The 72,089-nt window shown below is 45.3% G+C and overlaps 7 non-coding genes across 7 annotated transcripts; all 7 read left to right on the top strand.

Annotated features, from left to right (window-relative positions):
• Window positions 1-34,349: 34,349 nt before the first annotated feature.
• trnaa-ugc lies at window positions 34,350-34,421 on the top strand. The gene has a single exon. It is a non-coding gene; the product is annotated as a tRNA-Ala (tRNA).
• A 390-nt stretch (window positions 34,422-34,811) lies between these two features.
• Window positions 34,812-34,893, top strand: trnas-aga. The gene has a single exon. It is a non-coding gene; the product is annotated as a tRNA-Ser (tRNA).
• Window positions 34,894-35,095: 202 nt separating this feature from the next.
• trnag-ucc lies at window positions 35,096-35,167 on the top strand. The gene has a single exon. It is a non-coding gene; the product is annotated as a tRNA-Gly (tRNA).
• A 268-nt stretch (window positions 35,168-35,435) lies between these two features.
• Window positions 35,436-35,517, top strand: trnas-aga. The gene has a single exon. It is a non-coding gene; the product is annotated as a tRNA-Ser (tRNA).
• Window positions 35,518-36,699: 1,182 nt separating this feature from the next.
• On the top strand, window positions 36,700-36,771 carry trnag-ucc. The gene has a single exon. It is a non-coding gene; the product is annotated as a tRNA-Gly (tRNA).
• A 592-nt stretch (window positions 36,772-37,363) lies between these two features.
• trnas-aga lies at window positions 37,364-37,445 on the top strand. The gene has a single exon. It is a non-coding gene; the product is annotated as a tRNA-Ser (tRNA).
• Window positions 37,446-38,321: 876 nt separating this feature from the next.
• On the top strand, window positions 38,322-38,393 carry trnag-ucc. Its single transcript has one exon. It is a non-coding gene; the product is annotated as a tRNA-Gly (tRNA).
• Window positions 38,394-72,089: the final 33,696 nt, after the last annotated feature.

Here is a 72,089-nt window from a genome sequence, read left to right as displayed (position 1 = left end):
GCATGAAGGATGGTTGCCGACTTCTGAGTCAGCAGACGAGCTCATCACAACGAGTCAGGAGACTGGACGCTCAACAGAGCCTGTCACCACAGCAGATCATCTATCTGCTGAGATCTTTTGATTGTCTACAGCCCTGCATCACCATCAAAGCAGGGGACTGTTTCTTTTTTTTTTTTTTTCTTTTAACTAATCTAAAGGGCAACTCCTCCAATTTTACACAGTGAATTGTGTTTACATGTCTTGCGGGGGGGGGTCAAATTCCCTCTGGTGATGTCACTCAGTGTCTAAGTTACACTGTGAGTACTGTGGGCGCCAGTTTTTAAAAAGCAGTCCACTGATTTGTTGTTGTAGCCCTCATTGTGGACTCATTTTGGACCTTCTTCAAACAAATGATCAAAGTCCACACAGCAGTATCAGAGATATTGCCACTTTTGTACCACACATTTTTTTCTTTCTTTTCAAAACCTGGCACCAAAGTTACCCACAATGCAATGAAACCACTAGGCGACATCACTGGAGTCAACTCATCAGATGCGGTTCCTCCGGAGCCACAAAAAGGATTCATTCTACTTTTGTCTCTTTACAGTAAACACTGCAAAGACACTTTAATGTGTAAAATCATCAATTAAGCAGATTAATTTAAAAGCAGCCCTCTGGTGTCTCAAAGCATTCTGCACAGTCATGAAACCCTGAAGTATGAAACAAAAAAAAAAAAAAGCAAAACACACTTTTTAATGAAGCAGGGCTCTCGTCTAAGATGGACAAAGATATCTGAACTTCCCAAAGAGCGAACTCGGCAATAAACACACTGTCAAATGGCCACAGCTGTTTGTTCAGTAATAAGACATGCTTAAGAGGATTTGCAGCCGCAAACTGGACTAGTGATTACTTGCTCATATGAAAGCTAATGCTATAGCCAGAGTACTGAGGCTCCAACATGGCCCGTGGCTACTAATTAGACTAACAACAGCTCCACCATCAGTGTCTGATGAGCCGCTTTAATTGGCACAGCAACAATTTTAAAAAGCCTCGTGGCCATTACTCTAAGCTACACCTGGGATGGAGAAACTCCTCAGTCTGCTGCGTTTAGGAAAAAAGCATAAAACAACCAAACCACACGCGGCTGGATTGATTGTCCCGTGTCGTGAACGGGCTCCGTCCCGCTCCTTTCTTTTGTGAGTGCTCGGCACAACTGCAGCCTCGCGCATCTGTCATCTCCGCTGCCGCTATCGAGACAGCATGTTGTGCAACATACTTGAAATACTACGCTATAGAAACCCCGATGTGAAGACATTCAAGTGCAAATGCGGCGTGCCGCTACATGCCAGGTGTTTTGACAGGCGGCCGGCGTTGTACATCTCTCTCAAGCAGCTAACATCAAGTGTGTTGTGCCAACCTCCACCAAACACCGCCCCCCCCACCCAAAAAAAAAAAAAAAGCTGAATAGCACTGGCTTATATAACACAGCTTTGTGCTCATCAATCTGTACGCGCCGTGTTTATGTTCGCCCCTCGCTGTTTTTCTTGGAGATCCTGTTCCAAGGGGGGAAGCGGCAATGGAAAGGGTGAGGTGCTCGTGAGCAAACACGCACAAGCACCTGCATATCTGAGATGCCTGGCAGGAATTATCGTCACGGCCCACTGTAAACACTCACACACACACACAGACGCTGATCTCCCTGCACATGCTCAACAAAAGCAGAGGAACTCCAGCCTCATTGTCAAACAAAATGCAGCAGCCAGGGAACACTATACATGGACTGACTGGCAGGGGGGCCTCGGTTAGGACATGTCACTGGAGGACGGGGTGAAAACAAAGAAATACAAGCTTCCTTTCTCATAGGTTTGTGTTGAAACATGTTAAAAAAAAAAAAAAAACACTGCTACCTTTACAAAAAGGGAGGGCTGTGACTATCTCACTGTTTGCTCATTCCGCTGATTGGAAATATAAAAGCCGCATCAGTAAAAATATCACAACTTGTCCTGCAATAGGCCATGATACTGCAATTACAATTGGTTGGGGAGTTGAGCAGTAAAATGATAATGGCTTTCCATTACAGTCATGGCAATAAAGACATTTGCAGCCACATTATCTACACCTATTGATATTTTTTGTCATTACTTTTGCAGGTAATTTCCAGTCAGCCGTTCTACACGGCCCCTATTGATTTGGCATGAAAACACAGAGGAGCGGTGCAAAGATATGGAGGTGAATGTGGCAGGGAGGGACCGAGGTCGGCGCCATTGTCCCGTTCGTGATCTACATCTTCACCCATTGTCCGTCCGTGGGTGCCGGCATGAATGGGGACTTTCTTTTCCTTCGATAAACTTTTGACCTCGACGTATCTCCCGGCTGCGCAAACATGTTGACCTTGGCACGCCATTTCCATGGCGCGGAAAAAGAGGGTGCTGCGGATAACGTATTCCGATGAGCTGATACCGGGATCCGCATTCGTGGTTAAGTCGTGCGGAGGGGGGAGAAAGTTTGCTAAACTCCAACCATGTCATTGGGTGAAGTTGTATTTAATGGCTCTATTCTGGGAAACCAGGTCAATGTGTCTTGTGTTGCTGCGAGAGCATCCTTCATCGCCCCCCCAACCCCAACCCCAAAAAACAAACCTCTGTGTTTCCTCCAGGTGAGCGTCATTACCCAAAACCGAGCGGCGTCAGGGCACGCCGCCGAGCATTTGTCAGAAATTGCTCAAGCTATGGCTGGTTATTATTTATGGTGTCTTGTTATGGAGCCTCATTGCTGATGCTCGCTCCGGGCACCTGCATGCATTTCCATCTCCCGCGCTCGTCTCCCGCCCTTTCATCAGACGTCGTTAGCATCAGGTTGTGACCGATGTTCCCGAAATCTCTTGGAGGTGTTGCTTTTATTTATTTATTTATTTTTTTTATACTTCAATAAAATAAGAGCCGGGAGGGAGGGAGGGTGGAGGGGGGAGATGAATGGAGAGGGTCGGGGGGGGGGGGGGAGTGATTGCCACCTGCCACTTCATTCTACTGCATTTTAATCTGGGGTGTCTCGAGGAATCTCGTTCCGCAAATGACTCCGGCGGAGGGGTGGCGGTGCGATGGGGGAAATGGAGGAAGGCAAGTGGAGATCTGAGCTGCAGATACCTCGTAACAAATCACCTGGATATGAACTATTCGCTTTCTAATGGGAATCCATATTCATCTTCCCCTCCAAAAGCTCTCCTGTGGGGATGCAGATGTGCGGCTGCTTTTATATCTCCTCCTTATCCACTTCCCCATCCGTGTACCCTAATCAAAACCCCCCACATATTTGAAGGCCCTACACCGTCCGCTTACTCATATTGAATTTCCATCGTTTTCACCGTGGAGTTTATGGACCACCTTTTCGGATTATTAATGACGTGGCGCCGAGCTACACATATGAATATGGAGATCAGCCATATTGTGCATACACTCTCCTATATAACGGGATTGATCTAAATCTCTAATGTCTTCCTTGACTGATGGCGCCACCCCTCAGCTCCGCACGCTTTTCCCTAATAACGTGGCTTCCATCGCTTCCATTATCTGTGTATTTAAAACCCAAGACCCCCTTTTTTTAAAAAGGAAAAAAAAAAAAAAAAAAAAGCAGCTGTGAATGATAACTGTCCTCCACGCACAACTCCTGCCGCGACTTCAGTTCAATCTGCGGCGCAGATAAAGGGGTCAACTTCACGCTACAAGGGATCAAATTGGAGCTGTAATGGGTTTAGTTCTGGTGGTCCTTTTTCAGAATGTACAGAATTTGCGTTTTTACGCGGGCGTCTTGAAGGGCACCTTCATGCTCCCCTGTTGCCGTTTTCAGGAGCCTGCTGCTGCATGCGTGCGATGCCCAGACAAGATATGTAAGATGAATTATTACAGTAAAGGGATTTTATTTATTAACCGGCTCGCAGAAGTTGGGAGCGTGCCAACTGTTGCCGTTCCATTCAGCGGCCTATCATCCGTATAGTCAAGGGCAGATAAATACTGTATGGCTGTGTTCACGGTTACAGATAATATACAGCCACACAGTCTGAATCTACATTAGCGGAGGCGAATTAGTCCGAAAGACTTGCTGGTGAGCAGCCAGCACGAGGGCTGACAAAGACACACAGTATCTGCTGAGAGTTCACTTTTGTATTGTTCGGGAGAAACGACGATAATTCGTCAGGCTGGGGTTTATCCGGGTGCACTCCAGCGATCTGACACCTGATTGTGTGTTTACTTAACTCGAGGTGTACTGCTCAGCCTGTGGAAATAGCTATATAACGTCCTCGTTGGCTCCCGAGTGCAGCCTCACAGAGCATCTAGCACACTGCGGACCCTTAATCTTGTTAATGCATGGTGCTGAGAAATCCTTGAAAGTATGGGAATCAGAGGGGGGTGGCATTGAAAGTTTTTGAAAATAGACATTGGTCTATGAAAGTGCTTGAATTGACTTATTTTGTGCAAGTTTAGACATCTGAAGTTATTCTGATAAATTCATATCAAATAAGCTACGTTCAGCAGTCTGCATGTGTGGCTAAGTTGCACTGTGGGTAATGTAGGCGGCAGGTTTTGAGAGGGATGAAGAACTGATGGATTTGTGAAGGTGATCCCTCTGACCCACAATGCAACTCACTCAGCTGAGTGACATTATTGAGTGAGGCAATGTGTCCGATTACATGAAGCTTCCTCTGCAGTCAAAAGGCTTCATAATACTTTTTTTTTCACATATGCGGTTATACTCCCCCGGACCTGTAAATGCACCTTGATGTGTAATATTAGTGCCGTTATCCTTTAATTGTTGCCTGTGAGCTTCTGTAAAGCCCGCTCAGTGTTGTCACAGTAACAAACCTTGATCTGTGCCGTGCTGTGTTGGGTCCTCGAATATGAGGGACTTCTTGGAAAGTCTTGAAAAGGAATTGAATTTGATGTTCATGGTAAGTGTAGGACCCAATAGTTTTTCTTTTCTTTTTTTTAAATCAAAGTCAGGATATCTGTCTCTGCTGTTCATCCCTTATTGAGGTGCAACACTCACAATTACGTTATGATAATTAGATCCCAGTAATTGCTGAACTGCTGGTTGAAGGACGCAGATGTGCGCTTATTGGATAAGATAAATGTCAGTGGGTTCAGACTTCTACCATTAAGGTCCGATCATATTACACTTGCTCTGCAGCTATTTTTCACTGAGGTATTCACTTCAACTGAAGCCTGTATGAACAACAACAACAACAACAAAAAAACTGAACAACTTGTTGTCAGTTTGGATGCAGTCTCCCTTCAGCTTTGACGGACCTGCAGGGTCAAAGTTCACCTTTGAGCGGCACATGTGCACAGTCGGCAACTGTGATGCATGGCGTTTTGAAACAGAGAAGTCATTATTATAGTAAAATATAACACAGCTAGACCATAGACTGTTCACAGGCTGAAGCCTGGTGAAAAGACAAAGGTAGGAGTCAGACAGGAAGTAATATTTAAAAGCCTGTTCTGTATTAACTGAGAAGGTGCAGTCCAGCCACGCTCGCGTCAGGTCATCGGCCTACCTGACCTCCCACACAGATCCTCATGTAATCTTTTTGCCAGGTTGATGCTCCTGCACTCGTTCAAGTACAACGCCAGCCCCTTTGATTGTAATTTGTTCCCCCATTGATTTTTTTTAATCTTGAGCACATGGCGAGTCCGTATGAGACGACCGCGTGCGCCTCCTACATCAACAGCGCCATGGCGACCGCCGCAAACACCGGCCACGACAGACCCACTCGGGTTATTACGCCTCGGATTATGTCATCATTCGGCGGCGCATTGCGTAACAACAGCCACACAATCAGGGAGAGCAACACGGGCAGGTGTTAACAACTACAGGACACACTGTGGTTGTTTGGCACGCGCTACTTTTCCATTTCCTCCTGCTGCAGTTTTTATTTTCATTTTTTTATTGTCTGAACTTTCTCCGGAGGGCAAATTGTTTTTCTCGTCAAGCGCAACGAAGCCGGCCATGTGTTGCTGCTGTGTGACTGCTGCCTGTGTGTCTCCCTGACCCGAGCCGGGTAATGAGTGTCATCTGCACATGCTCGTGGAGACCGCTGCAATATCAGCTGATTGTCATGTTTGTTCAGGGTTGTTGTCCCGGGTTAGGAATCAGCTCGGGGTAAACAAGAGGAAAAGAGAGCGCCTACACATGAGCCCTGGCCTCTCAGCAAATGACGTCCAATTGCTCTCTTTATTTCTTTTTTTTTTTTTTTCCCCTCTCGCCCTTACGCTCTCTCTATTGGTTTTACAGTAAAGTGAAGCCGCATCATCCGACCAACAGAAATGCTGCAGCATGAACAGCGGCTCCGAGTTTTTTTCCTTCCTTTTTTGTTAGATAAATGCGTGCCATTCAGCGTGCGAGCGAAGCCTTTCACTCAGGGTTGCTCCACCGTGTTTTTATTTGCGAGCAGCAATTTCATCTTGCCGTTTTCGCACCAGTCTCAGGAATCCAATAAAGATGACTGACTACATTTTATCACCGCAGGATTTATCTTTCGGGGAAGATTTACAAGTCCAGCCTGATAATGTGGAAAAAAAAGGCAGAAATATGAAGAGCCATAAACCAGGCATGATATGTGTTTTACTCAAACTTGTGGGGAACGGCTGAGGCCTGTAATTCAGCAGCGCGGCTACTGCTGGATAAAAGAGTTACACAGCTGATTTGTATTACTACACATCATTTGGCTTGTTTTTTTGTTTTTTTTTCCCCCCATCATTTCCACGTTTTGAGATGTTGCTATCTGATTCATATCAACAGGGTGACGGTGGTTCCTTGGCCCTGTGACTCAGGAAAAGCCTGTTTCACCCCCGACCTTTGTCATTATCCAGCAACAACATCGCGGGGCAGACAATCAAGGGATCAAGGCCGGCCAGGAGAAATCCTGTCCCCAGACGTTAAAAAAAAAAAGAAAAGAAAAATAGGATGCACGAAGTGATCTCTCTCCCCTCATTGCCAGGAATTCAATTTCACTCAGCCAACATCTGCCAGAGATAAGTGAAACATAAACAATGTCATTCATGGCAGGGGGGAAACACACACACACACACACACACACACACATCGGAGACCCATCCCTTGATTACAACCATGACATTTCTGCCCAACGTTCTTCTTTTCTGCTATTATATGTGCCTGAAAAAAAAAATAAAATCAAATAAATAATACATTCCAAATTCATTGTGGACGATTTAAAAGGTACAGGCCGTCACTACTGGACCATCCTTTTTAAAGTAACAAAAAATAGCCGTCTCTCTGAACAAAGATGCTCAATTTCCCGTTCAGAACCGCGTGTCAAGGCTACAGAGGGGCCACGAGCCCCCACTGTCACCCGATACAAAGCCACGTGCCCTCGGGTCAATGCCGGTGTCGTGTTTTCTCCTGCGCCGCTGTAGCTTAACTTGAAGGCTCCATTATGGTTGAGATGACGCAGACGTCCAGAGTCCTGGTGTAACCCCTTGAGACCTGACTCACTCTGTCTCCAGTAAACGTGCTCCCTGGCAGCCCTGATGTTTACACTGTGCATCTTTAGAGATAGTGCTGCTAACCTGTGATGGCATACAGTAAACTGTGTATCCCTGCTGTTATATACACATCTTAAAGTTTTAGGGGGGGGGTTCTGTGTGCGCTCCTGTACGTGCACTGACTCGTAAATCATAGAAACGGTCCGATGTGTTTCTCTGACTATGGGAGGTATGTTAGTAGTAAGCAGGTGAACACTCTGGCTTTTTTTCCCCTTTATCAATTAATTGCTGCTTAAATAAAGGTGGCATATATTCAGAGTCAAAATGTCAGATCAAAAATTTCAAATCGTTGTGATCTAAAGGAGCTAAATCATCCAAATGTGTGTCTCCACTTTAGGGACCGTATGAAAATCACTGATGTGGGGAGGGTGGCAGAATGTTATGTTTTTATACTTGGTCAAAAACCATTGTCTGAAAAATAATATTCATGTCACACATAACAAAACGGTGAAAAGCGGAGAAGCTAAGCCCGCATTAAGAGTTGCTCCATTACTGCAGCACCTCTATTCAACATCAGTTTTAACGCCCCGCCTCCCCAAGAGCCAGTCCTCCCTGATTGGTCAGCTCACACAGGCCTGAGCAGCCTGTGTTTTAGCGGCAGCTACGCCGGCATTTTCGGGAACGCGCTGGAGGGTGTGGCTGAGTCCAGATACTGTAGTTGTGACATCACAACCTCACAGGAGCCCTGATAGCTGGGCTCCTGAACACAGCCCGTGTAGATTCCTCCACAGATTGAGCTGCTTGATAATTTCACAATATCTATGTTGCATCTAGACCTGATTTCTAATTTAAAAATAAATTAATCTAACTTTATATTCAACTTCACACCCAGGAGACATCTTGCTCATGTCACTTTTCATTTTTTCAGTAGACTAAATATCACAAAGTCTCTATTAAATACAGTCAGATTCATCTTCCCTTCATCTTTTCTGACCCCTTAGTAATTTTCGTACCGTCCCTGCTGATCTCTCTAACAGGAGACGTGACCGTCGGACCACCGGAAACTGTCATCAATAAAAGCAGGGATGTGCCCCACCTTTTGTGCAGCTTTACTGGTGCCCTGCCTCACGATTTATTGCTTATTGAAGTACATAAGGAACACATAATGCAATAACCTTATGCTGATGGAATAATATAATTTTCTCCTCGCTGCCTCTAAGGAAAATGTAGCCCACTATTATCACTAAGTATTCTCTCGAGGAATTGGAAAGAGAAAAAAAAGAAAAAAAAAGAAAAAGAGAAAGCCTAAAGGCTGTATTTGTGTTCTCTGTGCGCCGGTTGCATTCGGAAACACGGCACAGAATCAGTATTCATGCTGGCTTTGGTTATTTGGTGTGCAGACCTCATTATATTAGCATACCAGGAGGTAAATGACAAATAAATGCAGCACTCATCACCGTCTCTATTTCGAGTTGACAATGCATGTTCTGCATGAATGAATATTGATGCACAGCTTTCCCCCTCGACGGTTCATTTTCAAGTTAACACCCCCCCACACTTTTTTTTTTTTTTGGGGGGGAGAGGGATGAATTTTAAAAAACTGAGGCAAAAGCAGCAGCAGCAGCAGCAGCAGCAGCAGCAAGGAGACTTGTAAGTAGCGCACATTGTTAGCATTGAAAACGTTTCCTGCTGGTAGTCAATAAACAGGATGCTTGCTGTGTCATCCCAGACGTTTGAAGACAGCTGCCGTATGGCAAAGAGAAACAGCTTGGAGTCTGCCACTTTGAGCCTAAATCTATTTCGGGGATTTATCCTCAGGTTTTTCTTTTTTTTTTTTTCTTTTTTTTGTTTTTCGGGTGAAATGGATGTGAAAAGCAAACCCTCCCTCCCCACCACTGCCACCCACCTCCGCCCCCCTCCTCCTCTCTTCTCAGCTCCTTCCCTCCCTCCCTTGCAGCCGGCTTCACACACACCTGCTTTTTGTTCAACACAAAGCTGATTACACTTTTCAGCACAGCTATTCTTAAAAAACAAGAAAAAGAAGAAGAAAAAAAAAAGAATGGTGACGGGTTACTATGCAAATTAGTTGGATAACATTGTTGACACCACTCTCCTGTCCTTGCATTAAACGTCTTATTCAGAAGACAAATTGTTTTTTGAGTGTCATCTCCACATTGCAAGTGGTTCACTCCATACATCTTTCTAAGGACTGACAATTTTTAAAAAATGGAATCCAGATTATAGGAACAACACCTCATATAAGCACCAACGCCATTACAGATTAAAATGTCACGCATTGACAAACGAGTACGTGACTCGTCGCGATCCTGTGTTGAATCATGCTTCCCTATGTGAAACAGTGCTTCCCTCCTGGTAAAACTGTATTTCCTGTAACTCCCCACTCAGTGCTAAACATATGCACAGCAGAGGTAAGCGGTGGGGGTTAAGGGTGAGAGTCAAGGGTAAGGCCAGGGTGCAGGTTAAAATATTTACCAAACAGGTCCTCCGTCTAATTTCTCGAGGAAAGTTTTAACCAAAATGTCAAACTGCTCCTTTAAACTCGAGAAAAATACCACCCTGGATCCTTGGATATGATACAAACCCGTCAGACTGAACTCTCGCTCTTTATCTCCATGTCTTAGTTGAGCTTTTTCACTCTCGCACTCTCTGACTCGCTCCTCCGACCCACCACGCTGGGCTCATATGGTTCCAGGCTGCGCTGAGCACGCCCAGCCCAGCCGGTGGATAACCCTACTACCTCATCCCCCCCTCGGGACCGACTCACATCCTTCCTCCTCAGTCCGCACTCTTTGCCATTCTCCTCGTATCCTCGCTCAGCTCCACTTCCCTCCACGGTGAGAGAACCACCATCTGCTCAAGCCCAAATCCCCAGATACCCCCCCCCCCCCAAATTTAAATCTCCTTCCTTCTCCGCACTTGTATCCCAGCGGCAGGAAGCAGCACCTGCCTCTTTTACCTCACTTCCTGTTGTCAGAGTCCTTTCTTTCCTTTTTTTTGTTTTCGTGCAGAGATTTTTTTTATGCCCCCACGTGTGCTGGAAAAATGCGGTGGACTTGCCATTCACTTTTCTGGCTCCGTTCCCGGCTCCCACAGTTGAGGTTGTATTTTCAGTGACAGGTTATGTCTGGACACTTAATCTGCTCTTGCAGACAACCTTGGCCACCGGTTTCTCCCTGACCCAGGACACCCCGCAAGCAAGTTCCTGGCATAAATCACACCTTCCTACACACCCCAGCCCCCCACCCACCCACCTCTGCTGGAATCTTATCAATTCATCCACAATATCCTTTGGGGGGGGGCTGTCATCTTTACAGCAGCATTAACAAGACAGCGTGTCAGTTTGACCTCTTATTTTGGACAGAAAATATGGATGTCATGCGTAAAAAAGATGTTAGGCTACATTAACTTCAACTGCCGCGTTCTTCTGTCACAGCCCATTTCCCTGCCATTCTTAGCATTACGCAGCTAAGGAAATACTCTTATTGTTTATTGCAGCAGCGACTCTATTGAGTTAGGTAACTCAAAACAGGATGTTTCGCTGCACAATTACCGCTCACAAGGAATGATGGAGGAACAAACAGAGGCTGAAGTCACAAGGAACAGTCACTTCTGTTTTCCACCGGGGTGGATGTCCATTGTTTTAGGCTCTCTAGTTATTCTTTGTTCCGCCTGCTTCCTGTACTGTCATTAGTCGGCCCATACAGCCAGCATACCCGTGTGTCGGGTCATCCTCCATCTTGTGTGGCCTATTTCGTGGGCACAATAGTCCTCCCACACTGGGGCCGTGCTCAGCAGCTGTAGATCTCAACACTGTCTTTAAAGGTGCAGTACGTTAGAATTGGCTATTTTCAAGTCATATTCCCAACAAAAAGGGGCGGCGCATCACCAGAGCAACCGCTAACTGCTGCTAACTGTATTCACTTTATAGATACAGTATATGACTGTAGTTACTGTTAGCTCAGTTAGCAGCGCAGCTAGAACCAGACTACCAGGGGTGTAATGGTGTTTACACTGCCAGCACAGGAGCTTTGGTAGAAAGAGAAGGAGGTTTTCCAGCCCGAGGCTAGCTGGTTAGCATGCTAACTTTAGTGGATATCTCTTATCTCTCCTCTGCAGTACATAGAAGTCTTTGACATGATGTCAAAAACTGCTATTTCTTCACATTCTGTCAATAATTAGAGCACTTTCGAACCAAAATTTTGCCCCTTTAAACTTAAGAGAGTGTATTTTCCCTGTCTGAATATTGAATTGAACTGCAGGCTTTTTGTTTGTATGTCTTGTTGTTGCCTGCGTGCTGAACTTGCTGTGAACCCTGGTCTCCAGTGTCAAAGTTGTGAACTCGACAATTGCACCATCCACTCCACCCTCCTCCTCTGTTTGTGGTACATGAAGCAGCATTTCCTGTCAATAGACCTGATCCAGGCAGCAAATAAAGTTTCCTTCAAAATGCATTTAGCAAAACAAATTAATATTACACTGTATAAACGTTCTAACCTTAGACCAATGCTAATGCCTTTTATTAAATATCGTGTACCAGTCAAAAGATCCTCTACTTGGCATTGAAATCACTCATTAATATCACAACAATGTTAAAGTCATATGGCAAGTCTGTTAGCAGACAGTTGCTAGTAGCTAAATCTGCACCACATCCAGTGGATAAGGATCAACATTATAAAGTACTTGAAGTGTTAATGGTGATCTCATGCATGTAAGTCAAATATCCACAGATGTTAGCTTGTTTTTTCAGCCTTCACCTATGCCAAGGGAACATAAATAGTATCTTGCTCTTTAGCTGTGAAGTGCTCCACTATGCTCACCAGCTAATTGTGAACTTTGTTCCCTCTTTGGTGCTTGACAGGTAGGGCACAGTGGTTGTTCTGAGCTGCCATCACAGCTGGTTGAAAGTGAAGTTGCAGTTGAAAATGCGGTTGATGGGGCCAGAAAAGTAGAACTAAAAATGGCAAAGAAAGCTGAAACAATGAGCAGGAGGATGCTAAAACAGTCCACAAGGAGAAGACAAGCAAGATCTTTCTCTGGGATTATGACAAATAGTGACCCCTTTTGTGCACACTTCAAATATTGATTGTAACAGTTTTGAAAGTCCTGTGTGCATGATTTAGTGGCATCTAGCAAGCAGCGGTTCCATTCCTACAGTGGTCACTAAAAGTAACAGACGCCCTCTGTGGAGCCACTATTGGGTTTTGTCTGTTCTGGGCTTCTGTAGAAAGATAGCGGTGCAACATGACACTGCAAAAGACAAAGGGCCTGCTCCCTGTAAAGAAGTAAAAAAAAAAAGAACTTACTTCAGGGTGGCACAAACAAAAATATTGTTAATATTTCAGGAGCCGATAATACTATTCAAAAAAATGGAATCCGGGAAGTAACTAATGCAGCTGTGAGATCCAGTATGTAAGACCAGTGTTAAAGCCATAATCAATGCAATGTTTTCTTCTGAAATTGAGTGTAAATACTGAAGGGGAAGTAGCCCAAAATTCTAACAAATCACCAGTTTGAGTGCGGTCAGTGATGTGGTCCCTCTTGCCGATCTGATGGAGGATCCTCCCGGGCTACAATCTCACCCGCCATTAGAGATCACCCAAATAAGTCCAGCATCTCTCAGTTTCAGTGTAAAGATTAAACACTTTGTGATAGGCTAAATGTTGTTTTTAGAGGCTCTACGCCCTTGTAAATCAGAAGCAAATGCTTTCCGCTGTTAAGATTTTGGCATCGGAATTGACTTTATCACTTTACAAAGTTCTACAATCTTTCCTCCTTGAAAAAAGGCCAAATTCACACCATCTCAACTCCAGCCTCCGCTAAATGGACTCAAAAGCCAGCCTTTGCAGCGCCCTCATTAAATCAGATGTTGTTTTTATCACCTCTATTTACTTTTTACTGTATTTCTTCCACATTCCGCGCCTTATGCTATTTCTAGTAACGGAGTTCTCCGGCAACAAAGGAGCCAGTGAATAGACTGTTGCTGTGTTATTCATACTATCAGTCCAGTCATAAAAACCAACATCGTCGATACACTGGATGGCTCTGAATCGATACCCTCCTGCTGATTTAAATGGCTGTGTGAAACTGTTAATAGAACATCTCAGGGCCTGAGGCTGAATGCATTGATCCTATACAGTGTTTTCACTGGGTCCAGATAGAGAATATTGATATACCGAGTATAGATCCTCTATATTAGACTTCACACGGTTGTGGAGTTTCTAGTCTTTGAACATAGACTGGATCATGGAAGGCATGTGTATGAGTGAGTGTATTGCTTTGTGTGGCTTTTCTAAACATTGTGAGGTTTAGCTAAAGACACTGCACGAGCTCGCTGGTGCGAACACGATCGCGGCGAGCCCAACGGACGTCAGATACTCATGATGAATGGGCTTCAAGGCTGATTGATTTGTCTGAGACTTCCGTGACAGACCAAATGTTTCATTATATCAGTCAATACGAGCGTCTGCCCCCCCCCGAAAGTGCGGTTTCATTATGAGTAAGGAGTTAATCTAATGTTTCATCTGCAGTGCGTGATGAGGGTTATTAGGGAACAAGGTTCAAAGATCAAAGCGGCTCTCAGAAGTCGTCCTCTCTCTCTCCGATGTCACTGTTGCGTTGCCAGGAAACCAAACAGTGAGGCGATAACAGGAAATGATTTCATCGCCTCCTTCCTCTGACTTACAGCAGGAGCCGATGTGCTGCGGTGCAAGAAAGATATGTGTGTATGTGTGTGTGTGTGTGTGTGTGTGTGCGTGTGTGCGTGTGTGTTTAACCTGGAGCTGTCACATCTCACATGAGCTTACGTTAAAATGAGGCATTTTATATAGAATGCAACTCAAGAAGCAGGTATATCAGGGTACACTAATGAAAATCAAGTATGATTATGATCAGAATGTTAGTGCTGTCGTGTTGTGAACCAGCATCAGTAATGGCTGAAGCGTCCAGATCCTTTGCTGAGGTTAAAAGTTTCAATACCACTATGTAAAACACTGGATTATAAGTAAAAGTTCTGCATTCAAAGCTAATATACATAGATAAAAGTATAAAAATATTAGAAACACAAAGAAGTTCTGCTTCTGATACGATAAGTTCATATTTTAATTTTAAAATAAGTATTTCTCCAATCTTCATTTTTTTTGGTGACATATTAGATAAACTTACATCAAACAGTTATTCAAAGAGATATTATGCAATATTTCTGCATTCAAACTGTTGAAAACAACTAGACTTTACTTGCTTATTTACTTTTTTAGTTCGTTTTTTAGATCGATCCATGTAGGCACCCTTACATCTAATTGGAATGCAACGGAAGCAATTAATAGACTTTTCTCAATTCTATACTTAAATTATCCTGAATGTTTTCACCAGTCTTCAAACCCAGACAAATCTGTATTTGATCTGGGGGTAATGGTGCGTTTCGATTGGTCACCTGTCGCTTTAAATTCCAGGAAAGAGTCAGAGAGCGAGAAAGGAAGTTGAGAATGTGACTAAAAGTTATGCAAATAACACTTCCATTCACGTTTCTGCCTGAGTCCCCTTAAATTGATTTTCATCAGCAATGGCAGCTTTTTAACAGTGAAAACAACAACTCCCAAGATCCCACACTACTTACATCTTTTGTTTTGTTTTGATTAAAACACATACAGTTGCATATTATGTATACACTTCTATTTCTGCTGTAGCTCTTCTTCTCTTCCTTTTTATTATATTCTTTGTTCTTTTGCTAACATAATCATATTGAATCTCCTTTTGGCTGGTGAGACGCACAGATTTCCCAGTTTGCGGGACTAATAAAGGAATCTGTGATTGTGTCGCAAACTGCACGTTTAAATGAAACCACCTGAGAAGTTTGGAGGAATGGCTACCAACTCATCTGAATTGTCATAAGGGCCAAAATGGCTGAGAAGCTCTAGTTAATACTGAACTGAACATTTCTTAAGCTTACCATGTGTGTTCGCAGATAAAAACCTCAGCTGTAAATTAAATGTAGCTGAGAAAACGTGTAAAGGAAATACACGAAAAAGTGTCCTGCATGTTTTTCCAGGAAATGTTGTTTTTCCACTGCTGCACAGAAAAGAAGAGGAGCACGGATCACTCGCGATGGGAGGACGTTTTAAATGGTCTTTGGTTTTTATGGACATAAATCTGAGTGATTGCTTCCTGTTGCCTCACAGAAAGCTGCCTTAATGTGTGGTGGCAGCATGTGAGTGCCTCGACTACTGATCGGCGCTCCTTTCATTAGGAGGCTCAGCGCGCTCAGCGTCAGAGCCGGCTGATGGTTGCCAGGTCAGAGCCAGGAGGGGTTCATCTGTGCAGATAAGAATGAACCGTACCAGAGCAGCCTCAGGCACCCTCTCTGACATCTTCTCATGCCTGCTTGATAAAGCTGGGAGGAATGTAGTGTCATGTACACGTCCCCTCTCCTGAGCCCCCCCCCCCACACGTCTTTTGCCCTTTTAAAAAAGCAGGATGAAAAAAGAGGATTTGGACTTGAATATCCACCAGCATGTGGCCCGGAGGGACGCCGGTGTCAGGATCGGCTCTGTTTGCTTGGGTTTTGATACTAAGTGATAGTGTCTCTTAATGAATATTCAACCGCGCGTGATGTCAAAACACAGCTGATGTAACAAGGCCTGTTCATCCTGAAGATGTACACCTCTGGAACCCTCCCGATCCCCATCGTGTCACATGGCTCTGTCTCCTCCATTAACATCTTGATAATAGCCCAGCGGTACCTGTCAGGGGTTAAAAGAAAGACTTCAGTGTCTGCTCCCTCAATAATTTGTAGCGTTTTTTTCGGCCTCGGCGGGGGGAGGCCCGGGCCTTCTCAGGGGAGGCTCACTAAAGCCGAGCGTTACGTTCCCAGAAAACATGGCTGGAATTTGGCTCCGGGGCAGATGGGTATCCTTTTGACAAGAGGAGGGTGGAATGTGTTGCTATGTGGGAGGGAGTGTTGTGTGTTGAAGGAGGGAGGAGGGAGAGGGCTGCCTCTGAGTCAGTGCCAAACTCCAGCCAACGCTTGGTAGATGAGAGATGTATATGTGATGTAAACATGTGGCGAGCTGACGAAAACATGCGTCTGGAGCAGAGATAGCGGATCTGGGGCCGAGCCGAGCGGTGAGAGGTGGAGGGCGGCGGCGGAAAGAGTCGGAGCCGCAGCACGGCCGCGTTCAGGCTTTGATGCTGTGCTGCTTCTCTGCAGGTTTTTAATTTATATAACTGCGCCCGGTACAACATTGTTCGTCTAATTTGATTTTGAATTTGACACAGTTTCCGAATGTTTTCTTCAAAAAGAGTGCCACAGAGTGCCGTGCAGCATGAAAAGAGGTTTATAAATTAAAATTGCGCTGAAAAATCAGACACAGAAACCCAAAACAAAGGAAGCGTAATAAATTGCTGTTTGCGTAGATGTAATATGAAAACATTTTTGACCGAGACACTGTTTTTTTCTAGCCTAATTTCTTCCTTATTTTTTTGTACTTTCATCACCAACATCACAGACTGACTAGCTTTGGCCTTATATAAAATTCCCCCAAAAAACTGCCCATGTAATACAATGCACAGTGTCTAGAATCATTAACTCTCTAAAGACATAAACTGTAAAACTGACTTCAAAACCAGCAGCCAACGGTCCACAAACAATAACATGAGCAAAAATGATTACCGGCCCGCGCATTTAGACTTCATTAATATCCTCGAAAAATGTAACTGGTTGGAAAATATGACAATAGCGCATGCTTAATATTGTCTAAGGGCAGGAGGAAAAAGGTTCGATAAACTCATCACTGCTTATTTCCAAGTATTGATCAATGAACCTTCCCATCATTAGTGTGTTCCTTAATCAGCCTTTTCCATTTCAATATTTCAATCAGGAGAGACTAATTGAAAGGACCGGGCTTGAAAAGTAATTAAATTATACAACCTAGAGCGCACAACAGGGAAACAAAGTTAAAGAAATGTGTGATCACATCATTAAGTCATCTTTTTTTTTTCTTTTTTCCGGGAGCGGTCACGCTACAGGGCGTATGGGAATATTTCCCCCAGGTAGCCACCGGCGGTGGAGGGAAGGTGACAGTACGGCTGGGCTGAAGATCTGAATAGATGAGGCACTCCTCGTGAAGTGAATGCAGCAAAGAAAGGAACAAATTTTCAACTCTGACAGTCAAGGAAATGAGCTCACAGACGCTCTGTCAAAAAGTGATTGGTCGAAGTCCGAAGAGCGAATGCCCAACATCTGCTGAGTGAGCTGGAAGCAGGGGGAAAAAAAATGCAAATACATAGAGTGAGCATGTGAATATCTTTCAAGTTTCATTAAGGCTCTGTGGATATATCCCTGATCAATATCTGCTTCAGCATTTCACTTTTGTTTTTTAATAGCTCAGAACTCTACTCCCCAGAAAGACTGCTACATTTACCAGAGACTATTAAGTGGCAATTTAACCAGCAGTGGAAAACGTTTCTATAATACCTTTTCATTCAAGATGCAAATGAAAAATTCAGAGACTAATGTCCTCGAGATGACGATGAATGCGTGTGCTCTGTCTTATCACTACTTGACCTGATTGGAGCCTTTCACCCAAAGGACTCTTGTATTACTGATTGACAGATTAAACTCCTCGTTGTTCTTAATTAGGAATGGAGTCCCACAAGGCTCGGCTCTTGGCCCCGTTTAGTTCCCTCCACGCAGCCGTGCAGCAGAACAATATTCACCTCTCTAGCACCGTGCTTTAAAAATGTCCGTGATGAAGGCCCAGATGTACCTCCCAGCTATCATTTTCTGAAAACAGATAATAGGAAAATCTGAAAACAGGCTGACCACAAAAGGGAAAAAAAAAAAAAAAAAAAAGATATCGCAAACAGAAATGCTTGTCACTTGCCCCTCAGCACATTAACAAATGGGTATTGTTGATTAAAATCTTTTAACTGGAGTCCAAAACTCGCGGGCAGAATCACTTCACCCCGATTTCAGCCTCCCCGCACAGGCTGCCTTCCTGCCAGAATTGATTTTAAAATTCTCCCAATAACTTTCGAAGCACTTCGTGCCCCGGATCCCTGCTACATGCGTTTTATGTTTATATCACCGCCGACGGTGGTTCACTCAGTATAAACAGAAGAAAGGGGCTTGGCGGCGAGCATGAAATGAGATAAACAGTATAAGGCTGAGAGAAGACAGAGAAGTAAGCAACACTTACAGGAACCGACTCTGTTTGACTGACCGGTGACGTTTCCAATGTCAAGTGTGCAGTTTTATTTCTTCCAGTAATTAGCACCAAAGTACACACACAAAAAACAGATCAGCTCTTTAACGTGGCTCAGATCTAATCCTTTAAAGCTGCAGCGGTGAACACACTATACGGTCAGTTTTTTTTTTTTTTAAGCTCCAACACTACAACACATATTAGAGGGAGAGCCCGGGTGTTTACTGGACTTCGCTGAGCCTCTGTTGCATCCTCCAGGGAGAAAAGTCTCTTCCCATTAACTCACCCAAGGTTGGGGCAAGATTTTCATCTCCGAAGATATGCATTTCTAAACATTGTATAAGCATTGTGCATTATTCATTGGGCTTATTAGGGGAGGTGGACTTTGGGTTATTGCAAATCAGAGGAACAAATATTAACCCATAACATTAGCATACGAATGAGTAAGCTCCTCGCTGAATGACTTACAAGGACTGGTTGCGGAGAACATGCCCTCGAGGTAAGCGCTGCGCCGCACCCCAATACAAACAATATAGGGTGGAATTAAAATTGTATGTCATCTGGTCGTGTAACACTAATTCTAGTTTGCACCTATAGACAACATCCTGCGTTTTGCAGTCGTCCGGAGACCCCTAATCTTTATGAATGTCACTGGTGTTTTCTGTATTTACCACAGAAACTTAACATAACATAACTAACCTCGCTAACAGGAGTCAGCATACCGTATTGCCGCTGTTCCGGAAAAGTACATCAACAAAAGGAATGCTATGGCTGGCTTGCTCGCGTCACACGGACCGGGTGCGGCTTTGACTCAGTGCACATGCCTGCACATATGTCTCCCCCGGTTTATGACGTCTCTGAGCATCAATTCGCCGTGGATGGTAATCAATGATCCTCCAGGACCAGATTGTCCGGGTATCGCCCAAGGTTTTATTTCTCTGAGACTGCAGCCTAATGAGGCCCCCGCAATCCCTCCTTTACACACACACACATTTCAATGCCGTCCTGCGCCCCCACCCACCCAGCTGGCTGGTCCTACACTCTGCATGCCCTGATGCAGATGTCTGCAGATGCACTGGATACTCATTAGCCATAGGGCGCAGTTCTAGCCTTGTCTCCCCCCCTTTTTTTTTTTCATTCATTATGAAACAGAGGTATTGAAATTATTCACAACCGGCGAGGAAAACTGGTGCCACGAGATGCAAGCTGATACGGCAGACTGAAACACTGCCCGATGCATCATTTTTATGAGGGATCACAAGCTGGACTGCCGCTGTTTAAGCAGCCAAGTAAACATTTGAATAGATTTCAATTCAATGGCCCGCATCAATTTCCAAGTGTCTCAAATTTAGGCCTAAGTATCCTTGGTGTCAGCTTACAACAGTTTCCAAAGTAAATGGTTTTTCACACTCAAATTAGTACGAAAACACACATTTCGCTGCTCATTCGCGTCAATCATGTTCAACTTGGCAGCATCCTGCTCGTCTGTGGCCATCAGATGCTTGATGGGAGTCATCACACTTCAGTCATCAGGCAGCCTGCAACAACTTGTCATCTCGGTGACGCGCGCCTCTCAACTTTGCTTGACCCGGTTACATCACTTCACTTCTTCTCAGCTTACCATATTTGTCACATTTATATTTTCATCAGCGGGTGAGTGTGTGTGTGTGGTGTGTGTGTGGGGGGAAAGTAGGTGTGTGTGTGTGAGAGAAAGTTAAGGAAGCTTTCGCTGCCTGTTTTGATCCTGACCGCAGCATTTTTATTTTTCTAATTACCGTCTGGTGCACAAAACTCCTACCAGAGCAGGTGGCTGAACATTTTTCAAGCTTCACCAAGTCTGAAGATCAACCATCGCAAAATGCACATTGGCGAGAACAATATGTTTCTTGAGAATGTTGACAGGCAACACAATGCGCCTCAGTTTCACAATCCAATCAGGCGACTTGACCGTTAAACCATGTCGCCCTCAGAAGCTTTCGATTCTCACGCGACACAGATGCAGTTTGATAATGCACCTGTATGTGTCTGACAGTGCTATCTGCAGCAGATTTGCTACTGAAATTTTGGAAGAAAAAAATGGATCCTTAATGTGAAACTGTGGGAGTGAATAGGCATCTCATAACTGGCTGACCCCCTGGATACCTTGCCTGAATCACAGGTGCATCTTCAGGTGTGCTGTCACTAAACTGGATCTAGTCATTTCCATGATAACAGGACTACTGTGTGAATACTTCTAACCTTAATATTATTGCTTCGCCCACTTAGCTAATGCTTCTAAAGCTTTGAAAGTGATGCTAGTGTGTCAGTGACTACGTTACCTGGTTACTTGCGCTATTTACTAGGGATGAGCTAGGACGGAACCAATTCAGTTGCCTGTATTCTAATGTCTTGGGAATGGGAGTGACTTACACAGGAAGTGGGCGGTGCTTAAACCAGAACTGGATAGGATCAACAGGAAGATGTTAATTTAAGCCTGAAATTGAGGTTTTAAGTTGCTATATTTATTATAAAACTTTTTACGTGACAGCCTCACAATTGAAGGTCTTTCTTTCTTTTTTCTATAAAAGTTAAGTCAGCTACCCAATGAGGATTCTCCTTTATGACGTGTGCGACACATTTTACAAAGATAACGCTTGTTCCCACAAAAAAGTGTGTAATTTGTACTGGATTGCTCAGGGTTTACATATACACCTATGCCTGATTTCAAATGAAAGTACAAAGGGCTTAGAACCTGAGCCGGGGTTCAAGGAGCATTTTCCTTTTTTTTTCTTTACAGTTTTGATGTGTGTAAAATGTGTCAAATCCCTAAACGTGGCTTCATGAGACGTTAGAGGCTGTTCTGTCACATGAGCTATGTTATGTATCAAATTTTAATTCAACATAATAAAAAGAAGAGAGCCCCAGAAAAGCCAGCATAATAAGATTAATATGATGCTCTGGCAGCATTTTGATCCGCCTGATATTAAGTTTTTCCGAGGCTCGAGCCCGATACTCTCAGCCTTTCCCTCGCCAGACAGGACAGTAATGAGAAAAACTTGTTTTACTCTCGAAAACATGGCTTTCCAAAGGGAAGGATGGAAACACTTTGTTTGGCTCTTCTGACCAGAGCCTAAGTGGGTCAGCCATAGTAATGGGCTGCTTCGTCGTCTTTCGTCTGGTAATTTGGAGCATTGATTGAACTCAGTCTCAACTTTCCGCTAACCTGTGCAGAGAGGCAGAAGACACGGTATCACTCAGGAGGGAAGGAGGATAGAAACAGGAGGGGTGGTCGAAGGGGAAGGATGATGTTCTCGTACGCCTGACTTGGTCCCCCGAAAGGAACATGTCTTTCCAAATATAGCAGCGTGACCCGAGGACATGGTATTTAGACCTCCGTAGGCCGGAGTCCACTGAATGAAAGTCAGCTGAAAAGCAATTAACTGGTCAATATAAACATGATTTGTGCTCGTTGCTTACAGATTGAAATGTAAGCAGCTGCCAGAATTCATTTTCATGTGGACATGTTGGCACTGTAAGCATAGCCTCGGTCTTTACATAACCAACACCACAGTTTCAGAACCTGCGCCATACACACACAAACAGTGGCGTTAACTTGCGTGCTGTGCCTCAAACTGCTCCATTCCTCTCGCGGTCCCAGCCTCGCTGATGCATTTAGGCGTAATATAGTGTACACTGCTGTTCCGATACCAATAATCTTGTTTTTATAATCAATGACTCCCGGAGGACGTGTGATGGATCGCGAGCGCGGCACGAACGCAGCGAGGGCATTAATGATTTAAATTCCCAATACCGGCCGGCGCCGCGTTGTTTGTCCTTGCCACATTTCGGCACATCTATTTCGCATCGAATGCCATTCATCATTCCTCAGTCAAACATGTTTCATGTGAGCACACATAATGTGGTCGTAAAAAGACGGATGCTGCGCCGCATAAGAAGCAGTAGATAATGGCCCTTTTTGGACTTGAGGGGATTTGTCACTTTTGTTTGTACACCGAATAGCAAAGTACATCAGCAAGGACAACTGTGGTTTACACGAACCACTGGCAGGCAGCCAAGCAGAGAGTAATAACAGAGACGGGAAGGGGAAAAAAGGAGCCACCTTTACATCATCTATTGCGTCAAAGACCGACAGGAGAGTGATGTGCTCAGTGTCACACAGGTTTTTTTAATATTTTTTTTTTTTAGAGGGTTTGAATTGGGGCGCGGACCATTACGACGGCTGCCTCAAGAGCCTCGCTTTCCACCTTGTTCGCCTATCTGTGCAATTATTTTGAGTATGAATCTCGCACCGAGCGTGCCGAGTTAACATTCAGACAGGAGTGCTGTTTCTTTGTGTGAAAGTAACAGCCTATTGAACCGCATCTCAAGAAAATAGGCTACATCGCGACCCTGTTATCCATTTTCTAGGTGCCGGGCACATTTTCCTGGCCGCTGTTCACACTTCCAAAGGGGGTGACGGATTATTTCGAAAACATTCTAATTCGTCTGCGGTCCATTTGCAGCCCTCCGAGGTCAATAGATAGACGCTGCACCTACACACATATTATTTCTCCCCTGTGGCCACCCCCCCCTTCCCTCTCTCCTCGCTCTCTCTCTGACAGAGCTTCGGCTGCCTGAGCCAGATGGCATTTCTCAACACAAACGAACCCCGCCGCCGAACGCACGGCCGTAACACGACAGAGAGAAAACAGCGGCGGCGTCCGAGTGCAGCATCTCTGAATAAATCATGGGCTGGAGAACAAAAGCTTTCCAGCGGGTTTGATCAGTGGAGCTCATTTAAATCTCTTTTTAATATGCTAAGACCTGCAAAATGTATCAACCTGGCCGCATTAAACTCAGCTTAACATTTACAACGATGGGGAGCCTTGTCTGAAGGAGCTGTTAATTCCTCATTTATTCTGTGGAAAAGGACACTCTCTGAGGTGCGCCGACTTAATCTCTATTAGTCGATGACAGTGTGGATTTTTGCTTTCATTAATCGGCCAGCCTTTCTCGACGGCAGAGCAGAGGCGCAAGCTAGCAACAACTGCGCTTTTATTCCACTTTATCCTTCAGACCACGGGAGATCACGCCAGATTCACAATCCCACGAACCAGAGGTACCCGATGAAACTACTCGGTGAAGTGCATTCCAGCTGTGACCCGAGAAGAGTGTGGAGAGTTCTTGGTGACGCCTGGGTGACGTCACTCCTGTCTGTCCCACCTGTATGTGGCCTGATTGTACACTGCAACTTTGTGACGCAAGTTCCTCATGTATGTTATGTGTTTGTTATTATGACTGTAGGGGAACTTCTGAAAGTCCTGTGCGCCTTTCACCCGTACATCAACCCCAACCTTCACGCTTCCCGGACTTTGCCTCCTAATGTGACCCTTTTGTAAATGAACCCATTTCAAATAACTCTGTTCTTGGCTCAAGGGATCACAGTGTCGGTCAATCGGTCCACCACTGAATTAAATTTTTCTGTAGCGTCTTGCCATCTTGCATCGATTGTGATAATCTCTGCATGTATTTGATGACCATGGAGTCATGGTGTGATCGCCATTTTCTCTTAGACTTGACTGATCTGACGTGAAATCTGTAGCCATCATCTCAGCTGGCAGCTTCAGACATGCAGGGGAAAGGTTGTTTTTTTTTTGCAATAACAAGAGTTATAGACTTGGCCTTCATCTTTTGAAAACTGCAATGTCTGCCCATGGCAATCGACTTCGCCTTCTGTTTAATCAGCTCTTTCCTGACAAAGGTCATCAGGAAACATCCGAACCTGGACCGCAAATATTAGCCCATTTGTGATCAGAAAGGCCCCATCCTGAACATTTTGCCTTGGATTTTTGCAAGCAAAGCCATTAACCTTTTCAAAAAATTGAATCTGGCTTTGACAAACTGGGGCTCGCCATAATGCGCTTCATCCCTCAGTGTGGATTAAGGAAACCAGAGTCCTCTATCAAAGCGGGACGAAAAATCCGAGATAGCATAGTGAGACAGTATGAGGTAAACTGTATCTGGGTCAGGTCCAGTCGGCCAGACTGTTAGTACTTATTATTGAACACTGCCATTGCCTTCTTCTGTCTCCCCCTCTCTCTCTCTCTCTTGCCTCTCGAGTTCATCCAGCAGATCCTCTCTCATATTGACCGCATGCATTACGGGGCTCGGGGAACATGGCTACAAAAGTCCCTCATTAGAAGTTTGGGTTTCTCTGAACATTATGGGAGGAGGTGGAGTATTGATCGCTGCGAGATAGCTAACTGGAAAACACTTCCCATCGGAGCCGACTGGAGCTCATTTGGGAGGGATGCTGCTGGCAAGCTGGAGACTATTCCACATCTGGTTATTGGACCCGGGGCGGTAGTGACTACAGTATGTTTCTCCTGCAATCAGGAAACACTGGGAAATCTATATGTGGTAATTACAAATTCATGCCACCACTGTGAAATTGAACACTTGGCGTCATTATAAAGTAATGGGCACATTAGAGGGAAGTTTGCAGTGATGATTTCCCTCTCGTATGAGTATCATCAGCAGTGATCCACACAAACGCAACATTATCCCGTCAAATTGCACAAAGGATGGTATTATATGGGGATGTAGCTCCGGAATGTACTTCATCCCATTTTTTTTCCGTTATATGAAAAACAAAGTGGAATGTGGCGCAAAAACTGAAATACGACACAATAGACGGTTCATTTGGTTCAAAGTAAATCCTTCACTTTGCTTACCAAGCTCATTTGGAAGCCATTAATTCAAGGGGGCTTTTTATATCTCCACTACAATGGCCAATTTGTACATGAGATTGTAAAATATGCCATGACTCACATCCATTCTCTCTATCTGTAATGTAATTACCTCACATGCTGTAACTCCCACTATGATTTCATAAATATTCATGCAAATCCAACAATTCAGAGGAGGCACACATTCACTATCAAGTCTGAAGTGGCACGTGCTTTATGGCAAAAAAAAATAAAATATCCCTGACTCTGTCTGACTGTGTTCGCTGTGGGACGTGAATGGCGGCTCTATTCCGGCTGCTGACAGGGTGAGACAATGGATATAGGTCATGAAGAATGGGGTCCACTTAAAAAGTGCTCATCTTCCTGGAAGGCGGTCATTATTTTTTACAAAAAAAACCCCAGTAATGGGCAGACGCAGATGCAGAGATGAAAGGCCAACATCTGCTTTCAGAGTCATCTCTCGGAGAACTTTTTTTTTTTTTTAACAAACGCTATCCGGCCTATTTCACCGTCATCGACGGCCTTTAATCAATGCATAAAAATCGTCTGACTCGGCCATATCTGACCCGATGAAAAAGCCTGCTTGAAAGAATCCACTGTTTTCGTTCATCATTACAGATATTGGCGAGACTTTTTTTTTTTTTTTCTCGAAACATCAAAGCGTCTCCGCCTTCCTCTGTTGCTGCTCAGACAGATTCAAATTCGCCCTCTGCGTCTAAACACACGGCCTTTTCGCAAAGTGTGAAAATGACGTCTTGTGCCCGCCCTCCGGCCGCAGCCGAGATGTCGCGACTCAATCAATGACTTTACGTCAGGAAGCTGTGGTTTCCCTCTGCGCTTGTGCGGCTGAAAGGCTTCTTGTAATTCACCTCGCGTGTCCGTTTAGCATGAAATGGTGTGTACAAAGCCAATTGAACTTGAGACAATCCCCCTCATAATTAGAGCTCTTCCCATCCCTTTACCAGAGCCACTGCTCCTCGGTGTCCTCTGCAACACTGAATAAGAATTTGGGCCCAGTCATCTGGAAATGAGGAAGGAGGGAGGTGACTGGAAGGTATTTGTTTTGGCCATGCTCGATGAAGCCGCTAATTGTCCTTGGCCATGTAAAGCAAACCTACATGTCCTATCCCTTTTTCATTAACGCCACTGTGCTGTCTCTTTATTCTCCGAAACCGCCACCCCCACCATACAAGGCCGCTGATAAAAAATGGCAAAGGCCGTAGAGCATGGACACCCGAGGACCACTCTACATTTTCTTACAAGCAGTATCTCACTATTGTATTTGTCCTGAAAGCACATCTTCCCTCATTTGCTTGATTCAAAAAAGTCTTTCTGAAGCCTGAATGTCATTACAGAACTGCATGCACGGGGCACATAAATTAAGGGTGAGCTGAAAGGAGATCTCAGCAGTGGAGGACAACATTTCATGGAGCACAGAGGGGTTTGCTACATCATTGCTGCGTGGGTGTGAGCGCGATGCAACTCTGTTATTCCCTATCTGAGGTCAGGCTGACATTGATAATACTCTGCAGACGTTAGTGATTATCCGCTATTTTAGCCAAACATTCACTTTTTAAGCTAAATTGTGTCACTTACAGTCAGCCCAAATGGCAAACTGGTAAATAAATAGATAAATATGGGCCTTATGCAATGTATTAATAATGGCAATTGCGATACTGGTTGATTTACTTAATGGGGCCTGGCACCGATTCTGTCAGCTTTTTTCAAGTCTCCAGTGCAGACTAAAAGAATGAAAACATTCCCGTTTCGCCACTCTGGTGAAAATGAAAAACAATCCGGTTGTCTTTTGGAGTGCGTAATCATCAATAACACCACTTGGAAACGCCTGTTTTAACCTGAACACTTGAATTTTGTGGTTGCACCAGCGTTGGGCAGGTAACTCCAAAAGTGTAAGATTTCAAAACCCTCGAAATCCTCCAGTCACACAGGCATGCATGTTTTCTGTTATTTAACCTGTAGAAATGGAACAAAAAAAAAAAAACCTAATCATTTTGGTTAGACAAGCAGCGGTTCAGTCCTGCCCTCACGGTAAAGCTGCGGGGCGAACACAACATATAAATACTGCAATTTCTGGAGTTACCAGGAGTTGCATTTCTCTTCTGACAGAGACTAGCTGCCTCCCAGACCCTCCAGCCCATGCTCGAGGCAAACGTGTACAGAGTCTGTTCACTCTGACAAACGCATAGAGACTGAACTGATAGCGGCCATCCATCAGGCTCCTGGTAAGACAGCAAGCACGTTAAGATTGTCAAGGTGTCTATTAAAGAATGCAGTTCCTCAACAGTACACCACTCATGACTGAAAGAAAGTAATCACAAGCAGGGATGAATTATAAAGTAGGGCTGCAACTAACTATTATTTTCGTTCACTCGTGGTTTGGTTTGTCAGCAGGATGACACAAGGCTTGGATGGAGGCTGGTTCTCAGCCCAGAACACACCCCATTAACTTTTAATGGGGATCCGGATAAAGGGACGGATCCAGGAATTCCTCCTCGCGCAGGGTATGTTTCCAACAGTTTTGTTCATTTCTCAGGGAAAAACTCAAGGATCCTGGTGAAAACAAATAAGGCCTATTCAGTTGGCTGGTATTTATGAGTGAGTACAATTGAATGCAGATCCAAATAAATACGCCGATCTAGCAGACTGAAATGTGTTTTATTGGAGACTGGATTAGCTTTGAATTAATTAAAGGGGACTCTTGGGCCCTGGTGGAGCTATGGCACATTCAAGATAATTTTCATGACGGACAAAGAAACGCCGCAATGACATTTTTGCTTGAAAAATTACCGAAACAACTATCTGATTAACAACATGCAGAGCAACGTGAAGTTAACTTTTTGAATTACTCGCTCAAGTCCAGCTTTAAGGTGAAAGGGATTTTAGTCTCCGTCAAACTTCCAGCATAATTTCCTGGACTAATTTGTAGCTGTCTGGTAAATATCGGGCACTTTTTTGAAGGATTCCTTTGGAATATTTTGGCCGCAGCCAGATTGCACAGTGGACGATTAATGCTTATATATGGATTGCCACTTAACTGTGACACGCACTAATGCATGGCGCGGAGAAAATGTATAAATCTGACGAAATCACTGGCGCCCTTCATTTTTCAGTCTAATGGCGGTAGCATTAACAGCTGCTAGTTGCTGTCTTATAGTCATTTATTACCACCCATGTTATCCTGGTCTGCCATTTTACTACCATAGCACTATAAATCAGTGGGGCAAGAAGGGGGCCAGCACCCCCCCCATTCACGCCTGCTTCAGGAGAGAAATATGGAGCGGCGTGATGTCTCACGCACCACGAGCCGAGGTGGAGATCATGTCTGAAACGCACCATTTAAAAGTCAGTCATAACTTCTCTCTTTTGCCTTCAGGTCAAATACTGTACTTTGCATTACAGCATTGGCCGTGCTGAATAACTCCACTGTTACCGTGCTTACATAATTTCTGTGCGACTGCATGATCTGTCATGCCGAATAGACTCACTTGGCTGTTGATAGCTTTAATGTCTCGGTTTGATTTCTCGACTGTAGGCGATGGTCGACAACTACCATAAACTACGAATGCCTTCTTGTGGCTTTTTCCACGAGGCAGCAAAGCCTGGAAAACACTGGGTATATATATATATATATATATATATATATATATATATATATATATATATATATATATATATTCAATGTGGTATGATGTTTAGACCACAGCATCACAAGCCGGCGTATCCCCGCTCGGCCTGTGTTGCTCCTGTGTGGCATGACGGCACACTGCATTTAATTTACTAGCGGCTCGACTAAATGTACCACTGCAGGCGCTCCATAATTCATGAGCGAAAGAGAAAAGTGGAGAGAAAAAACATGATGAATCTACGGTTGCTACCCCCCCCCCACAACCCCCCACAACCCCTATTCACTTTCAATTGAATGTTAATGGGCGAGAGACAAAAGACGAAAAGAGATGGAGGCAGAGATAGAGAGAGAGATCTGAGGTTAAAATAACAAGTTGAAATGTGTGGAAGTGTTTGCGTGTGTTTGCAGGGGAGGCTGCAGGATCTTAAAGTTGAATTCCAATGAGACGGAAAGAGAGAGAGAGACAGAGAGAGAGAGAGAGAGAGAAAAAAAAACCTTCTCAGACTTTGCATTAATCATCGCCAATTCCGTTCCTGACCATTTTCTTATCTCCATAATTAAGTAATTAACAGTTCTTGGTGCCAGTTAGCCCGCCACTCGGACAGGGCACGGAGGGAAAATAATAACACTAAATCACTCAACCGTTGGAGGATTTTTGGGAAACTGCCGCGTGGTAATCAAAGATTAAAGGTAACGAGGGAAGAAATAGATATCCCCGGCTTGGCGAGGCGGCCGGGAGCAAACATTCTCACACTCCCTCACACGCACACACACACACACACGCACGCATGTATACGCAGGCACTAACTAATCTGAGAGATGAAAAATGACCACGGGCACTTTCACACACTTAACATGCCGGCACACGCGCTCATGCACGAATTCACCTCGCAGATGCGTCGACTTGACCTGTAAATCAGCGCCTGACAGGAAGGAATTTATCACTGATCTCTGCACTTTCCCCCGCTTTCACGTGGGAATGCACACAAACGGCATTGTGCAAACGGTGATGCATAGCAGGGATTTTACATCATGATCATGTCAGAGAGAGTTTAGTGTTGAGGAGATATACATACATAAATATATATATATGTATATATATTTACATATAAACATATGCTACACACACTGTAAATCATGTGTATTTGTTTTGACCGGCGTACTTGGAGGAGTGATCTGGTTAAAAGCTCACCATGAAGACGACGTTTTAATTTTTCTGTGTTTTTCTGCTGCCACTGTGTGACTGCTTGGGGTTTGCTGATGGTAGTGAATTACTGTTTCCAGCTGATGATGTCAGTCCTGGTAACTGGAGCATGGGTGTGCAGTAAAAAACGCTACTGAAAGTTCCGATTGCCACACAGGCCGTTAACCAGCTGGGGGCCCAGATTTTTAAGCTGTTGCTTTGCCTCATAACTGATTCCAGGACCTGATATATTTGTTGGTATGTGTGGTGGAATTTGAAACTCAGAGTATCTGACAAAGTGCTGCCCCCCCCCACCCCCCACTGTCATGAGTCCTGTCAGTCTGGTGATTTAACGTTGCCACAGTTTCGAGAGGGTCAGCTCACAACAGCAGGAAACCCGTTTTGAGTAATGTGGGACAAACACAACAATTTTGTACAAATCAGTGGTACGTCCAAATGGAAGCTAGTGGTAGTAAAAAGAAAAAAAAAAACTCGACACAAAGAGTCCTGATCAATATCGAACATTGTAGAGGAAAAGATGTCTTGCGTGATAATGGTTAATCACCAGCTCAACGCAGAATTGGTGAAAAAGGATCAAATGTCTGTAATCAATGCGTTTGGTACAGAGACTGTACTAGAGTCAATGTAGAAGACCTTAATACATAAAGAAGTACGTATGGTAGTGAAGCAAGAGACTGAACTGTCCCATGTGTTTCACATATGATACTGATTCATTTAAAAGATGAATTCCAGTTGAGAAAGTTATAGTCGTAAATATAAGACTGTCAAAGTACATTAGAGGGGACTACACACCCAGAGAACACGTAAGGGACGCTGTATGTTAGTTAGTAACTTTCCTCTCACATAACTGCCAACATGGACTTGTGATTTTCCTAATTCTTTTACGGTGCCAAGGTGACAACCACGCTGATGTTGGTGACATCCAGTATACTGAGTGAGCCAATGTTGTGCACTGAGCAGTTTTATTTTAGGACCAAACTGCGACTTTCTTCCTCATATTGTAATTCATGGCACAATTCAAATGGGATCAAAATTAAGTTTTCACGCCCCTATTTATTAAGTTCTTGACATTTTTTTTTTCTCTGGAATGACAAATGTGACACACTGGAAGGGGGTGGGACTTCACCTCTCTATAGGTTTCTGAAGAGCCATTGTGAAGGTCAGTGTGCTGGTGTTAGCTGTCACCATACTGGCAGAACTCTCAGATACTCCAAAACTGGGCAAAGAGTGTGGAGTGTGGGGGGCGATGAGGCCTGGTGGAATTAGCTGAGTTAACACCTAGCAGGCAGCTAGCAGTTAGTTGTTGTGTGTTAGCTAAGTTATTTTGCACTTCTACGTTGGCTTCATTTTTCAGCCCTGGAGGTCTCTGCTTGGTCTGCTGCGACATAGACTTTTAAGTGTCAGTCGACCATTGTCAAAAATGTCAAAAAATAAAAAATAAAAAATAAAAAATCTTATCATCCTTTTAAAGATGTGCACAACAGCTGCAGGATCATTCTAGCTTGTATTTCCTAACACAAAGAGTGATGAGAGTTGAATTTTCACTTTGACTTTAAAACCTTGGTATTTGCTTTTGTCATGATGATCTGCAGCATCACCTCTGTATTTACGCTCATATTTACGAGTTATTTCCTTTAATACAGCCCGCGTGTCTTATAGTCTTTGTATCCGAGTCACATTAAAGATCCGACCTTCACTTACCCGGCTTCCATAAACAGCGCCTTTCTCGGAAAAAAAAAAAAAAAAGTAAACAACGAATGGGTGCCACCATTCCATGTTAGGCTCTGTGCACCTGATGCAAACTCAGTTTATCGCAATTTATTGGACGCGATCTTACACACACCTATAAAATTTAACAGGCCCACTGTTAAACCAGGGTTCCCGACATTTATAAGGTTGGTGGGAGAGGCGTCGCGTCGCATCGCCTCGCTCGGAGAGGCTGGAGCACAAAGGACAGCTGTTGAAAGGGACGCTGATGTATCGCTCGTCCTTCGGCGTCCTCGGACTTCAATGAATACATCTCTTCTTTTGATCCGCTAAAGTTGTTTATAATGATTCTCTATTAGTGGCACAGTCATTACCCTTTTCCCGTGGGAGTAGCTCGCCCCCACCTTTTAACACACACATACAAGACCATTCATTCCCGTCCGCGGCAGAACGTCCGGCAGATTAAAAAAGAAAGTGGACATATCGCAAAGCGGCCATACATCAACCCGTCTTTGCTTGCTGGTTGCTCTTCCTCTGAGGTGCCATTGTTACAGCTGGGAGTGCCGGTGGTGGTGGTTGTGTGTTGGTTTGTGCTGTTTTTTGTTACTGTCATGCAACCTCGTCCACACTTTTTTTTTTTTTTTATAAGACAGAGGTAGGGAGGTCTTTCATTGTGTCCCCTTTGTGAGATAGTTAATCCCGGCGCTGTAATGGGCCCGTTCAACTCAACAATGTGGCCGGGCATGTCCCTTTGATTCGGAGGCCTTGTTCCAATCTGGCTCCAATCAGCGCGTCGAGTTTTCCGGGGCCACTGCTGATTTTCTCGCCTCAGATGAGTGATCGCCGGGAGACAGCCGGACATGCGCTGCCAAGCCTGGATCACATGTGTTGAAAAATCACACAATCTCACGCTGAAATGACCAACTGTGTGTGTATTTGTGTGTGTGTATGTGTTTGTGCGTGTGCGTGTGCGTGTGTTCTGGCAAGGCGCTGGTAAACCAAAATGTACTGGCTGGCCTCCAGTTTGAAAGTTCTTTAATCCTCCATCTGCAGGAGAGCGCGCAGGTTTGCACGGCTCACCTCAGCATGGATGCCTTTTTTCTTTTTCTTTCCACGCGTACACATTCGACGCTGTGATATTATGCTGTTTGCGTTTGATGTGGCCAACTAAAGAATCCCTCTCATAGCCTGGTATAAAACAGCCACAGCGGGGGGAAAAGAACAACCTGCTGCTTCGATTGAAGTGCACTCGTCAATGGCGACCCCGCAGGATCAAAACAACCACGTCGCCAACCCCTGTGGCTCGCACACCTTTGTCGTTTTCTTTAGAAGACACATTGTTAGACATTCAAAGGGGACACGGGAGAGGTTATTACTTTGTCAGAGAATATTTCCAACTGACAAAAGATGAAAAATCCTCTTCCTCTCTCGGCAGCAGCGGGTGAAAGTGAGAGGAAGAGAGGGTAACCTTGGTGGCTGGCGACGCGCTGACCCGGGTCACTTTGTCTGATGTATGATGCAGCATCACGGAACACACAGCACATTTATTAGGCTGCGTAATGATAAAAAGATAGTGGGGGAAATGGATGATGGTTGAATTGGAGCCCACACATGGAGACGAGGCCCCTGCCCGCGAGTCTCCTGGCGGTAATATCATAAAGCGGAGCGTCTCCTCAGGAATACAAATGCCGCCTTTAAGTTGGAAACGTGTGGCCTGAGATGTGCCACCATATCGGGGGTGGGATGGGGTGGGGTGGGGTGGGGGGGTTTGGTCTTTAGCCGATTAATCCTTGTCATCATCTTGGCATTGTGGAGAAGCAATTTAGATGGTAAATACAGTTTGCAATCCATACATCATCTGGTTGGTGTCACGGCGTGCCGAAGTTTGGCTGCCCATTTAGGGGGCTATGCAAGATTTATGCTAAATAAATGGTCTCATGTGTCATTGAGATCTGCTATTTCTCACCAGAGCACCAGCGAGAAGGTGTTTCATCACTTGTAGTGAAAGTTTCACTTGTGGGATGAAGATGCCTGAGTGGATGGAGGAAAGTGTTACAGTCTGAAGCACAGCTCGCCAGAGAACACTGAAAAAAACGGCAGACACTTATGCAAATAGAGAGATGCGCTTACAAGCATTTAGTTATATTAGAATTTTATAATAACCGTCATTAATAAATAACACATTCATAGCTGATTAAACTTAATTACTTAATAGTTACTTCACTGTTACTATGTGTTGTGAATGAGACTCTGACCTACCAAACATCCTGGAAAGTCGAAAAGTAGGTGCAAGTACAGCAAACAGAATATATAATGCTACTGCATGTATATGGAGCTGATGTGTTATGACTGTTGCTATTTAAGTGCATGGGGGATGTAGCTCAGTGGTAGAGCGCATGCTTTGCATGTATGAGGCCCCGGGTTCAATCCCCGGCATCTCCATGTGGTTTTGTCATTGTCGAGTTCAAAGTACACTCAGCTCACGATGTCAGCTTAGCAGGGCATCCAGATAATACATGAACAGAAAAACAGTCAAAGACAGAAGAGGTGGAGAGAAATGTGCTTAAGAATCATGTATTGGTAAAGAAAAAGTGGAGCTGACAGTGTTTAACTTATTTTCTCCTTCACTTTATATGACTTGCATGCTATAGTTCAACCACAACTTAACAGCTGTGGGGTAAAATCTGACCACAATTAAAAATGATGACAGTGTGCATTTACACTGGATAAATGGACTGAATTCCATCCAGAAGAAGTCCTCCTCATTTCTACAGCAATGTCAGCATTGTTTACATAGTGTGTTTTTTTGTGCGTATTTAAAAGCTGACATGGGTTGTCGTGGCCGAGTGGTTAAGGCGATGGACTAGAAATCCATTGGGGTCTCCCCGCGCAGGTTCGAATCCTGCCGACAACGTGAGTTTTAGTGCGATTCTGCCAATGCCCATGACCGACATGTTACTGAAAGATTTGGAAAAGAGCCTACCTACTGTCCATCCTACCAAAGTTCTCATGTAAAGTCTGTGAATGTTGAGGGTTGTTAAAGATCTTGTAATGTTCTTCTTTCTCACACTGGTAGAAAGTGCTGAGTCGACAGCCTAAAGGAGCAGCTTCACATGGCGATGGTGGTATAGTGGTGAGCATAGCTGCCTTCCAAGCAGTTGACCCGGGTTCGATTCCCGGCCATCGCAGACCTTCCTTTTAGTCTATTGTGCAATCAACAATTGCTGTGTCATACAGTGCAAGGTTGCTCGTTGCTGATTGGACGGCCACTGTCGAGTCATAAGTCGCAAACTTTTCTCGACGCTCAAGTATCATTCTGAGCTAATGGGATTTATCGGAGAAACGCACTGTCCTTCTGTATGTGTAGAATGTTTCACAGTGATGTCAGCATTGTTTACATAATGGGTTTCCTTGTAATTAAGCATTCAAAACGTGTAGGACTGTATAGCCAAACAGGTTGTCGTGGCCGAGTGGTTAAGGCGATGGACTAGAAATCCATTGGGGTCTCCCCGCGCAGGTTCGAATCCTGCCGACAACGTGAGTTTTAGTGTGATTCTGCCAATTCCCATGTTACTGAAAGATCTGGAAAAGTACCTACCTAACATCCATTAAAACAGGTTAAACCGTTCTCACACGTTGTATGAGACGCACGTAGCAACCGTGGCTGCTACGTTGTGTTATCTAGAGATTTGCTGTCTTGCCGATTTCTACAGCGACACAGATTCTGTTTTCGGCAAAAAGCTACCTGAAAACCACCTGTCATATGGATATCACGCCAGCATTTTACTACAGTTTTAATTGTTGTATGTGTAGAATGTTTCAAAGAGATGTCAACATTGTTTACATAGACTGTGCTGAAGATCTGTTTATGAATGTGTAGAATGATTCCTCTATTACAGATGCAGTCTATGGCTCCTCACCAGTCAGAAGACTGCGGCCATGGTGCTGCAAATCTACATGTTCAAGTCAGTACTTGAATACAGTGGATCTGTAACCTGGACTACATAAAGTCACTGATCTTACTGCAGCCTAGTCTGTATGGTTTATCCTTCTTCCTCTCACACTTCCTCTTCTCCTGCCTTAAGGCAGGGACACACGGCCCAACCGTTGGACGTCTGAAGCGTTTGGAGATACTTGGACAAACATGTTTGGTGTATTCAGCTGCGTTGGAAGCTTTCGGTGCCGCTCGGATGTTGTCTGCTCCAATTCAACATGCGAAGTCTGAGGAGGTTGGCTGTCGGCCGTCTGAGCCATTGGATACTCTGATTGGCGGTATGCAAGCGAATCAGCGTAGTGTGTGGGAGGGGCATGATACTTTGAGTGTGTGCATTGTTTTTCTACGCACTCCGTTCCATCATTTCTTGTTTTCATGTTTTGGAGTACTGGCACGAGACTAGCTGTTATTATGTCCGATAAGGACAAATTAATCTGTGTTCATTTGGTAATGCCTCGTCCACCGTCTTTAACACTAGAGCCACCCGCTTATTGCATCTTGAGCAAGCACAGAACGTACACGCTACTGTGGAGCTGGCAGCACGTCGAAGCGGTGTGTTTCAATGCAACTCTTCTGCCGAACGGGTCAGACAAGAGGCAACAGAGCGGTCGGAGAGTGGTCGGATAAGGCAGTTGGACGTCTGGGTGGTGTGTGGGGGCCTTTAGTCAAATTCTAAGGCTGGTAGAAAGGGCTTGAGTCGACAGCCTAAATCACAGCCGCGACATGGCGATGGTGGTATAGTGGTGAGCATAGCTGCCTTCCAAGCAGTTGACCCGGGTTCGATTCCCGGCCATCGCAAAGGGTGCTTCTTTAGGCTCAGCTTGTTAATGTTAACAAGAGGCCGCAGCCTCATTAACCAAGGGATGTGCTAGTTATGCTAGTGCTAATAGGCTGGACACACTGGATGCCCGCGTAGGTCTTTTTCCTTTATCCCCTTTGAATGAGCGAGAAAGCACGAGGGGGAAGGAGAGAGAGGGAGGGAGGGAGGAAAGGAGAGATAAGTGCGAAGGTTTAACCACATTAGCCAAGGGATGTGCTAATGCTAGTGCTAACAGGCTGGACACACTGTATGCCAGCATACGTCATTTTCCTTTATGCGCGAGAAAGCACGAGGGGGAAAGAGAGGGAGTTAAGGAAGGAGAGAAAAATGAAAGAGATAAACTGCCCCTCACCTGTGTGTGTGTGACATATTCTATACATACACACACTCATACTGTAGTAAAACTCTGGTATGATGTGTGCATAATGTGTTTTCTTGTAATTAATGGTATTATAACACTAAGCGTTAAAAACAGCAGTTTTCACCTTACTACCAAGAGCCTTGTCTTCCACATAGACAACAATGATGATGTGCAACCATTCTGTACTGCATGTTGGCAGCGCTACCTAGGTTGTCGTGGCCGAGTGGTTAAGGCGATGGACTAGAAATCCATTGGGGTCTCCCCGCGCAGGTTCGAATCCTGCGGACAACGAGAGTTTTGGTGGGATTCTACCAATGACCACCATGCTACTGAGGGTTATGTGGCCTCATCACAATATCCAGACATAAGTATTTGTGGGTGATGTCCCGCCCAGTCTGTGATTGCTGAAGGCCCTCTAAACTGCTCTGAATCCATTTAAACAGGTTAAACTGTTCTCACAGCGTGCATGAGAAGCACCGGTGGCTTCTACGTTGTGTTATCTAGAGATTTGCTATCTCGCCTGTTCCTACAGTGACACAGGTGCAGTTTTCGTCAAAAAACGACCTGTAGACGGTCATATGGACATCAGGCCAGCATTTTACTACAGTTTTAATCTCTGTATGTGGACTTACACTGGACAGGTTGAGATTTAGTATTGTGTAGAATGTTTCACAGAGACATCAACATTGTTTACATAATGTGTTTCCTCACAGATGGACTAGAAATCCATTGGGGTCTCCCCGCGCAGGTTCGAATCCTGCCGACAACGTGAGTTTTAGTGTGATTCTACCAATGACCATCCTGTGCATGTGGCCACATCACAATATACAGATTGTGGTATTTACAGGTGTTCTTGCTGTTAGTCTGTGATTGCTGCAGACCATCTGAATATGCCCTCCATACTGCACTGACATTAGACTGCAGCTATGGTGCTGCACATCTGAATGTTCGAGTCAGTACTTGAATACAGTAGATCTGTAACATGGACCACATAGAATTATGAACCATCATCTGTATAGCCCTAAAGTCAGTCATCCTATTGCAGCCGAGTCTGTATGGTTTATCCTCCTTTCTCTCACATTTCCTCTCCTCCTGTCTTAGTCACATTCTAATTCTAAGTCTGGTGGAAAGTGCTGACTCTGCAGCCTAAATTGCTACCTTCATGTAGCGATGGTGGTATAGTGGTGAGCATAGCTGCCTTCCAAGCAGTTGACCCGGGTTCGATTCCCGGCCATCGCAGAGGGCATTGCTTTTTTTTGACACACATGCATCTGTCTTGTTGGAAACACTTTTAGTAGACAAACTGCTGTTGACAACTATGTTTTGAGGCTTTTTACCTCCACTAACCAACATAGATATCACTGTGGATCACTTGGTACACTGATGGAACACTAACAAAGGACAGCTGAAGATGCTAACGTTTGTAATTTCAGAGAGAAAAACCCAGTTTGGCATATATAGAAGGTAAAGTTCCTATAATTACTTAAATGGTGTATAAATATTTTCTGGGTTTGTATAGAGCAGCTTGTTCCAGGAAGCTACTAATCAACTGCTTACGAATCAATTACCTGAACTAATTCAGCAGTCTCAGAGCTTCGTCTCTATTCCTGATGAAAAGAAGTGGATGTCACGTCACCTGATAGTGAACATGATCATTCAGCTCATGAGTAAGAGAACCCATTGCACATGTGCAAATCTATAAGCTCGCTGCCCTTGGGGCAGTGGCACAGATGGCATCTGCCTCAGATTTCAGATAGGTAGCTTGTTGGATCAAGAAACGATTCAAGATACGTCTATCGTGTCATTTCAACATTTCTTTTTGGATTTGGCGAGGCACTGCCAGAAGCTGCTCTGTTTGTCTAACTAAATCTCAACCTGTCCAGTGTGAGTCCATCGCGCCTTTCAACATATCTTATGTCATAACCACCTTACCAGAGTGTTGGACGGGTAGGGCTTTTCTCCGAGCGGCTGCTCCCTGTCTGGCTTCCCTCACGTCTGTCTTCTAATGAGGAAATATGTTTGGAGTCCGCCCAAAAAGATTTATGCTGGTACACCGCAGACCTATAGAACGAGATTATCCGTCCAGGCGCTGCTGAAAACTGTGGGAAACAGAAGCTTCCGTGGAAGTTATTGAGCGGTCCCAACACTCCCCTGACTGTAATGTCTGAGATCTACTGCCTTTAATATGTCTGTTTGAAACCATAAAGTCTGCCTCTTTACAAGTCCCAAGAAAACTCCGGCATGCCAGCTACACTCCACTGGCCCGGTGACAGAAGTGGCTTGATACAGAGCGCATGTTTCATATTCAGTAGTCAATGGGGTGAGTAGTGAATTATGCTACAGTCTGGCAGCAAAGCATACAGATTGTCCCCTCTGTGTGCATAACAAATGCAAAACAATTTTACATATGGTATTCATGACATCTGGAGCTAATGGAAAAAAATATAAAACATAGCCTCACGCTGAGTGATGGAATTTTAAATTGTATTCTACACATGAATGGCTCCCAGGGTGGCTGTCAGACCGCAGACGCTCCTTTATGGTAAACAGACAGTGTGGAGGATTTCTTTTTTTTTCTGTTTTTTTTTCTTTTTTCTGCAGCAAAGCGATCAGAGAAATAAAAATACAGGATGTAGAAATCAAGCGCTCTTTGTGTTGCGTTCTTTCCTCCTTCCTCCACCCGTGTCTACCCGAACAGACACCCAGGGAGGGTGATGTCATCCCTCAGACGCTGCAAGCATTGACCTGTGCGCAGACTGGAGGGAGCGCAGCCTCGGATAATTGACAGTGGGGCGGCTTTGAAATGCTGATTAAGCGCAACCTGCCCCATAGCCCCCCCAGACTGTTGGCTCTGCATGCGGAGGAGGAGGCTTTTGACACGGGGAGGAATCCTTCAAGGGAGCTCTCGGTGATGCGGTTACAGTATCATCGCACATCAGAATTCAAGGCCACTTCTCCAGAGATGCTCATGTATAAAAAAAAAAAAAAAAAGAAAAAAAGAAAGAAAAAAGGGGGGGACGGTTGTGAACAGCATTCATTAGGGCGTCGGCGCTCCATTAAAACCTCCTCTCTGGTTAATATTTTCCTGGGTAGCCGCATGCGAACTCTGTCACATCGCCTCAGCTTCTTCTCCGCCGCTGCACGGGCGCTATCTGCGCCCCGTTCACGCCGTGTTACACCGAGATAGCGACTCCGCGGCGAGATTGGGATCGCGTTCGGAATTAAAATTTAACGGCTCATTAATTTTTAAATCACCCCTCGCACGCCGCGTTATGTTAACACGGTTTGTCTCATTTACAAATTTAGCAAATTTTTCTAAATACGCCGCTCCCAGTCGTTACACACGGACATCAATTTCGGGAATGCTCCTAGGAATGTGGTAATGATCTAATTAAGTGGCAGTAACAGTGATATATTTAATGGCTGAACGGGAGAGCGCGGGGGCAGAAATTGAACTTCGGGGGTCTTTAGATTCCGCCATTGTCTCCTCTTGCCAATAATCGCGACAAGGTCAATGATGCGGGGGTCATTTGTCTCCCGCCACCTGATGAGAAATATTGACCAAGGAGCTGCGGAGAACCAGGAGAGTGTCAGGGCGCAACTTTTTCACTTTGACGTATAAGTGAGGCAGTACAGTGAGTGTGGATTAAAAGACTTGATGCGGAGGAGAGAGCTATCACTCAGGATGAAGGATTGAGAGCAGCCCGGGGTGGGGGGGTTATGGCGGGGGCATTTGCACTCAGCCTTTTTTCTTTTTTTTTTTTTTTTCCGGGTATATGGTCAATAGCAACAGACTGGAAACCCATAGGTCGAGTTCTGGCGGACAAAAGCCATGGCTTACCCTCTGCTCGTCTCACTCGGGGACCGGTCAAATTTGTCCCCTGGGAGCGTCGAGACCTTCTACCATAACTCAGCCCTTTGACCTTTAGACCCCAGCGAGGCCTTTTCCTGCTGTGATGGATGGTTTTTCGCGCACGCTTCAAGTCCCATGATTTATAGAGAGCTGCAAATATTTACTCCCCCCCCCCCACGCCAACTTCATCCCCACTTTTGATTGAACCTTCATTTCCCAGCTGTCTCCACTCACAAGTCCATATTTTCTTATCAATTAGCATCTTGCCATAAAAAAGGGAGAATCCACCCAGCCGCACGAGATGGATTTGATAATCATGACGGAGGCTCTCCCCCTCTCTCTGACATCGCTGCGATGGGGTAATCTTTCACTTTTTTAATATCCATGTGCCAGAAAGTGTGTTTAATGGCCTCCCAGGGGCTATAGGCTAAAACGTACTCTGTGTGTCAGTTTCCTGGGGAACTCCCATGGTGAGGTAACCTTTCCATTAGAGATATGAAAGACTCGGTCTCTCTTTGGGATTGACTAAGAGGGGTCTTCCAAGTTTTTGACCCGCACCCTAAACTCCATTTCCGTCGTGGTAAATTTTCTCCTAATCAAATCTCCAACTCAGTAGAGCGCACACCTCCGCCGAGGCCCAACAGTCCCTTTTGAATTCAATCAAGCCTAATCCAATATCAAAGCCCTGTATCACTGAATTTTAAACCACTCATGAGCGCTCGACCATAATTTAAGATCACCACCTAAATACACCTGATCAGAACCGAGCTGAGCAAATGAATCACCCTCCGCTCGGTTTCATAACTCAATTAAACCAGAATGCACTGATGTCATCGCATCCAGCTGGAATCAGTGGAACAAGGGGGCTGGCCGCCGGCATATGTGTGCGACTGTGACATCATACCAACATACACGCAAAACAGATGTAGAGTCATATTTTCTGAATTTGAATCTCAGTTTCACAGATAATCAATCCGATCACAGATATTTAAAGGGAAACAGCAATTTTGCAGGATTATACATGTATTTGTCTCTGTGTGCTGACTACTGTACACTTTTTTTCCAAAATAAAGTCCCATGGGGCACGCCAGAAGGGACTTTGCTTCGCTGTTCATCAGATTACATGCAGCTTCCTCTGGAGCCACAGAATTTGGAGCGCTAGTATTCCCATACAGCATGCAGCAGCACTCTCAATCACCTGTACACACTTAAATGTTTAAAACTGGTGGAGTTACCCTTCAAACGTGCAACAAGCTTGGCAGCTGCCTTAGCATGTCACCAGAGTAACTGCTTACTGCTGCTAAATGTAGCCGCCATTAGCTAGTAAGTTCAGCGTGTAGCTAACGGTCGGGTCAGCTGACTCCGGACTGGGAGCTCAGAGTGCTGATGTTGTGGCCTACCGGATCATTACGTCTTAAGGTGAGGGGCTAGCTGGTTAGCATGCTAACTTCAATATCTCTGCAACACAGTAAGTGCATCAACGTCTCTGATGTCAAAACAGTTATTTCTTCACATTCTGTTGGTAATTTTTGCAGTTTTTTTTTGTACATTTTCAACTAAAACTCTTAAATCTTGCACCTTAAAACTTGCAGGCGTTTGCACACACGGGCTGATAAATGTCAGATCCTTCCCGTCTCCACCGTCTGCATCTCAGACTGAGCATCCGTCAGAGTTTTTCCCGAGTTTATTTTTCTTGATCTCTGCTGAGAACATGGAGTTTACTGGGAAAAAAGGTGCCAGACGGCACACAGAGCGGCGTGTGTCTGCACAAATGGGCCAGGGGACGCACAAAATTCACAGTCTCGCCGGATGCGTGTCCTGGTTTTCTTTTTTTTTTTCTATAGTTTTTCATCTGTTTTCTGGATTATTGGACACAAAGGGCTGAGGCTAAGCATCTGTGATTATGGAACAGCCTCTTATAACTTCATGTCTTTCCTCATACTCAGCAAAGTTTGACTCTGTCTTCAGTACCAAAGGTTTTCTCAGGACACCGCCACAAACAGGAAGCACTGCGTAACACATGCAGCATGACTCGAGGACCCGGCGCTCAGTAAACCGCTGTAGCGTAGCATCCAGCTCGCCGTCTCCCTGGCGACATCACACTTCCTGTTGGTTTCTCTGTTGACTGTTGATTACTGTTGCATGGTAATGGAGTGCAGTATTATGTAATAGCGAATCAGTGAGGTAATCTGGTCCGAGGCCGGTGTTTAGGTGTTTCCTGGGGATGTCTGACGTCCATTGCGATGACTACACAGTCCAGCATGTTTCCAAATTATAACTGGATTTAAAACCTTGCAAGAATTAAGAGTTGCTCTGAACAAAAAACAAACAAAAACATTTTAAATTCCCTCAAACACAGTAGCTGTGGTGTAAAGCATTTCTGATGTGCGCTAAATCATGCAAAACCACTGTTATGGTCCTTTAACCCTCAAAGCAGCCAGATGATCTGCAGTGAGGCCCGCTGGTGAAAAAACATGAAGAGTATCTGCAGTCATGCTTTTCTGGGACACTTTTGATGCTCTCTTGGCTTTTTTCTTTTTTTTTTTTTGCTTTAGCTCATCTTTGTGTTCTCCTTGTCAACCAGCCGCCCATCTACATAAGCTGCTCTGTAAAGCAGGTCCAAAACACATACAGTGAGAGCCGCCAGGCCATGGATGAAGTGAAAATGGAACACGTACGAGCTGAAAAATTTGGACAGCGTTAGGCTCTTAACAGTGTTAACTCGCCTTTTCCTTCGTGCCGTTTCATCCCCTACCCTGAGCACTTTAACTGAGAAATCCTGTCAGTTGCACCTGCATTCATTGGTAACCCATGGAATACATAGGCCCGAGTGGAAAATCACCGACAGCGTATGGAGGGGAAGTAGGCCAGTGTGTTACATAATAAGCTGACAGGTTAGAACAGTGCAAGTATCTCCCTGCAGATAAGTGACCCAGAAATCTCAGCTGCAGGTTTATGGCGCATTCTATATCACATACAGCTCTCCCCTTCCACGCCGTCTGGCTGTTTCCCTGCACTCTCCAACTAAGTGTTCTCTGTGTTCCTGCCAAGAGTGAGAGACGCTGAAATGTCAGCCGAGGGAGAAACACATTTAATTCACCATCTATCCAACTTACGCGCTGTTCTCACGCCGCTTTGCAGAAAGGCGGTTGAGATGGATGCGCTGACTGACTGTGGACCGTACCACAGGGCATTACAGGTAATGAACACAAGTGAAAAGTAGTACTTTTTTGGGAAAAAGTGCTTTTAATTTATCAGCCTTATTCCTAGATCCCATGACACCTTGCATGAATAATGAGCGTCCAGTCACTTCAAAGCAACCGGTGTTTTCCATGGTAACGTGATGCCAGTCCTCCTTCTTAGAGCTGATTGGTTAGGTGCATCATGCAAGAGTCAGGTCAGCGACTTTGTTCAGTGAACACAAAACTGTTATTATTATTATGCTTACCCTCTTAGCTAACGCTGCAAATGCTGTTATTATGTTCCTTTGTTATTTAAGCTACATCCATTGAGCACCGGAAGTATCACCCACTATCATTTAAAATGCCTCAGTGAACATAGAATAGATTGCTGTGAAATGTGCTTTAGACATTCATGGTCCCCTGAGGATGAATTGGAATAACTCTGATCCTTTATTTACTGTCGTCATCAGGTCAAAATGTCAGTCTGTCCAGTACTTCCTTAGCTAACCAAATACCTGCAAAAGTGGTGACATTCCCATTGGGCTCAGTTACACCGTGTTTTTTGTGCTAATTTTGCAAATGCTAGCATGCTAACACTCTCAGTTGAGATGGCAAACTCGGTCGACATCATACCTGCTAAACATCAACGTGTCAGGATTGTCATTGTGCTCATGTTTAGCATTTAGCTCTAAGCGCCACTGTATTTGAAAATGCTGTCAGAGGGCCACCCTGCCATCACGGAGGCCTGAAATGTTTGACACAGCACAGAACCAAATGACAGAAAGTATTACAGTAAGTTTCAGAGCAAAGTGGGGCTGAAACTGAAACCCAACGGTGCCCAGAAGCAACTGCGTATTGTGTTGTTGCAAAATAGCGCTGGGATCTCAAGTTACCCTCACGCACTGACTTCCTGTGTGAAGCGTTCCAGTTTTCTGTGCAGATTCTGAAAAATAGCCAATAATAAGGGCTCCTAAAACGTTTTTATCTTGATAAAATAAAAGAGCATAAACAGCGATGTGCATACTTTATCTACGCCGGAAACATCTGGACAACGCTGTCCCCCGTTCCCCAGGCCCCTCTTTGGGTAGCCTTGCTTTAAAGAGATTAAAAAAAAAAATTTAAAAAATCAGCACTTCAAACAAAATAAGCCCTTACTCAAGCCATTAATGTGCTCCATTCACATTTCTGTGCCATCAGTCATTAAACACAACCAGTTGTTAGGACAGCAGCTGCTCAACATGTGGGACAATCAAACTAAAACCCCAATTTAGGAGGATTCACTTTCTTCCCCACACATCTCCAACAAATATAGAGTGACACCCATAAACCCCCCATGGAGCTCCAATCGGCCACAGGCGTGAGAACTAAAGAAAAAGGGTAAGTGTGTTTTTATAGGGGGGGGAAGAAATAATACAAAATAGCTGTGGGCCAAATGGAATTAATTTAAATCTTGCGCAAAACATTAGTGATTCACTTCCGAAAATTCCCCCTGCCAGCCAGCTGTGATGTTTACAACTTTGACTTGTTTTCAGATAACACACACACACACAAAAGGTCTTTTTTTTTTTTGTTCACTACTAATGGCAGAGAGGAAGCGATGGAGAAAAGAGGAGGGGAAAAAAAATAATAAAAACCCTGAATAATTAGACAGATCAGAGGAAGAGATCCTTCGCCAGAGGTCATGCGGCTGATAAACGACGGGCTTGCCTGCGATGCATGTTAAGTGAGTATCGGTGTAATTATCCCGGCTGCGGCGCCTTATGAATGTGTGTAATGTCACGGCCTTTCTTCCCTTCACCCCCCTCAGGCGCTTTCCTTCCTTGTCAGACACTCGGCAGACAGGGAGTGAAGGTCACTTGACCAGAAGACAAAAAGGTCAAGGGAGGGACCAGGCCCGTGACGGACAGATCGGCCCACCACCGCAGAATGGCGAATTTAATTAAGATCGAGACGCAACGCTTTCGTTCCCAATCTCTCCTCTTTTTTTTTTTTTTTTTTCTGGCTACCACTCTTGCGAGGTTCTGATTATCAATTTTTTACTGAAAGAATAGGCACTTCAATCAAATGAGGATGAATCCCCCTCCCCCCCCCGAGGGGATTAGTGACGATTTATGGGGCTTATTTTTCACTTCCCTGCCTTCTTCTCTGGCAGGAACTTTTTCGGGAAAATCACTCGCCAAAAAATTCTCTTTTTACCTAATCTCGGAGGTTGACAAGTTCACGTGTAACAAGGCGCTTTAAGAGACGCGCGATATCTTCATTAAAACATCAAAAAAAAAAGAAAGAAAAAAAGACGTCTTGAGGAATCCGGGCAGCGGCTCATCCGAGGTGGACCCCCTTCTTCTAAAATTGAGGGGGGGGCTGGTGTGCCGTGACAATCTGTGCTTGCTTTGCAGATTCTTTGGAGCCAATGGCGGGGGGGGGGGGGGACCCGGTGCAGTAAAAGGAGCCCGTCCTGAAGGTTTTTGGCGGTACGTTTCTGTGGGCGACACGCGGGAGATCAAGGGAGCGAGAGAACTGACTGGGCAGGCCTAGAGCCGCCTCCCTCTCTGGGGATTCTTCTCTTTAATCACAGCGCAGCCAAGCAAAGTGATGGTGAACTCCACATGCCTTTGGTCTCCCTCGTTCCTCTCCCTCTCCTCCTCTCTCCGTCTTCATCTCCGTCTCTCTCATTCTGCTTCTCTTCTCTCTCTCTGTCTCTCTCTCTCTCTCCACTTTGCTCTCCGTCCTCACCGCCGCTGCGCCCGTCTGCTCCTCTTCACCCCCTTCGCCTCTTTTCTTCTCAGTGGCCCCTCGTGGATTTTGTTGTAAAATTTCAAACTGCAGCGCGCATGCATTTTTTTTTTTTTTTTTTTAATATTGCAGCACAAGGTGAATACATAGCACCAGAGAGGCGTTAATCGCGCAAAAGCCAGCTTCTGCTAAGCAAGGCGGCTCTCTCCAGCAGCTCTAATTGAGACTTGGACATGTCCCCGATCATTGAGCCTCCAGAGGCCGGCTGCCATAAAAGCAGGGCTAGGAGCAGTCATTACTGCGCCGGGAAACATATGGTGTCAGGTATCTTTAGGCTTAACTGTCCGCTGGCACATGGAAGAAATGAAGGCTGGGGACATGGGGAGCTGACCATTATGAGAAATCCTGAAGGTGTTGCACAGCGGAGGGCCTGAGACAAGCATGTCATTTACAGCTGCCTGTTGTCTCCTCCATGTTTTATTGAGGCAGCAGAGATGTGCTGCAAGCTGAGGAGCTGCAGTCAGGCTGAAATGTGTGATGGCATGTTGTCAGTCTGCCATTCGGTGCAGGGCAGGTGGTGCAACGTGGCTTTCAATCCATTTTTTTTTTTTTTAAGCGGCTGGAAACAGGGGTTACCAGTGGCGGGGATGCTAGCTTGATGATGTGCTGATGTGCTATGAATTAGCTCTGCAAAGTTGAGATAAATTACAGAGTTGGGGGATAAATTTCTGTGGGTTTGTGACAATTAACATCTTTCATAGGAGATAGGAGATCAGGGGCCAGGGGAGTGTTGGTACTTATACTGCTAGCAAGCGATCTCTGGACCAGGACGGGCCAGGGCTAGAGGGTTAGCATGCTAACTTAAGTAGATATCCCTGCAACATGGTACATAGACATTATCTTAATGCCAAGCCTGCCATGTATTCACATTCAGTTGATTTAGTTTTATTTTATTTTTTTTTACATTTTCAACAAAAATTCATACATTTTGCACGTTAGAGAGTTAGAAAAGTCCATCATCAGTAAAGATTGTGAGTGTATGATTCTGCAGACCACAAACTTGTTTGGCAACTCAATTCTTTGTTGTGACAACACACTGCTTATGGTCCGATTGGGTTTAGGTACAAAACCTACTTCTTAAGGGGCACCCAAGGTTAATTTTTTTTGGCTTACTTTGTTTGGCGCCTCAAACATCTCATCAAAAATATCAGCATGTCATCAAAAGGACGGTGGAAAATGTCCACGCATATCCCTGAAGGTACCAAGTTGTTTCAGTGCTTGCAAATGTTGAAATCCCCCAATTTCAGTCCCTCACTTGGTCGCCACCATCCCCTCCAACTCCTGACATTAGGGTCAGCTCATATAATGGAAATGCAATTTGACATTTTTGTAGAATGTTCATACAATATGTGGTTTGCAGGAGTGTAAACTTGGTTTGCAGGAGTGTAAACTGTACGCTATAATGAGCTCAAACGCTGCGTACGGTTGAGGGGGTCTATTGATGATAAGTATGATTATCATCATAATTCACATGATACATACTCATTTCAGTTGGTCATTTCAAGTGGTTATCAGCAGATCCTTTAAGCTGCATCATTAGTGTTAGAGCCTGTTGTACTGTTATTCTCGTTTTTTTTGCCTCATAAGCTTCTGTTTTCTACATCGCTCATCACTTTCATGAGATGAGTGATGGCAGTTTCAAGGGGCCCCTCCACTACTGCTAATTTAGAAAATGCTAAAGCTGTCACGAATCAGCTACTGCACGGATCACTGTGCTCCCAGTTTTTATTTATTGGTGGAACCTTTAACTATTACCTCAACCAGCAGATTTTCGTTTAAAATTTGAACTGAATCAGAAGTGTGAAATCCGCAGATCCTCGGCTGTACGTGACTCCTCAGCAGGGTCTTCCTGCTGCAGCCACATTCCTGTCAGATTTGGCCCTCCGGCTTCTGACAGCAGCATCTCCAGATTCCCAGGATGCCTCTTGAGGCAAAACTGCCGAGCGAGAGAGAGCGAGCGGCGAGCACATTCTACTACAACAGCGCGGAATTGGGTTAGAGTGCGCATAAAGATGCTCTCATAATGTTCTTTTATTGCTCGCAGCAAGGACCTGTGAACCATTAGCATTTTCTGCAGCGCCCGGCCCTCCCTCGCTCTAATATGATGCAGAGTAGTAAAACTGTCACTAAGTCCTTATCAACTCGATGATGTCTCTGTTGCTTGGCAGGCGTCAAAAACAAATGACGGTTGAAGCGCGTTTTCAGTTTTGAAACTCATTTCCTCTCGTGTGTGTGTGTGTGTGTGTGTGTGTGTGTGTGTGTGTGTGTGTTTGCATCAGCGCGGGGGGGTGGAGGGATGGGGAAGACAAATGTTATTGAAGTTACCATGGTGATTCAATTTCAGAAGCACCCCCCTCCACACACACACACACACACACCGCCATCACTTCCCTCCGCCTCTCTCACCCTCATTTCCTCACTAGGACAAAAAAGCAAATATTTCTGAGAGGAATTCCCTCGGTTGCGGGGAGCTGCGGCGGGTTTTCACCATCTGATCTGAGCGAGGTTTGGGTGAGCGCGTCTCCCGCCGGGGGATCCCTGCTCAGATATGCATCCTCCCTCCTCGCGGATCTGCTGAGCACAGAAGTTACACGAAACAATGTTAATTTCTGGAATTTTAAGTATTTTGTGAACATTTTTTTTTTCTTTTTTTTCCCAGGCAGGAAATCGTTAGAATGGAAATGAAGCCTGTGTGGAGAGAAGGGCATTACGTTACATTTTCTAGCTGGCAGTCGGCCTTTTTTTTTTTTTTTTTTTTTTTTTGGGGGGGGGGGGCAGAGTCGATGAACATCATCGTTAGGAGCGCAAATGTCAAACCCTTTGCATTCTTTGAACTCCAGTCAAAGGTGCCTGCTTAGCATAAAATTTACAGCCCTGCCAAGTCAAAAATGTCACTTTGCTAGAACCGGATCCATCCGACCCCATTAGGAAGCTATGGGTGACATCGTGCGCTGTTTATTTGCAGTTCAAACAGGAAGGCTATTTATAACGCCTCCATCTCCTCCCCATATCCGAGCAGGGTCCGCAGAGGGTTTGTTCTGCTCCCGAAAATAGAGGCCCAGCAGTGTTTTCTAATTCCCCCCAAAACAAACGATGGGCAACTGGGCAGCTCTGTTTTGACATCCAACAGTGTGATGACAGCAATTTGTTTTCCCCCTCATCACTCTGAATCGCTCTGGGTGAGGAGAGCTGTGAGAGCTTGTTAGGAGGGTGTTTTAATTCCATTTTTTCTGCGGCCTTTTCTATCGATGAAATGCTGCGTGGGGACTGTGATCTATCCACAGAACACACACACACACACACACACATGCGCGCTGGCTTCCTCCTCAGTTTAAGCTCAGCTCTTCCTCTCCACTGACTGTCTCACAGCCGCCATCTGCCATGTTGGAAATCTGCCCTCAGTCTGAGAGCTGGAGGCTGACTTGGGAGCTGTATATATATAGTCCTCCATATTTCAACCTCTTTGGAAGGGGGATTTGTAATCTCGCCGCCTCTAAATCACAAATCATTAATAATTGAGCGCATTTTTCAACTCCGAGCGGCGAAACGGTGCACCGCGCCGACCCCCCCCCCCCCTCGACCCGGTAGCGCTGTCGAGGCGCGCAGCCGTATAACCCCATTTTGTGGTTTTCCTGAGCCGAGGCCTGTGTGGCGCGGTAATTAGAGCTGCCACATGTTTTCGGCGGGGAGGGGGGAGGGAGGGGGTTTACCGCCGACCAGTTGGCGCGATCGAGCAAGAGATGGGGGAAGCCCGCGGGCCCGTGCCAGGGAAAGGTTGACGGGAATCCACGTGACAGCGCGGCCGTCACTGGGCTGAAAGGGAATCCCTTCCTGTTTCCCCCTGTTTTGTCAGGCCACTGCCATGGTGACCCTGTGTTTACTGCACCGGTTGGCAGCCGCGCAGCAACAGGCAGATGACGTGTTCGCATGGTAATGCCTATTTATAAGCTTCAACTGTAGCTCTTGTGTGCACGCCGCCGCCGCAGTGGAAACCAAGATTAGACGGGCGACCGGTCAAGTTGCCGATCAACAAAAAGTTAAGTAATGTGGAAACCGGATCTGCATGGCAACCGTATCATAACAGAGGCGACTGCTCAGATCTCTCTGTCTAATTACGCTGCATCAGAATTATAAGTTCAATCAAACAGGACACGCTGTAGATCCCTCACTCCTTCCCCACTGATTCCGAAACATTATGATTTGTGAGAGTCGAGCTGGATCTTTTTTTGGGAGGATAAATTAATCCCCCCCCGCCGGTGAAAAGGACCACCGGATAGTAAAGCTCTGTAGAGCTCAATTAGGACTCATCTCTATCATTAACTCAACCTATAAACTATTAATGGTCTCAAGCCATTTCTCATGATAAGGCTCCCCGCATTTGAAAAAAAAAAAAAAAATCTCATTAGGGCCTAAATTAGAGAGCTCTCGTAGATCAAAATTGGTCTTATCTGTTTTTTTTTAAATTCCAAAATAAAGATTTAATGGAATATCTCTCCTCCTGACTTTCTCTGCTAGTCCATCTTTCTCTCCCGTCCGGCTGATCACTCTCTCTGTGCACACTTCATGGATTTTTTGTTCCAGATTTAATGTATGCATCGGTGTTAATGCCTCAAATAAGGTGTGCTTTGATACACCCGTACGAGATTGTCCCTGCGAGGTAGACGCCTGTACGTTTTGTGCCTGGCGCGACACTCTTTCCCGCCCCCCCCCGCGCGCGTTGTCAGATCCATTCCTACAACGTGTCCATTGTCACATCATTTACCACAGAATACGCGATGACTTCACACTCAACAAAACACCCAACACCTCCGATTTCTTTATCCTCCAGATAGCCTGCCGCAGATTTCAGATTTGACTTCGCCTCGGCACGTATAGAAAAATAAGACGTCGGCCCTCCTTCTTCTTCTCCCCCGCATGAAACCCCCCCCACCCACCCCTGAATTTTAAACAGCTCCATAGGAATGAAAATGAAAGCCATGTAAAAATTAATATTACATTTCCGTGACTTCCTATGCTGTTTAAAAAGTAATGAGACTGAATAAAAAAGCACTCAAGTTAATAGCCTTGAAATATTGTGCCCCTGACATTTCGTCTGCACTTCCAGGAAGCAGACAGTGTTCAAATTGTTGGCAATATACCCCGCCTTTTACATAATGCTTGTGTCCATTTGATAACTTAATTGTTCCCCGCATTAGGAGGAAGCTTTTTAAATGTATTTCAGGCAAACAGCCTCAAGGATGACGGGGGGGAGTGTCAGAAAAGTTGACAAGTTTGACCGAACTGCGCTGAATTCTGAGAAAACTCCGGACGGATTTTTTTATGGAGGCGCACAGATGGTCACATATGCCTGGGTGTGTACATGCTCCCTCACAGGCCTCCACACACACACACATACTTCGTTCTGGGTGTGATCCCGTGTAGGAGTGTGAGCAGGGATATCCCACTATGGTTTTCAAAGAGAGGGGCTGACTCATTGCCAAGTACATTTTTTCCTTTTTTTTTTAACAAGGAGAACACTCCGTCCTGTTTTGCCGGTCCAGAGGAAGCCCCCTGTTCTCTGGGACGGACACGCCTTCCAAGAGTTCAGCGCACATATCTACTGCGAGCCCTGTCCTCACACTTCAGGTCACCGTAACTTGTGGAAGAGCAATGCGGATACGTTTCAGAAAACAGGAGTCAAAATGCAATGAAAACAAATCTTTGCTGAGAAATGTATGTCACAAGTGTTTGGTTTTACTTGTGTTTTTCATTCTTTTTCTCTTGTATTTTTCCCCTTTCCCTCAGTGTTTTGTGTTTGTTCTCGTTCATGTAAAAGATCTCGAAAGTTAACAAAGGCCAACGCCGACAGGAGCTCCTTTGTCCCACGGAAAACACCGCTCCCGAAACGCCTCGTCAGTTGTCCTGCCTTTAATTCCGTGACCGTCACCCTGCGTCACAAAGTCACGCAATTGTGTAGTGTACACCGAGTGGCTAGTTTGGCATGTAAAATGTTAGTGTTATTGCTTTCCTACTGTTGATCTGACAGACTGAAAGTTAGCCAATGATGGTTCCGTGAAACCAGCCATCATAACGCAGCAGGTGACAATAGATCCCCATAAATGTTAGACTCTGTGAGGGTTCTGTCAGTCTTGATCACGACCAGCTGAGGGCTTGTTAAAGAGTGTGAGGACAACACAATGTTTGCAGGTTGAAGGGCTGCAACGTGCTCCAGTCAGCTGGGCACCAGTAGCCAGCAACATAAAAATGGTTTCATCATCTCCTGAAAAACATATAAACTCGTGCAAGTGAGGAGGATTCAAATTTGAGTTGTTGTTCAGTTGAGGTGATAGAGCCGTTAGGCGTGGGCTGTTTACTACACCTCAGATAATCACAGTCACTGGGACTAATGCAAAGCATTTGGCAGGCAGGTCTTATGAGGACACTGGATAATATTTTGATCATGTTTGAGGTTCCTCTCTTGTTTTTTTTTTTTTTTTTTCTCTTTAAATCTACAAGGCTAAAACACTCAGCTTTAATAGAAAAGCTTATTTACAGTTTTTCGTGATGAATAATGAAGAGTGGCCTCCAGGAAAAGTAAAGTGTGTTCTCGGAGCGCAGCCTGAGACTGCCGGGGTGTTCCCGCTGAAAAGCGAAAGGCGCCGAACACATTGCACTCGCATTCTGCGCTCAAAAAGTGAACTTCCTGCGCGCTGTTATGATGCCAAATGCCCTTTCTGACACATACCTACATTCCCACTGAATGTACACGCAGCTCAAATATCGAGTTACCGTAATCAGCCCTCCGATCTTGTTAAACACAGAGCCGCGGCCCCTCCGTAAACTGTAAACCTGACATTATCCTACACTCTCTGCATCCACAGAAACACTTACCGCAACATATGCATGAGATTACTCCTGTCCCGTTTTAAATTTACAGCCTGTAACAGCCACTCGTCAGTATGTGCTTTTCGGACTCGGTAGATTACAACATTACTGCAGTAACACAAACAAACTGAGGGCTGGCGCTGTGTAATTGGGAACATCTGGATTCCATTCTGGCCTCTCCAGTCCCCCGCAATCATGAAAGCTATAACATCTCATTTTGGCCGCTCGCTACAGTGGCTCGAACAAAACAGATTCCTGTAAGTAAACATTGTTGCGCTCACGGCCGCGGAAGGCGACATGTGCGAGTGACGCAGGTGAAAAACAAGAGAAACTAAACTTATGGCGCTCCGGATTACACAGGAACAGCGCTGTTACGTCAGCTATCTCGACCTGAACGCGTCCGCGCACATTTCATTCAGCATCGGCGGTGTTTCAAATGCTTACTGCAGCAGAACAATGAGTTAGGAAAAGAAAAAGAAAGGGGGGGGGGACGATCCATAGACAAAACAACAAGGGGAGGGAAAGTTGAGGTGAGGGAGGAAAGACAGAATTAAACAAAGGAATAAAGAAAAAAAAAAAAAAAACACAGCCTGTATCACCTGCAGGTCTTGAACCATGGCCACCCTCTTAAGGATTAAATTGCATCTGACAGGTGAATAGCCCCAGAAAAGCAATACAGCGGGGACTACAAAATGAAAATAAATGAGCTTTTAAAGCCTAATGAAGGATTTAACCTAAATGAAGTACAGGTGGCTGGTAATAGGTGCTGCTCCTGCATCCACAGCGGGGCGGGTCTCTCACCCCCCACCACCACACACACACACACACACACACACACACACACACACACACACACACACACCCACTGCCCGCCACCACCTCCACCTCCTCCTCCCTGCCCGTGGCCTTGCCTTTGGTATTTACTCACGCTTTTTTCCTGAGGTCGCAGTGTCAGCGGGCTTAGCTGATGGGAACGTGCCATTTTCCAGTGTTTTCATTGGCCGGGGAGAACATGGGAAAAAGAAAGTCGGGCATCCTCTGTGGTCCCACCCCGAAGCAGAGGACCCCCCCCGACACACACACACACACACACACACACACACACACACACACACTCCTCCAAAGCAGCACTACCACATGTAACCCCTTCTGCTCCGGAATACGCGAGGAAATAATGATGTCAGAGAAGACGGGGCTCGACCTTTAGCAGCCTCACTTCATGGGAAGAACTTTAAAACCAAAGTGACAAAGAGTCCTCCCGGGTACGAGCAGGCAGAGGAATTTTTAGCGCTGATATCCATTACACTCAGAGTTCACGAACCGCTCTTTTATCTGGCAAACACTACTTCCAGGACAGGAGGGGTAAATATATGATAGCAGGTATTTGTGTGGCTGCGGCGCTCAACAATAGCTCCAGAATCCCTCTTTTTGACAGATTAGGCGAAGCGCCAAAGGCCGCGTGAGAAAACGGGGGCTTATTTCATGATTAAACAGCTACATGATCAAAATTATCCAGATCAAAGACGCTCCCCGAGTTAAAACTGAATAAAAAATTACTCGGTGGAATTAATTTATTTTCTATTTTCTCTGTTAACGCGTTTTACTTTGCATTTGGCATTAAGGGCTGGCTACACATTCCACAAATTGGCTTCCTCCTCCTCCTCCTCCTCTTCTTCTCCTCTCCCCGCTTATTTGTTACATTTGTAATCAGATATTAGCCGCTGATGTTTCAGATATTACTCAAGCTGTGCGGAAAGATCCCTCGTTAATTTAAAGGCTGGGTGTCGGGTGTCACTTTCCATATATGGAAGTTAATCATTTTCCAGCGGTGAGTGGCTTGTCAGCGAGCCCGCCGCGTTATGTAACCGTCGTTACCGCGTGCACAGACAGGAAGTCTGACCATTTACTGTCACTCGGGAAGCCTATATGTTTCTCACTATGTATTGGAGGAAGTGCTCGCAGGAAGCACAGACTGGGCTTGGGTTGTTTTTTTAAATATATCACACTATTATAAACTAGGGAAGCAATAATTGCTCCATGCTGCGCACAAAGTATCTCTTATGTAATTGGATCTAATTTATCACACCTCCATTTTTTTTTTTTTTTTTCCGCACAATGCTATTTACTGGAGGGAACAGTATCCGCTGTATCAATTATTTAAAACCATCCTCGTAATGAGCCACGGAAGAGAAAAAAAGGCGGCTTACATGTTACATGGAGACGGGTTTTATGATCAGAACTTGGGGGGGTTCTGTGGAAAGATCAATCTGTGTGTTTAATGTTAGCACTTATTATTTAATAAAGTGTTTTGAAGCCATTATTTTCTGTGCCCAGTGTGCCTCCCTTTGACATTATATACTTATGTTTTAGTTTGTGATTTCATACGTTTCCAACTGTTTCCTCGGTTTCTGTCGGCTCAAGCTCAAACATTCTGTGCCGGCGCGACAGGAAAATACCTCTTAATAAAGCAGCATTCTTTCACACCACTGTCGCTTATATAGCTGCCCCCTAATCAAGTACATGCCTGATAACAAGTTGCAAATGACACTGCCGAGGAGGCGGGGGTTGAAAAAAAGAAGGAGACATGGCGCTAAGTGGGTGAAATCATGGGTACTACAGTGACAGACTCCCCACAGGCTCCTTTGTCCACGTCTCTTTGTGTGCACTGGTCTGCGTGCCTGACCTTCCAATCACAGTGATTTCTCTCACCGATGAGCCAGCGCTGTTTCTACAACCTCAATCGGCCTACAAGCCGCCAGTGCCAACTGTGCAGGAGATGCAGCCCCAACTAGACCCGCCGATGCTCACCGATGGCCCCAGCAGTGCTCGCCAGGCGAGCGTGGGCCCGGTCAGGGCCTTCAGGGAAAGCTCGTGTTTTGGCTGACCTTATTTTGTCCCCACAGACGGGACGGAAGTTGTCCCGAAGTGTCACTGAATATATCCAACGATTACGCGCTCACAGATGTTTAATGTCGAGAAGAGGTCTGTTGCTGTCACCGCCACCTCCTCCTCCTCCTTCTGCCACGAAAGTCGGGTCACCAACATGTAATCTGACACATATGGAAGAACTGTTGATATGCCACGCGTGAGTCACGCAAATTCACCACGACCGAGGTTTAAAGGAACATGCGATGCCAGCATTTTATTTCGGCGACTGGGCTGTGAATCAAACCTTTTTGCGTAGCTCTCTTCCTGAAATCACTCTCGGCAAAGATTCTTACAATGTAGCTTGGTCTCAAAAAAGCTATTACATCAGGATTCTTCTTTGTAATATTTCTAAATAAGAACTAATTGCTACTGAGGTAATCCCGGATGATTCAGGTAATGAGTCAGGTGAAGAGTAAGTGTGTTTTTGGAGTTATATATATTGCATCATTACATATTGAGTTATATATACTTCATGCTGATGTGTTTGACAGATGTTTTATTCATCGGGTGTTTACAATTTGCCCTTTTCCACAAAAGGAGGTGTGTCAATCTCCGTCAGTGGTGACACATCGGTGCAGATTGTTGAGCGAGCGCCCGGACTGTAAACTGTGAATGAACGTCTCAACCATGTCAGCCTCAAGAGAGGCTTGCAAACGGCGTGGTCAGCACGTGGAATACAGAATGCTTCCTTGTTGATAGCGTCCAGTCGAAGCGGATCTTTACAGATTATTACATTGCATCAAAGTTTAATGATGTGACGCTGAATTCCTGACATGAATTTGCCAACGGGCCTTTAACCGCAAGAAAAAAAAAAAAAAGGACACTTCTGCAGAGAGCTCTTCTCGTGAATATCTCGCAGCTCACTTAATATTGATATTCCCTGCAAGTGTTCCATTTCACCGTCCTAATGCAAAAAAAGGAGGCATGCTCCTCTGGCTCGTCTCCGCTTTGTTGTCCACTACAGGGAGAAAGTGGCGGGTTAAAAAACGAGTCCAGAGCAAACATTCCAAACACTAACAAACCCCGGGTGAGCGGTGCGCAGCCCTCCTTCTCCCCTACAGGCTTTATCGAGGGTGTGGTTCCCGCGAAAGTCCAGCTGGTGCATACTGAGCGGGTGAATAATAAAATAAATTGTGTTTGAGGAGGCTTACATTAAAGATTAGTCATTCATGAATCATGAATAGGAGGGGATGAGAGACCTCCTCTTTGAGTTTTATCCCTGCCCTTTTATGGCTCACCACCAGCGCTTTTAACCAAACCCAGGCCCTGACTCTTGGACCGAGTCCTGGGCCTTTTTTTTTTTTTTTTTCTGACTCACAGCATGACTTATTCACTGCTCAGAGGAGGCAGGGAGAGAGCAGGGTGGACGGCTGGCCGGTCGCACCCAGCAGGTGGTCGGAGTTCTCCGCATGCAACCAGGTCAGCTAAAAAAAAAAAAAGAAAAAAATTGGCCAGACAGGCACGGCCATTGTGACAAGTCACCTTGGCTCATATTTGCACATAAAATCCTTTTTTATTAGAATGTAAAACATCCCGCAAAGACGACAGAACGTCTTGCATATCTGAGCACGGCATCATCTCCGATCAAAGCTTCGTTCAGGCTGTGTTTTGTGCCATACGTGCTAATCTGCTAATGTGTTTATGGTGTGCCTTAAATAATCTGCGCTTTCTGCCATTTGCACAAATACAAGCAAAAGTGGAGCTGAAGCAGACAACTGCGCAACACAACCCACACAAGGTAACCATCATGTACCTTTTGAAGTGTGTTTGTGGATCTTAAAATAAAACCAGTAGGATTCAGGGCTTTTTTTTGAAAATGCACTTCTGACCCCGGAGCAACTCAATCTGCTGACGGTTTCCATTCAGTCTTTGATTCTGCAGGCAAATCAGGACACCAGACCACACTTAATTGAGGAATTGACTATTTTTAACGCGATGGAGTGCCTCCATCAGGTGCAGCTGATGTCATTACAGCGATATAACAGCGGTTTACTATGTCGGTTCCAAGAAGTTTGGGGACTAATAAGATGCAGATTAGGAAAATGGTTCAAATCAAAGCAACCGAGGCCCAAATGTCCTGACTTTAAAGGGCAGCTCCACCAGTTTTAGTTTTTTTTTGTTTGTTTGTTTGTTTTTACATGCCATGGGGAGTACCACTATGTATATGAAAAAGTAGCATAGGGCCTTTCGTCACTACAGAAGAAGTGCCTCCAGTGATGCCATCACAAGTGACATCACTTTTTCACATAAATCACTCACCAAATACTGTAAACGTGCATTTCCCATGACTCAACTTGATTGCATCTTTTCTGAGGATGATTCTGAGATAACCCTTCCCCCTTTACCTCCAGTATGCTCTGTGTCTAAATAAGCATTAAAAAAATAAATACAAACATGGCACACTGCTCGACATATGTACAAATTCCCCTCAGACTCAAATCTAACATGACTTACAGAGATGGATGTCTTTGGCGCCGCAGTCTGAGTAAAATGGAAAGCTGACGCATTATGTTTGCCAGCAGCACGCTTTAATCCGAGGAGCTGCGACGCTAAAGTCATGGAGAAGTAGCAAACAAATGCAGAGTAAATCCATTCATGAGTTACAGACAATAAAATGACTGCAAAGAAGGATTTAAAGAATAGGTCTGGTGATATTCTACAGTTTTCTAGGAAAACCAATGATGAATTGATCCAACTGATGATGACTGTGTTTGTTTGAATGTTGCCGCTTCCATCAACCTTTTCTAACGTGCTGCTTCCAAGTGTGTTCCGTCGTCCCGATGAACATGGGCATCGTGGTTCATCTTAAGTTGAGTCCACAGAACTGCTGCTTCAGCGAACAATCACCAGAGCGCCAAATGTGGATTGATCCGCCACTGAAAATAGTCCCAAACAGTTTGCTCCAGTTTGAGTACAGCTGGCTCAACAGCACAGTTCAGTACAGTAAAGACGGTGTTTCGGGAAGTTGGTAAGCCTTTTATAAAAAAAAATAATAATAATGAAACCCCGTATTTGTGACCTGTGCGAACTGCTTCACATCTCCGCAGCAGGAACACAGGGGCTTGTGCCACAGACAGGGTAGGGAAGTCTGAAAGTGCTGTGAGCCGGGCTCACGCACTGAGAAATATGGAATATGGCCAGCCTTATCCTTGAAATCGCTCGGCTCAGCCGTCAGTCACAGGTGTGCGCTTGAGCCGCTGCGCCATGTGATTGGCAGCAGTTCTGTCTGAGATGCCACAAAGCAGAGCGGTGGCTGCCGCGAGGGCAAAAGACACACTTACACCCCGGAGCTGCAAGATAATACATCTCAATATACGGCAGCGGCAATTATTTATCCCTCCCCCATCGTGCAGCACATGCAAACAGGCGCCGCCGAGCACGACTTTATGCGCCTGCCTCACACATGCACTCGTTCACACAATTAAAATCCATTTTTTCATCTTTTCCCAATCTGTGGCCTTCCTCAGCTCCGGTTATTGAATGACATTTGGGAGTGAAATCTGTTCAGGCGGAAGACAAAAGAACGAACCTGCTTGGCTCAGTTTGCCTCCGTCCCAACCCTGTGCCCCATGGGCAGGAAGCGGGGGAGACTTTCACCTTATCTCCTATTGATCTCCCCTCCTGAATGGTGTCATTTATTCGCAGGGTGATATAAGTGGGACTGATTAGAACAAGGGGCCTGATTGATTTGCGCACACATGCCGCGCGACAACCAGGAGAAAATCAGACCTGGCGGGGGAGGGAGAACATTCATCTGAGGTTTGTCCAGCTCTCTCATGCCAGAAAACATTATCCTCTGTGTGTGTGTGTGTGTGTGCATGTGTTTGCGTAGGCAAGCATACGTGTGTGTGTGTGTGCATGCGTGTGTGTGTGTGATTACAGGATGCATGAGTGCTTTAAATCAGCCAGGAAAGCTTTGAAAGGGGAAAAAAAAAAAAGCAAACAAATGCAATTTGCATTCCAATTTGTTTACAAAGCAACCTTTCACACCGTCAAATGATAAGATAAATGATGGTGCGAGCCTTTTGTAAAGCACTCCCTCGATTCGAACTCCTCAGATTGATTGGAGGCGGACGCTGACCCTGGCACCGAAGCCCCATTATAAGCATCTCCAATGTCCTTGTTTGTGCATTATGTCTAGCCGAGTAACTCTAATAAGCATCTTTCACTTGTTGTGTTAGCAGGACGAACGGAGCGAGATGTGCCCTCCGATCTCGGGGCTGATTAAAAGAACGGGGGCCCGAAAAAACAAAAAGAGCTTAAATGTCCTTTTGCCCCTCGTGCCAGCCATGTTTCTTTATCCGTCACCCTCCAGAGTGTCGGTGCTCCTCGAGTGGATAAAAAAACAAACCAAAAATTTGAACAGTTATTCTGCCTGTTTTTATTATATTTTTTTTTTTTGAGCTGCTTCTCTTGAATCCCCAGATGTGGTGATTCGTTCCCCTCTACCTGCTGACACATTTTTAACTCAGCGCTTCCCGTTCCTTCGATTTAACTGGAGTTCAACCGAGAGTCAAAACCCATTCACACTAATGATCTGGTCATAGCGCTGGACGTCACCGAGCCCCAGACACATGCCCCCAATTTCCTTAAAAGCAAGGCATGCTCTTGTAAACAACTCCTCCAGCTGAACATGACATGTCTCCCCTTCTCCGTTCAAAGGGCATCCTCTCTGCATTACGGCCTGCTTAATGAAAAAGAAGCAGGATGGGGAACATCAGGGAAGATTTCACAAGAAGCTTTCCTTTAATGTCTGCGGAAGCCAGGGGGGGGTTAAGATTCTCCTAAAAGTCCGGTCGGCTCGATCGCTTCCACAGTGAGTTAGTTAACTACACCTTCCCTCGCCCCGCAGACAAACCTCCCCCTGTAAATGCCACGCTGATATTTTCACATTGCAAATCTCTCTCTCTCCCCTGCTATCTCCGATGGAGCTACAGTTTGACTCTTGTCCATTGATGAGCGGAGGCTGAGCCTGGACCTGCGGGGGGGGCTGCAGCAGCAGACACTATCGCCGCTAAATATCTGCTAACAGGCACTTAAGCCGCAGCCGGTTCGCATTCCAGCAGGGTAGGAATACAGCTGCAAATAATTTGGCTATCTTTTGCCATTTTCTAGACGGACAGGAGTCATGTAAAAATGTGGTATTTTTAAACTAGTCATATCGGAAGCTTTAAGGGGAGACGCTACATGTGAAAAAAAAGAGATCAATTTGGAGTTTTGGGGCTATTTAGCCTCCCTTAAATGTCTTCTTGGAGACAAGTGAGACAGTTAAGGGAAAAAGTCCAAAATACTCATTTAGGTGTTTATTGTAGTCCAGATGTCTGTTCTAGATATGTATGAAAATTAGCACAGTTAATTAGATCCACCTGATTTGTGATTGTTAAATACAGGATATCGAAAAATTCTAACACAAAAATAATTGTCTTAATATACTTGTCATATTGTAATTTTTAGTTTCAAATACATGTAATTTTTTTGCCCAGTCTCACTCCGAACACATCAGATACAGCAGCCTAGTCTGTGGCCCTATGCGTCTAAGGTTGCTTTAGGTTCCCCTCTAGTGTCACTTCTTGAAAAGCCAATCTAGTGCCTAAACATGTCATTTTGGTGCTTAATCCTAACCAAGTAGTGTTGGTGCCTAACCCTAACTCTAACTAAGCAGTTCTGGTGCCTAAACCTAACCAAACTGCCATCATTTCACAACATTAAAAACAGTCCAAAAGTCATAACGCATGCATATACAATGTGAACTATTTGTTAGTAGGCTTTATTTTGAAAATCTAACTAGGACCTTGCATATAACGTATCATTACTGACATGGTAGCGGAGCTCTGGAGAGACTCTGCATTAGCACCACAGCGAGTGGTCGCCATTTCTCTGTCCTCGTTTGTTCCCATTGAACCGAGCAGCGCTGCGGATCCAAAGATGTCTCACTGAATCCTTTTCCAAGTTGCGCTCTGTCATCTTTGTGATTAAGTCTGTTTGGATGGATGTATTACATTTTTCCACACAAGTGTTGTTAAGTACTGCATTTTAATTGATCATCCCTCTAGCGTGTGTCTGGGAGAATCAGCAAGAAAAGTGTGCCACATCAGTCAGAGTGATTTTAATTGCAGAGCGCATCAAAAAAAAAAAACAGAATTTTTCTTTGTGACACTGACGCTCCGATTCTATTCCGACAATTTCCACTTTAGCTTGAAAACACATTTTTTTGGATGCACAATAATATTCCAAGGGCACGACGATATTAGTATGTATGACGAACAGTTGTTGCAGGCACACAGTGTGTGTCTCCAGTGTTTACAGCAAGTCAAATCAAGTCAGTTTTATTTATGTAGGCCTTCATCAGGAGTCTGTCTCCGAGCACTTTGCAGAGAATGTGCCTAACTAATCAGCAGTCCATCACACGAGGAAATGAGGCTGTGAAATGTTACAAAGCACTTTGGAAACTGTATGGTCTAATGGTGCCACTGACTGTAAAAGGATATGAGAAAACCTTTAAGTAATGTGTCGGTTCGAAGGTCTGTAGATGGACCCAAAAGCGGACGATCAGATAGGTGAAGGGTTAAAAGGTGATTTATTCAACAGTCAGACTATAATTGCAGCTCAGGGGCAGCTTGTTGAGGCAGGTGAAGAGGGCTCCATGAAGAGAGGGGTTACTTGAGGTCACGAAGCTCCAGTGGGTGCACAGGGTGGGTGGGTTCTAGTGCGGGGTTACCAGCGAGTAGACGGGGTCCTGAGAGCGTCTCGGCTCGGGGGGGAGTCTGGGGTGGAGTGTGGCAGGCTGGAAGGCCTGGAGAGGCCAACACTGGAGCTGTTGATAGAAAACCCTGAACTGCAAACAAGGTCGATTGCAACCGTCTGTATTCGGAGTATTGAATCCACGAAGGTCTTATGATTATAAAACTTTACCAAAGCATAACATCATGTACATGTGAAGTTTGTTGGCCAAGGGGCAACATGTGGACGGAGTCAGTGGGAGAAACACTTACACGCACAACTGTTTCGGAGCCTGGTATTCAGTTCTCAAAATACATCAATGGCCAGATTATTGGCAGGGTACAGTAACTTCCTGGAGTCTTGTTACCACCGTGAGTCTGCCAGTCAACCAGCTGGGACCCCACTGTTTGCTGGAAATACAACCAGCTGCTTGCAACCAATATTATCTCAACCTAACACGTTAGCATTTGGATTTTGACGAATGGTGTTTCGGATTAAGCAGGCTAAACCTACTTCATGAGTGTGTCATATAATACTGTATTTACTCAACGTTTAGGTAGACAGGAGTATTGGATCATCACAAATCCTATAAACAAGGACTTAGACTGAGAAAAAAAAAAAAAAAAACTGGATTGGGACATCCTTAGTAACTCTAATCAACACAAGACACCACCTGCCACTAAACCTGGAGACTCCGGGGTGCACAGATGATCCGGGGCCTGAGGCAGTTGTCTGGTTTTGCCTGAGTGGTTTCGGCTGGTAGCCCGAGGTACAGTCATCTGTGTGCAAGGATCTGAAGTTGGGAGCGCGAAGGCTGGCAAAGGCCACGTCCCCTGCCTCGGTCACCGTGTCCGAAAATGAGCGGATGATTTGACACGAACCGTGATCCAGCCCGTGGTTAAAAGTGCTAAAACACCGGAGGCCAGTCGCTCGGACCAGCGAATGCACTTAATACTTTAGTGGTGTTTTGCTGTTGGGAGAAACAAACTAAGAAAAAAAAAAGAAAGAAAAAAAAAACTACCTGGCCCTCGGCAGCAGTATCAGTAAAATTGCTGCGTTTCGACCAAACTCAAGGTCTGGCTGCATTGAAACAATCAGTCCTCATTCTGCCTCTCTCACCGTAACAAAAGCACTTAGTCTGCATCTTCTCCCAGCGATTGATCTTGAATGTCCTTCTCTCTATGGAGACTTTAGTTCGTCCCCGGTGCTTAATGCTCATCTCTCTGCCTCTCTTTCTTCCTCTGTCTATCTCTGCCTATCTCGCTCTCCCTCACTTGCTCTCCGTGCATGCATATTAACGAAATGTGGCTCGTTCCACCCTCGCCTGACAGTCGTTTCTCCTAATGTGGGAGGAAGTTGCGGCTTTACCGGCCTCCTCATTACTTATTCAGGATAATGTGCGACAGTGACGCTCCTAATGGCATCCTGTTGGAGAGCCCACTAGCAAACGGCAGGCCTGTAGTGTCCACCCGGAGTCTGATTAATAAGCGGTGGCAATCAATGGAGGTGGCCCGACCCCCCCTGGGGTGATCCGTGGGGAGGAAACCAGACGGGACAAGAGTATGGACAGAGTGTACATAATGGACCATATGTCTGACCAGCTGAATGCACTGTATGTGTGTGTGTGAGTGTGTGTAGCAGCTTCCAGTGATGGACTTATTCTGTATTTATATATTTATTCAGTCATGGATGCATGTGAAAATCATGTTCATACTGGACTCACGGTGACCCTTGTTTTTTTGCGAGTCCTTAATCTGGGCTGCTTTTCTTGCTGTTTCCTTGGCAAACTCCTCTTTCCTCTTAACCATATTGACCCTGTGAAAAGCAAAACACACACGAGTCCAGCAATTTGGTGGTCAGCCAGAGACACGGAAAACCCATCAATGGAGCCACAGGGGCAATACACAGAGGAGACGTGGCACAATCCCCCCCGGAGCGTTCCCTTTTTTTTTTAAGATGGGCCCCCGCTCCTTCCCCAGTAAACTCCCGAAACGATGACAAGCCAATTAACCTGCATCATTAGTTTGAGAGGAAGCTCTTTTAAATGAAACCACCAGGCAGAACTTTAAGGAGGTTTTGCATTATTGATCTAATGTCAGGGCCGGAAGCAGTGGTTGTCATTGGGGAGTTGACGCAGGCTGGAGCGAATTACTGTAATGGCTATCTGTGCCATCTGAAAATCAGCTATCATTGTTAACCACTAATGGGCTGTAACATACTGTTAGTGTGCTTGCTAATGCATTACAGATTAGCTGGATTTGGTTTCCTCCTCTTCATCTGTTTAGGACAGAACAGACTTGAAGGGCATTGTTTTAATGTGGATTGTGCATAAAAGGAGATTTTCACTTAGCCTACACTCTTAAACACAAGCGGCTCTGTACGAAACCTTTTTAGGTTCTGTATCTTAGTCCACCCTAAATGGTTTAATATGGAACTATCTGGGTCGTCATGCTGAAGATGGGAAGCTTTTTAAGCATTAAATGTCCTTTTAGCCTTGGTCTTTGAAGAAGTTTACATTTATGGGTTGTTGTCAAGTTTCATTCCACTTTATGAATATTGTAGATACATGAAACATTTTTGCACCTCCTTTGTTGACTGGCCTGGTAAAACAAACAAATGGCCCCAGTCCATTTTCAATCCTGACATGTCAGACATAGCAGCTTGGTTAGTAGCCTGACCCTTTCAATCCTTCAGTTATGTAAGGGTATGTTATGATACGTAAATCATACGATGTGATAAGTTGTCAGTAGTACTACTATTTTGTGCCTAAACCTAACCAATTAGCAACATTTTCACAACGTTAACAACAGTCCGAGAGTCATATGTCATAACACATTAACTGTTTGTCAGCAAGCTTTTTTCTTTTGAAAGTCGAACTGGACGTTGCTCATGTTTTTTTGTTAACCTCAGAGCCATTCAAATGCCAAACTGACGCTTGAGGGGTTGGTGGAACGCCATAAAAGTTGTGTTAAGTTAAAATTTGTGTTAAGCGAAACGGCTGAGTAGGCTAACGCTGCTCCCCAGCACAGTACAGGAATCTTGTCTTCTCTCCCGACAAGGACAGTAGTTGTAAAAGAGCAAAACTCCTCAGGTTATCTCAGAAACCAGAATGCAAATCCTGTAAAGTGAGTTTTGTCAATGTTTACATTCAGCTCACAGCCTAGCTAATAAGAATTTAGCTATGTAATAATTCAGTAAGGTTTTCAGGAGGCAAACTTTGTACATGGAATGTTAGTAATATGGGGGTAAGCCAGATAGCATCCAGCTCTGCTAACTCACCGGTACGGCTAATGTTAGCTAGCATTCATGTTAGCCAAGCTACAGTCTTGAAAAGGCATGCTAGACCTTACTTACCATACTGCACCTGAATAACATTATAGGGAGGTTAACATTTTCTGCTCATGTTTAACGTTAAAATGCAAATTGGCTAGCTAGTGTGAACTGACATGTAGCACTGTAGAGCATGCCGTCATTTAATTCATGCGCTTGTTTTATGTTGAAACGGTCATGCTAAAGAAACACAGGCTGCTTTAAGGGTGCAGCAGGTAAGATTGTGATTGTTGAGTCTCATTCACAGGTCATCGAACAGCCTCAGCGTTTTGGGTTGGCAACTAGACAACAATACCCAGGTACCAAGCATCGATATGTGACAGTTTTTCATCAGAATCTCTCTCATTGCACCTGTAAGTGCAGGAGAAATGTCTGAATGAATGACTGAATGAAGAGTACCAGCAGCTCAACAGCTACTTTTATTTACATAATAATAATATCGAACATTTTTTATGAAGACAGAACTCAGGGTTCATTACTGAACCTTTTTATAAGAGAATATTAACGGGTGTATAAACATAACTCAGGCTTTCCAAACCTCACTATGTGCCATTTCATCCTCCAGTTTCGTGATTTACTGTTTTGCTCCGAGCAAACCCTGACGATAATTTATGCTGACCAGGCCTATCCATTTACATTCGATAAATAAATGATCGCTTAAGTTTCAAACTCTTTTTTTCTTTTTTTCTCCTCTGTGGTTCCTCACATAAATTGTTCATGATCCCTATATCACTTTTACCACTCAAAAACCTGGCTAACAACCGCTGCATTTCCACGTTCCTTATTCATCTCACTCTGAAGGAGTTTTGGAGCTACAATAAAAACATTATTTTCCCCCCTTACTTTCGCATGTATTATTAACTGTGTGACAGGAGATTCTCTCATATCTCATTACCCATAAAAATGACCAGTATAACACTGCGTTTAATACGCTCATTGCGATGGATAGACTCGTGCACTTTTTTTTTTTTTTTTTTTTTTTTTTAATAGAGCGAAGAGTGATATCACATTTTGTTCTTGTAATGTGAATTGTGATCAGTTCAGGGTGATGTTAATATCTTTGCATAAAAATTGATGTCGCAGGCGTCGTTCCCGTTGAAGTTCAGGGGCTCACGGAGCAAAGTTTCCCCCTCTATTTTCCCCAGGTCTTTTTTCTTTAAAAGACATGCATGCCCTTGGTGGTGGTGGTGGTGGGGGGGTTGGGGCACGACGCTGCGCTTCATTAGAAATGTACCACACGTGCCTTACTAAAGTGATATGTAAGCAAAAAAGAAACCCAATCGAGAACACGCTGCTTTGCCATGGCACCACTCCCTGCCTCTGTGTGCCACGAGCATGCCTCATTACCTTCAAAGAGCATTTTCAAACAGCATTTCGGGAGGCTTGCCAACATTCCCCCCCGCCCCCCTTTTTCCTCGGGAAATTTTCAAAACAATTTGGTTTTGCCATCTTTATTTTTGTGATTTGAGCGCTGAATAATTAATGTTCTCCCTGCTTTGCCTCATCAAGCACAACACACAATTCCACGCACGTCTCTCTCATCTCCCCCCCTCCTCCCCTCCACCCCCCGCGGTTGATCGTCGACGATGAGGAGACAGATAATAAATATAAAGATATCATTTTACATGGGTGTGACGCTCAAGGAAAAAAAAAAGGACTGCGGGTAATTACCAATAAAGGGCAAATAATTATCCCCAAGTGGTCACGAGTACAAGAAACAACATATTGAGTGTCATTGACTGGATTAATCAATTTTACAGCTTCTTGCTTGCTTTTTTTAATTTTTTTTTATTAAGTTTTGCAGGTAGAAAACATTTTAGCATCCCTGAGCTGCAGGAAAAAGAGAGAAGCATTCAGCACATTCTTTCGACGCATAAAGCTCCGGGGGTTATGGCTCTCAAAGGAGTTTGAAATGAGCAGCGTCGCTGCTGCAAAACAGCTGGATCGAAAAGACAAACGTGCTCAACCAGACGTAACTCAATTTGCTTAAATATGCTCTGACTTTGCAGCAGTATCAGCTAGCTCAGGCCTCAAGTTATTTTTTTCTCCACCCCCCTGCCCCCCCGCTCTCAAGCAGAGATGCAATTATAGATGCTCTGTTATATGTAGAGGATGTATTTGTGTTTCCACGCATGCATGCACACTTGCAACGGGTGGACAGGCCGGGTTCCTGCGCATGGCTGATTGAGCTCATCGCCTCAGCCCGATGACTGATAGCTGCCCTGCAGGCAGGGCTCACCTGGCTCTCCCCAGCGACCCTTCACCTTTCCCACCTCGCCGTAAAAAAATCCTGGCTCCCTGTTGCATTTTACTTTGGGTGTAGACTTCAAACGGAGGCAGGAATGTCGCCTTTTGAAACGCGCTAACTTGTCCGAAGCTGAGGCGACAGGGCCAAAATCTAAAACGTCCTGCTCCGTGCGGAATCCACATTCCACGTGTCTCCAGCTCCCCTTTTCATGTCCGGAATAATGAACGGGGTTTCACCTTCCACGACGGCCAAGGTAGACAAGCGCGCTCGCCAGGCAGACACGACATGAAGCGCAATAACATTCGCGCAGGGAAGGCCTTTTGTTCCACAGCCTCGCTCTGCACGTCTCTCAGGGAGTCTCTCCTCGCGGAAGAGACTTTTCCAATCGTGAAACACATTTTCCCTGTTGTGGTGTTGAGTTGTATCCTAAAAAGTCCCAGGCCATAAAATGAAATGAGGTGTAGATGGCCAACCCTGGATGACACTGTGAGTGAACTATGGATTTCGGCTGGTTCGAAAAAAAAAACCAAAAAAAAAAAACAGGAGTTATTATGATTAGGATGCAGCTTACAAAGGGGTTAGGCCCGATGTGACCTCCAGCTGAGCCGGTTATTGAGCTAATACAGAAAACATGCACGCTGCGTCTGCGTTGAGAGAAAGAGGGACTTATCACCCGCACTGCTGACATCATTACAGACGGCTGGCTCTCACAGATGCACTTATCTTCTTTCTTTTTTTCTTCTGTGTTTTTTTTTTTACCCTGCATTCCACGTCAAGTGTTCGGGGTCAAACATGGTGACCCGGCCTGCAGTTGAGTAGCCACTACCGATGGACCAGTATCTGATAGATCTGGGCTACTTCACTCTCTCTCTCTCTCTCTCTCTGTCTTGCCCTCTGCCTCGTTCTCCAGCTGAGATGAAGAGAGCTTCCTCGGCTCTCTCAGGGGGCCCGAATCAAAGCAGACCCCTCCGCGGCCAGGCTCGAGGGGGGCTGGGCTGACACACACACACACACACACACAAAGGGAGGCCTCGAGCGGCTCTCAGGTTCAAAGGTCTTTATCACCTCCAGAAGCTGACCACTGTCAACTCCAGTCGAGACGACCGCCTTTGATTGTCTCCTTGTCCTGTTGTATCTACCAGGGGGAGGGGGTTATCCGCTTCGACAGACACATGCTAAAGGCTGTTAGCTTTGATAATCAAGCAGGGGAGAGGGGAAGCCGCTGAGCGCGTGATCCGACGAACATCTACACACTAAAGCTTCTGTGTTCATCAGCTAGATACGCATTTTGCTTGATTAATAGTGTCCTTCAGCGTGAGAGCGCCCCCCCCCCTTTATTTTCTCCTTTCCTTTCACGGTTTTAACGAATTCTTGATGAAAACTTGCCGACGCAACCTCTCCTTGTTTATTCCACGCCGGAGTTTGACTGAAACCCCCGAGTAAATCAAGTTAATGGCGGTGGACGGCGATGGCATCCGATTTTCTCTGACAAGCGCATCGCGGCGAATGTATTCCAAGGATGTCGGAGGAGGGCAAACGCGCCTCATTGGCTTTCCTGTGATGTCCTCGACCGCTTTGAAGATGTCCTCCAGCTCCATTCACCTTTGAATTCTTATCACGGCCCAATAGATCAGTAGTGAAATATACCCTCAAAAGTTATGAATTCATGAATTTTACACAGGTATATCTTTCGCCAAGTCTGTATCACCAAGGGGAAAGTTTCCCCCACTCAGAAGGGAAAAGTTGCACCATGTAAAAAAAAAAAAAAAAAGAAGGAGAGAGGGAGAATAATATAGCAGCATTGATATTCCATGCTAACACCTGCGTCATGTTGCCTGGAATTAACTTCATGTAAGGGAGGGTCCACGCTCATTTCACACAAAGGTCACCTTTTTATCAGGCTGATAAAGGTTGAGCTCGTGTGCCCGGCCAGGAATAAAAATGATGTACTGCGCTTCTCGCGTCTCTCCGTGTTTTAGGAGTGTCGTCCCCGCGCGCGCCGAACAAAAGCACGGCCCCGAGTGATCCTCACGGGAGTCATTAGGCCCCTCTCCGCTAAATGAGACTTTGTTATTACTTAATGCCGCAGCGTGTCAACAGTATGTCTTAATAAGAGTGTTTCCAACATGTGCCGGCGGGGGCGTGGGTCCACGTGTGCTCCGCTGTGCTGTCTGTTCACCCGCCCTGCTTCTTATAATAGTCCTGGAGATGTGTAATAGCACTGCGGTGACTCATACCCCTCTCAAGTCTGCACTTGCAAACAATCACAGTCGAGCGAGTGTGCGCACTGGTACTAACACACACACACACACGTCTCTTTCCAGCGACCCATGGACGCAGTGTCTGAGAGACTCAGATAAACAGCTGTGATTTACTTCTCTTTTTCCATTTCTGCTCGCGCCGGAGTGCCAGATTGCAGCGGGGGGGCTCGCTGACGTCCCTCCTGTTCACACTCCACTCTTCAGAGGCTATCGGAGGGCGCCTCGCCCGGCACAGCGCGGCGCGGTTCGGGTTAAACGGCGTGCGAGCCTCCCGAGATGGCGGGATAAACAAGTGTGATTTACCTCTCTGTTATTCCACCAGTGAAAGGGGGGCAGAGACGCGGGTCGCAGTGGCCTCTGGTCTCCCTGAGAGCGGCCCGCCGCCCCGAGCCAATTGTCCCAGAGGTCGAATGGAACAGGGAAGCAGCTGGAAGTGTAGGGACACACACCGTATTTACAATAGGAAAACACACAGATACACAAAGCCGACGCGGACAATATGACATCCTCTCCTCCTTATCCGGCCGCATCTGTTTCCTGGAGCTCACGGCTGCTGACGAACTCCACGGAGTCATGAGGGAGAAGCTCGGCTTGCGCTGCTCGGCCGAGCCGCTATTCATAACACTCATCTTTGCCCCCCCCCCCGGGTGGGCTGCGGAGAAACCCAGGTCCACTCGCTTATATCTCCTCACTTCAGCTACTATAAACACCTAAAGGATGTTCGCCGTGTCCTCGATAGCCTCCGCGTCCTACAAT

The sequence above is a fragment of the Acanthopagrus latus genome, chromosome 19 (genome assembly GCF_904848185.1).
Source record: "Acanthopagrus latus isolate v.2019 chromosome 19, fAcaLat1.1, whole genome shotgun sequence".
NCBI lineage: Eukaryota > Metazoa > Chordata > Actinopteri > Spariformes > Sparidae > Acanthopagrus > Acanthopagrus latus.
The sequence above is the reverse complement of the archived record's forward strand: the minus strand, read 5'-3'. Positions and strand labels throughout refer to the sequence as shown.